This window comes from Plecotus auritus (genome assembly GCF_963455305.1).
Source record: "Plecotus auritus genome assembly, chromosome: 9".
In the NCBI taxonomy this organism is placed as follows: Eukaryota; Metazoa; Chordata; class Mammalia; order Chiroptera; family Vespertilionidae; genus Plecotus; species Plecotus auritus.
In genome coordinates, this window is record NC_137783.1 from 113704448 (window position 1) to 113776536 (window position 72089).

Consider the following 72089-nt stretch of genomic DNA (forward strand, 5'->3'; position numbering starts at 1 on the left):
CCCCTGCAAGCCTGGTCCCCCCAACTGCCCTCACCTGCTGGCCTGATCTCGCCCCTAACTGCCCTCCTCTGCTGGCCAATTTGGTTCTGATTGGTTGGTTGGTTTCTATGCCAGTCAGCATCTCTGGGCTTATCAAAGGGGCCTGATCAGAAAAGCAGGGCTGATCAGCAGCCCCTAGAGCCTTGGCTGCTGGCCAGGCCCAGAGATAAAGAGAGAGGCAAGTGCTGATCAACAGCTGCCACAGAGGTTATAGATCAGACCCTGCTTCTCTCTTCAGGCCTTTATCCGGGCCTGATTCGCAGCCCCCTCAGCAGTCAGTGCTGGGTCACTGTGCCTGCTACCATAGAAGTCAGTGCTGGGTTGCCACAGCAACCCAGGGCTGACTGCAGGACTGACTTCTGGTTGCTCGAGCCTCCAGTCATGACGGACCCAGGGTTTTTATATATTAGGATTGTTGGAGATGTTACCTCTAGGTTTCTAGTCTTTTGTTGTTGTTGTTGTTGTTAATTTGGCATTCATGAGGTATTTAGAGGAGATTCATAGTTATATTTCTGCTATGTTTAGGGCATCATCATGTCACTCAATTTCTATGTCTTTATTTTAGAAAAGTTATTTTATGATACTATGAGAAAAAAAAAAGCATGGAAAGTTGTAAATATTTCTCTCTTTTCTGCATCCAGCATGGCTAGAGAGTGGTCCAGTTCCTGAGTAGGGGCGGCTGGGGATTGAGAAAATGAAAGAAAGAGGCAAACACAGACATAGAAGGAAAAAACTGGGGCTGGGTTGGACAGCTGTCCTCTGATGGAAAGACAGTGACCCAGAGCCAAAACAGTGCATTTATTTTATACAGCATAATACCAGGAAGTTTTTCTAAAGCCCAAGACAAAGGAGATTATGTGCCTTCTTGTGGCTTCTTTGTAATCATCATTTCTGGGTGGTCCTGAATAATCGTGTTTGTTCCTGGTGCTTAGCTGGATTTAAATAATGAAACCCACACCCTGGTGCCTGAGCTGAAGGTCAGGCTGACAACACACCTGCCTCTGGCAAGATGTGTTTCCAGGATGTGGCTCTGCCAATGCCACTGGAATCAGCTGACAATAATTAATGAAATGCTCATGTGCCTTCCCAGGCACTCTCTACAAAAAGAAATGCTTATTAAAAAAAAAAAAAAAAAAAAAAAAAAGATAACTTCTGTCCCAGTGTCTGCTTTCCCCAATCATACAATGAAGTTGAATTATGCCATGGCCTGTCACTGCCCAGGGAAAGTCCCCACATCATGTGCTTACCTTTGTCAAGTGTCTACAAGCTTGAATGGTCTGTGTTGTGTATGCTTTGCATGAATTTTCACAGGATTCCTCTTTATTTATGACTGCTCTCCAGAGATTATATTTTGTGAATTTCCTGATATCCTTCAGGCATCTCTCCTATGCTCTAGCTTATGTTGAAGACTGTGAGCTTAGATTCACTAAAGGCCATGAAAGTCTATATTCCAGCAAATCATGGGTCAAACCCCCAATGCCTCTTGACACACCTTGCCATCAATAACTAGTATTTATTAGCCTTCCATTTGGAGTGTCTACTAGCTCCCTAGAAGAAATTTAATTGTCCCCCTAGTCATGCCTGAGGGATGGCAACATATAATTTTTTTTCGTAAGACTTTTCTTCCAGTTTTAAGCTTATTGATTTCAGGTAGTTCATAATCAATATGACAAAGACATGTTTCATTTTATAGGACTCCTTAATGCTCTTATTTCAAAAGTGTAAAGTTATCACAGCTATCACATTCTTTAATTTTTAAAGTTTAAAAGTTACTAAAAATATTATTACTTTAAAAAGTACTGGGTAATACCTATTAACTCAAATAACATAATAATACCCAGCCATTCTATGGTTGATATGTATGTATTAGTTTTTGAAATGTATTTGACTAATAAAATTGGCAACCTGAGAAATTTCATTAAGATGTAAGACAGCTGATATTTTGATTTATGAGTTTTATCCAGGCTATACCATACAACTAATGGCAGTTACCCAATCACAGGTCCATGCATAGCAGAAGATTGAAATTCTCCAAAAGAATAGCAGAACACACACACACACACACACACACACACACACACACACACTCACACACACACAAAGCAATAACAAAACACAAACAAACAAACAAACATAGGGCACATGAATTTCCAGAAGCTTCCTTTCTGATCACAGCTTATATCCCAATAACATTTTACATAGCCTCTTACGAATCTCCTTAGTCTTAATGGAATAAATAATTGGGTTGAGCATTGGAGGCACAAAGAGATAAACCAGGGACATGAACTTGTGCACATGCTCAGAGGAATGCTTCCCAAATCGGTGAATCATGGACACACTAACCATGGGCACATAAAAGATAAGCACAGCACAGATGTGTGACACACAAGTGTTGAGTGTCTTAAGTCTTTCCTCCTGGGAGGCAATGGCCAACACAGAGCGCAGTATGAGAACATAGGAGAGAATGATGAGCACTGAATCCACCCCAAAGGCAGAGATGACAATGAACAGGCCATACATGCTATTGATGGTGGTATCTCCACAAGGCAAGCGGATAAGGTCTGGGTGCAAGCAGTAGGAATGGGTCAGCATGTTGGCCTCACAAAACGGCAGCCTCCTCAGAAGAAAAGGCAGTGGGAAGACCATGCAGAAACTGCGGATGATGATGGATAGGCCTATGTGAACCACACGGATATCAGTGAGCACAGATGAATAACGCAAGGGGTTACAGATGGCCACATACCGATCAAAACTCATAGCCAGCAGGATCCCAGACTCTGTCCAGGAAAAAAAGTGGATGAAGAACATCTGGGCTAGGCAGGCATCAAAGGCAATCTCTGGGGCATGGAAGCACAAGACAGACAGTACAGTGGGCAATGTAGAAAAGGACACACCCAAGTCATTGACAGATAACAGAGACAGGAAGTAGTACATTGGCTGGTGCAAGCTCTGCTCCTCCTTTATGATGAAGAGAATTAGAATGTTGCCCAGGACAGAGATAGCATAAAGCAGCAAGATGCAGGCAGTTAACCAGTGCTCCAGGCCCTCCATCTCTGGGAAGGCTGTTAGTGTGAAGCTGGTAATGCTTGAGATGTTAGTCCCAAAACTTTTCATGAGGTCCAGAGAAGCTTTTAAGGAAATACAACCAGAGTGAAGTAAGGTCAGACAGTGGAGGATGTAAAGACCAAGAGTGGTCACTGTCCTCAAGATGAAAGGGACAATGACATTTATATTTGACTAGAGGCCCAATGCATGAAAATTCGTGCACTCAGGGGCGGGGGTCCCTCAGCCCGGTCTGCGCCCTTTCACAGTCCAGGATCCCTCTGGCAGTGTGGGGAGCGGGCCTAAGCCACAGTCAGACATCATTAGCGCTGCTGTGGAGGTGGGAGAGTCTCCCTCCACCACCGCTGCGCTTGCAACCGTCAGCCTGGCTTGTGGCTGAGCAGAGCTCCCACTGTGGGAACGCACTGACCACTGGGGGGCAGCTCCTGCATTGAGCATCTGCCCCCTGGTGGTCAGTGTGCATCATAGCGATCAGTCATTCCCAGTTGTTCTGCCTTTAGGGTCAATTTGCATATTATCCTTTTATTATATAGGATATCAAAGATCATGGAAGGGTAAGGAAGAACTGGGTCAGGGCTCATTGGCTCTAGCCCAGTCATCCACAGATGGGCCATGGACTCCAACTCCTTCCCCACAAAAATCCTTTGACTCTTTTTTTTTTTTTTACATTATTTCATTCTTTCTGTCTCTGTCTTTTATACAGAAATATTCAAATCTTTTCCAGTGGTGGAAGATGGTTTTGCCCTTTTTCTCTACCTAATGTTATCCACCATCTTCTTCAAGAAGCAAGAAACAGCAGCCCTAACTGGTTTTACTCATTGTTTAAAGCATCAGCACTCAGACTGAAGGGCCATAGGTTTGATTCAAGTCAAGGGCATCTACTTACCTCAGTTGCAGGTAGGCTCAGTCCCTGGCCCACATTCAGGATGTGTGTGGGAGGCAACCAATCAATGTGTCTCTCTCACATTGATGTTTTCTAGCTCTTTGTCTCTCCCGCTCCCTTCCACTCTCTCTAAAAAATCAATGGGAAAAATATGCTCAGGTGAGGATTAACAAAACAAAATAAAAAGAAGCAAGATACAATATGTCCTCCATGGAGTTCTTTCCTTAATACTCTCTACTTACTAATGCATTCTTTCTTGTACAGGGGAGGAAATTTTTGTCTATATTCTGAGCGGAGTCTCCTATCTTGCTTGCACTAAAGCATCACTCCTCATCCTCTCTTTGTTGCTTGAGCTCCTCACTTATTCACCAAGAGTCCAGAGCTTCTTCACCCCTGCTTGCTCGTGGCTTTTCTTTCTGGCATGTTTATATCTACTTTCGCTGTTTAGATTAAGGATTCTCAAATTGTGCTGCATGTTGGAATCACTTGAGGAAATTTAAAACCTTTTTTTTTTTTTCATGAGCCTTGCTCATATCAGTTAAATCAGGAACTCTAGCAGTGGAACTCAAAAATCAGTATTTTTTAAAAACTTCTCAAGTGATTCCAATAGGCAGGCAAGTTTGAAAATTAGAGGTTTAGATAATTTCTATGAGCCTCACATATATCCTACCTCACAACAATTTCTTCTTTATTGAGGATTAATTTCAGGATTAACTATCGTAGGAAACAAGGACTAACAAAAACCCTCTTTATTGCCCTCAATGTCCTTCTAGTAATCACTCATTTCTCTGCTCTCTTTATAACTAATATCTTCAAAACTATTTTCCACTCATAATGTCCTTCTAATCTCTTCTCTGTGTATCAATGATCCCAAATCTATGTCTCTAGCTCAGACTTCTCTCCTAGCTCTAGACTCAAGCATCCAACTCCCTATTGATTGAAATAGCTCACCAGCATCTCAACACAACAAATATGAGGTTGAACTGTTAAGTAATAACCATACTTGATCCTCTCCAATATGTATCATCTTATAAAAGTCCATCACCAGGGCAGAAAAACCTCGGAGGCATCTCCCACTTTCTCTCATTCACAGATATAATTGATCTATAACCACCTTTCCAAAATATACTAAGCACTGGCTTTCCTCTCTATTTCATTTCCAACTGTAATTCATCCCTCAGCATCTTTTACCAGACTTTCTGCAAGACCTTCCTTGGTGATTGACCTACTTAATGTCATGTCCCTCTCTAATGCATTATCCACAAAATAGCCAAATTATTTGTTCATAATATAAATAAAATGATGTTGCATTATTATTGAAAAATCTTCCAATGGCTTTCCTCCCTTTTTGAAATAAAATTCAAATAGAATTCAAGCATCTTTACTATGGCATACAGCAGCATTAACACTTCCTGGAAACTTATCTTCCAATTATTCTAATTATTCATTGCATCCCTGCTCAATGTCATATTTCCCTGTTGTATATCCTCATACATATTTTTCTTCATGACATTTATCACTCTTTAGAATTATAATGAATTGTTATATATGTTTGGTTATTTGATTATGTCTTTTCCCCTCAATAAATTGTAAGTTCCCATAATTGTCTGTTTTCCTTCTTATTTTATCTTCAATGCCTTGCCATGTCACCATGCTTAGAGCCCTGGATTAGGACTCAGGGATTACCAGTTCTAGTTCTAATCAATAAATACTGATTACACAACTAAATTACTTTAGGAAGAAGGTATTATAAGCTTCTTCAAATATTTGTACCCTAATCACTTCAGAACTTTGAAGTTATGAATGAGATTTCTACAGACCTCCATGAGGGAAGAGCTGAAATCCCCATTTACCTCTGCAGGGCAGCTCTGGTGGATGGAAGGAGAGAGGTAGGTGAAGTGTCTACTTGGGAAGAAACACTAAGAACTCTGTACACTCTGCATACAACCTCCCTGCCAGCCTCCACCCCCTCCATGCCCTGAACTGTAAAACCGCCTCTTAGGAGTCCCCTGAGCCCAGTATATCCCATGGCTCAGAGGTGGCTGGGGCAAGAGGGAATACAAAAATTGGGGGTAGATGGCTCCTCTGTGACTTGGAATTTAAGGTCTTCATTTTATAGAAGAGGATATGATGCCCAGAAATAATCCGTTCAGTAGGTGAAAACCAGAGCTGGATTGAATCCCAAACCCTTTGATTCTCACAGCAAATTTGAAAGAAAAGCAGTTTCTGTCATATCTTTCAATTCACTTTCCAAATTACAAAAATACTTTTAAATACAATTACATCATATTATTTCCATTACCAGTATGATAAAGTTCAAACTTTTATATGGGCCTGTGCTATGACAACTGCCTTCCTTTCAAATTTTATCGTGAGACATTTTCCCTTTGTTTCTTTTTCTATTGCAACCATAATCATCTTTCAGTTCCTTGACTATGCAAGGCTTACTCCTTCCTCATGGCCTTAGCAAATCTACTTCTCATGTCTTGGAAGCTTTTCCCCATTTATCTTCCCTTCTCCTGGCTAGCTTCTTATCCATTAGCTAGCTCTTAGCTTAAACTGTCCTGTAGAAGATTCCCCTAACCTCTTAGCCTAATAAATGTTTACACTACATTCTGCATTGGTCTTTTCTAGCACCTGCAGAGTTGTGATTATTGATTTAATGCAAACAATAAATTATGTATTCGGTGCCTCTCCTACATTACTATGTAAATTCCATGAAAGATGAGGCTATGTCTTTCTTATTCTTTAATATACTCAAAGCACTCAGCATAGGGTTTAGCAAATAGTAAGCATTCAAATAATACTTTTGCCATAATTAACACTCTCAGTATAATAGCATCAGCCTTCTTTCCATCTGGAAAATGGGTTGCCATGGTATTTGGTGAATCGTGTTTTAGGGTACAAAGGACATGAATACATCTATTCAATTTATGCTGTTTTGTCAATGTATCTAGATTCCTATCAGCCCCACAGTGCAGAATGATCTGTACTTGGTTGTTTACTTAAAAATAAATTTTTTTACATATTTTTGCCCAATCTAAACCATCTATTCATTTCTAGATAAAATCTTTATAAAGTACCTGTATCACTTCCTACCTTAATTAATCTAAGCCAATGTGCACTGAAGAAACCTTTAACCCTACAGGCTGTGTGAACATGTCCCTTCTCTGGCCTACCACATATAGTAATCATGGCATCTTATGTCACTAGGTGATAACTATTTCATGTATACTAATTGAGCAGTTTATGTGTTGGTCAGCTCCACTAATATATTTAAACTCTACAAAAGCCTTATGAAATGGATACCACTGTTTTGCCTATAAGAAAACTGAGACACGCTGACTTAAATAACTTTTCCAAAAAGTGTAAGTGGTAGAACTGGCATTTAAATCTAGGCACTCTTTCTATTTTTTTTTGTTAGTTTATTTTGTTCATTTGATTCCACTTAATAAGTGAAATCACTTATGCTTATTTCAGTTAGCATAATACTCTCCAGGTCTATCCATGCTGTTGCAAAAAGTAAGATTCATTTCTTTTTTACAGCTGAGTAGTACTCCATTATGTAAGTATACCAATGGCTTTTTTGTCCACTCATGGGCACTTAGGTTGCTTCCAAATCTTGGCTATTGTAAATAATGCTGTAATAAACATAAGGGTGCAAATATTCCTTCAAAAATAGTGTAACAGTTTTCTTTGAAATGGAAATGCTGGGTTATAAGGTATTTCCATTTTTAATTTTGTGAGGAAACTCCATACTATTTTCCACAGTGGCAGTACCAATCTGAATTTTCACCAACAGTGCTTGAGAGTACCCTTTTCTCCACATTACTAGCACTTGTGTGTTGATTTATTTATGGTAGCCATTCTGGCAAGTGTGAGGTGATATTGTAATTTTAATTTGCATTTCTCTGATGATTAGTGACTTTGAGCATCTTTTCCTATGTCTACTGGTCATCTGTAAGTCTTCTTTGGAGACGTGTCTATTCAAGTCCTTCACCCATTTCTTAATTGGATTGTTTGGGGGGGGGGTTGTGTTGTTTTTTTGTGGGTTTTTTTTTTTTTGGTGTTGAATCTCACAGATAAAGAGAACAGACTGACAGTTGTCAGAGGGAAAGGGGGTTGGGTCTGGATGAAAAAGATGAAAGAAGTAAGCAAAGAAAAAAAGCACACCCATAGACACAGACAATGGTATGATGATTACAAGAGGAAAAGGGAGTAGGGAGAGGCAGAAGATGGTAAAGAGGGGATAAATGGTGATGGAAAGAGACTTGACTTGGAATGGTGAACACACAACACATTATACAGTTGATGTATTATAGAATTGTATACCTGAAACCAATATAATTTTATTAACCAACTAGAGGCCCAGTGCACAAAATTTGTGCATGAGGTGGGGGTCCCCTAAGCCCAGCCTTCACCCTCTCCAATCTGACTTCTCGGGGGATGTCCGACTGCCAGTTTAGGCCCAATCCCTGGTTTCAGGCCTAAACCAGCAGTCGGACATCCCTCTCACAATCTGGGACTGCTGGCTCCTAACTGCTCACCTACCTACCTGCCTAATCACCCCTAACTGCCCCCTGCCAGCCTGGTTACCCCCAACTGCCCACCCTGCCGACCTGGTCACCCCCAGCTGCCCCCCTGCCAGCCTGGTCACCCGTAACTGCCCCCCTCTGCTAGCCTGGTCACCCCAACTGCCCCTCAACCAGCCTGGTAGCCCCCAGCTCCCCCCCCCCCACTGCTGGCCTGGTGGCTCACACAGCCTGCTGTTCAGTCATTTGGTCGTCCCTCACTCATCCCTCTGCCGGCCTTGTCAGCCCACGCAGCCTGATGTTTGGTCGTTACTGTTACTGTGATGGCGTCCTGGACAATTTGCATATTCATCTATTATTAGTATAAATGTCGCCCTAATAAATTCAATTAAATAAATAAATAAGGCCCTGGCTAGTGTGGCTCAGTTGGTTGAGCATTATCCCATGCACCAAAGTGTCGCTAGTTTGATTCCTGGTCAGAGCACATGCCTGGGTTGCAGGTTCAATCCCAGGTTAGGACATATACAGGGGGCAACTGATCAATGTTTCTCACATTGTTGTTTCTCTCTCTCTAAAATCAATTAAATAAATAATAAATACATAAATAATAAAATGAAATAAATAAATTGATCCAGGTACTCTTAGCCATTATGCTATATGGCAATATCATGAGTTCAGAGTTCAGAGGGTGAGTGCTTCTCTGCCTTATTCTCCATAAATCCTTTCAGTATCTAACATGGTGCCTAGCACACCATGGGTACTCAATAGCTAGACAACAAATAAATGGATGAGCCTCCTTTGTGATCTGGTATCTTGCATTTCTCCGCCAAAACTAAGACCATCACTGTTTAACTTTAAAAGGCAATAAGAGAAAAAACAAGAATTGCAACAGTTTTCACAGTCATGTCACCAATTCAAAATCACACTAAAAGGGGGAGAGGGAATGGGAGATATCTATAATACTGTCAACAATAAAAAAGACATTTAAAAATGGAAAAAATTGCACTAGTCATGGACTTGCGAAAAAGACTGCCTGGATTCAACTCCTGCTCCTTTACTGACTATTTGTGCCTCAATGGCTTCACCTATAAAACAAAAATAATAATTTTGCCCACATCATAGCCTGCTGATAGAAGATAATGATCCTATCTAATAAAAGGGAAATATGCAAATTGACCATCACTGCAACACACAAGATGGCTGCCCCCATGTGGTCAAAGATGGCTACCCCCATGTGGACACAAGATGGCCGCCACGAGATGGCCAGCAGGGGAGGGCAGTTGAGAGGGACCAGACCTGCAAGGGAGGGCAGTTGGGAGCAATCAAGCCTGCAGGGAAGGGCAGTTGGGGGGGACCCAGGCCAGCAGGGGAGAGCAGTTGGGGGGGACCAGGCCTGTAAGGGAGGGCAGTTGTGGGCAATCAGGCCAGCAGGGGAGGGCAGTTAGGAAAAACCAGGTCTGCAAGGGAGGGCAGTTGCGGGTGATCAAGCCTACAGGGTAGGGCAGTTGAGGGGGACCCAGGCCTGCAGGGGAGAACAGTTGGGGGGACCAGGCCTGCAGGGGAAGGGCAGTTGGGGGGACCAGGCCTTCAGGACAGGGCAGTTAGGGGTGACCAGGCCTGCAGGGGAGGGCAGTTTGGGGGGACCCAGGCCTGCAGGGGAAGGCAGTTGGGGGGCGGGGCAGACCAGCAGGGGAGAGCAGTTAGGGACGATGAGGCTGACAGGGGAGGGCAGTTAGGGGTGAATGGGTTGGCAGGGGAGGGTAGTTAGGGGGGACCAGGCCTGCAGGGGAAAGCAGTTGGGGGCGACCAGGCTGGCAGGGGAGGACAATTAGGGGTGACCAGGCCAGCAGGGGAAGGCAGTTAGGGGCAATCAGGCTGGCAGGGGAGCAGTTAGGCATCAATCAGGCTGGCAGGGGAATGGTTAGGGGATGATCAGGCTGGCAGGCAGAAGCGGCTAGGGGCAATCAGGAAGGCAGGCAAGCAAGCAGTTGTGAGCCAGCAGTACTGGATTGTGAGAGGGATCTCAGATTGGAGAGGATGCAGGCTGGGCTGAGGGACACACACCCCCGTGCACGAATTTTGTGCACCGGGCCTCTAGTTTTTAATAATAAAATAAATTTTGAACTTTGACAAGCACATATTAAGCTACCAAGAAATGTTATCACTAGTATTACTTTGAAGCTGGCAAAATGAGCATCAGAGATTTTAAGTGACTAATCAAGTTAGCCCAGTTGAATCAAGAGATCAAGTGGGACTAGTCCTGACATCAGCTTGCCACAGAAAAGTATTCTGTCATTTTGCTTTAAACTAATTATCTGATATTATCCTGTGGCTACAGGATATACTTTCTGGCTGCCACAGGCTTCTGGTAAAGTGGGATGTAGGGAGTAAACGTCTGGTGTTCCTGATATAGTACACCAGGTAGAATGAGTTTCTTAGGACCCAGAATAGGGCCCTCATAGGAAGTAATAGTGACTCTCTACTGTCCAAAGTTACATCTGGAAGAGAATGGCTTCCCTAAGAAAAGTAAATGCTTATCCCTAGAGTTAAGTGCTTGAAAAGCATCTCTGTGGGGAGCCAGCTGGAGTACCAACACTCAACCCTCTCCCCTGTGAGGTTCACCTCCTAGGATTGTTCAGCTTATTCTCATTTGTCTCCATTTCTCTCTTTCTCCCACATACATTTTATTTAAACCATAATGTATATGTTTCTTAAAAAGTAGACAATGCAGATAAATAGAAAGTAAATCTTCCTGATTCTCACTAACCATACAACTACTAATATAATTTGTTAATGCTTCCAAATACTTTTATATGCAAATGAATACGTACTTAACAATAATATTACATGTTTGTGTTTTTACCCAAAAGAAAATCATCAACATGCTAGAAATGTCATCTGAAAAATATTTCATTTGAAATACTACTAGTACTTTACAGTGGTTTATATATTATTCTAAGCTTTACTATACTAGAAATCTGTTTTGTAGACATATATTCTATTTTAATTACCGTGTTTCCCTGAAAATAAGACAGTGTCTTATATTAATTTTTGCCCCCAAAGACACGCTAGGTCTTATTTTCAGGGGATGTCTTATTTTTCCATGAAGAAGAATACGGTACACATTTATTGTTAAATGAAAATAAAGGAAATTTATTACCTGTATATGGTACGGTAGTACGGTAGTTGTCAACACAAACCAGACAAACTGTGAATCCTGCAGTATCAAGAATTTACTCACTTATTCAATGACAATCATGTCATCATCTTCTGGAACATCATCATAACAATCCAATTCCTGAATTTCCTGGTGAATTTCTTGTGACTCCATTTCTTTCAGAATCAGTGGACCAAATCTCTCATGTTTAGCAATAGCACTGTCTTTAAATGAGTACTTCTTGTCAAGGTAGCCTGCTCGCAGTGCATTTGCAATGCAACTGTCAGTGATTTTCTCCCATGAATTCTTCACCCAAGTCACAACTTCTTGCAGTTTAGGTTTCACAAAGTTTCCACGCTGATTTCTCTCCATTCTATTTTCAATGTAGTCATTAATTTCCATGCGCAAATTGTCTTTGAATGGCTTGTTTATTGCAATATCAAGAGTCTGGAGATAGGCCGTCATTCCTGCGGGAATCATTATCTGATCTATTTTTCTTTCGTGAAGAAATGTCTTCATGTCTTTAGGGTGGTGAGTGCTGGCTGCATCCCAGACTAGCAGACCTCTTTGGCTCCCTCGCATAACAAGCAGCAGCATTAAATCGACCCACTTCCTTATAACTGCTTGTGTGGCCCAGGCTTTTTCAGTTTCAAGAATAAAAACGCCCAAAACACGTTCAATCTTTTCCTTCTTGCCCTTAGAAATGATTAAAGGTGGGATTTTAGTGCCATCCAGATGAATTGCCAAAATACAGGAAACATGTGCACTTTCGTAAGCAGTGGAGGGAATGTACGCCAAGGAGGCACCCCGCTGTTCAATTGTTGTTTGAGATGATTGGCCCATAAACACTGCAGTTTCATCCATAGCAATCATGTTGGAAAGATTGTATTTAGAGAAGTCAGCATCATCAATAAAGGACTTGGATGCAAGTGCTCGCTTAATAACTTGAGTATCTTCCAACCTAAACAATGTTGTAGATCTTCTTAAAGACAGTTCACTCGCTGAAGGAAATTATCCAGCCAGTGTTGTGATGCTTTGAAGTCTTCGGGGGCTATGTCAAACTGTGGTGCCATTGCAAGGGCAAATTCTTGAATCTGAGCCCTATTCACAACCAAAGCCTTTGCTCTCCTGTCAACAACCCATTCACAGATCAGGTCTTCCAGCTCGGAAAATAATGGTTGCCAACCTGATCCACACTTGTGCTTTTTAGCATTTCCCTTGTCCACTTGTTCAATGAGGTTACCATACTCTGCTCGCCATTTTCGGACCAATCGGATACTCAACATCTTCTCTTTGCAGAAAGCAGTAAGATTTTGGCCCCAAGAGTCTTCCACGATTCCTTTCTTGTACTCCACGGAGTAGCTTTTTCTTTTTGCGCTCATTTCTAGGGGCAAAAAAAAAGGAATTGGGGTATCAAGGTGGGGGGCGGGGGATCACTCAAAATGACACAGGGAGGATCAGAGGGGGGAATCAAAATGGCACAGGAGAATCAGAGGGGGGATTACCATTTTAGTAACCCCTTTTGATCCTCCTGTGTCATTTTAAGTGATCCCTCTCCCCCCACCCCTGTGCCACTGAACACCTTCACCAGACATCCCCCCTACCCCTTTATCAGACATTTACCCCCTGGGGCCTGCCTGGGGGCTGTCACTGGGCTTGCTGGGGCCTGGATCTGGGCTTGAGCAGGGTCTGCTACTGACTGAGAACCTTCAGTCATCATGAAGGCGGCCGCAAGCATCAGGTAGTGTCACCAGAGACAGACCAGCACTCACCACCTTCGCCGCGTCCCGTCCGCTCTAATCCTCCCGTTCTTCTACACGCATCTGCGAAAGTCTCCTCCTCTATCCCGCCCCGTGCTCACAGCTCACTCCAACCTCCGCTCTGCCTCCACACAGCAGTGACGTCAGGACTCCGCGTAATGTCACTGGTTGCTAGACGCCAGTCGGGGCGGCCCTAGCGACCAGTTTACCGTAAATTAATTTTCATTCTGAGACAGAGCCTGGGGGCCTTATTTTTGGGGGATGCCTTATATTTCACTCAGAAGGAAACCTGTAAGTAGGTCTTATTTTCAGAGGATGTTTTATTTTTGGGAAAACACGGGGTAGTATATTTTTAATGTTTTAGCATTGGGAAGTTACCTCTATTCCTGCCCAATCTCTTTCCTTTTTAGAACATTTGAAGGATGTTCAAATGTATAATAATACTAAATTAACCTTAAAATCATAATGTCATATTCCAAAATATATTCAGAATTAAATAAACTAAATTTGAAAAAAAAAATAACACTTTTGATATTTGTTTAATCTTCCAGTAAGGCACATGTTTTGTGTCTATTCATTCAAGTTTATTTTTAAACTATTAACTATAGTTAGTCTATTCCTTAAAATTTCTCATTAAAATATTACTGAGATGAATTGATTTTTAAGTTTGATAATTGATATATTTAGTAATTAAAATATTTGCTATATTTTTTAAACATTAGTTTTGCATTATTATGTTATATTTGGGAAATTTTTCAAATTTTGATAATCTTTGCCTTTCAACCTTAGTGCTTTCTTGATCCACAAATTACATTACTTGCAAATAATAATATTACATTTGCATTCATTCATTTATCCAATCCACAAGTATTTGTGAAATCTACTAAATAATTTTTGCAATATTAAGCTCTAGGGATAATCTGGTTATTATAAAAGTAAGTATTTTCCTTATTGAGTATTTATATCTCAAGCAATGTACTAACCATCTTACTTATATAATCTCTAAACTATAAAAACATAACAAACTGGTTATTTTTGTAGTAAGTTTACAAATGAGTAAAGTAAGGCGCAGAGAGATTGGGATTTTCCCAAGGTTTTGATTGATCTTGGACAAAATTCACACTCTTTCTAATATTAACAAACAATCCATTCTTTCAAGAAGCTTATGATTCAAATAGGGAAGTACATACAGAGAAGGACAGAATCATATCTAGGTGTTGTGGTCTAATTCTACACAAATACATTAGAAGTGAAAAAAAATAACAAAACATTTGTTTTTTCACTGTTGAAGGTGAGGGACCAGGTAGATGGAGGGCAGGTAGTAAAGAAAGTGCTGGAAATGCTGAGTCAGTATCTGTTTTGATAAATAATTAGAATGATCTGTAGTTTTAAGCATATAAAAATTGACAAGATATTTCAAGTAAAGGCTACCAAAACAAAAATACAGAGGCATACTATAAAGTAACTTGTTGGCCTAGCAATCACATGTAGTTCCATATAGTTGGAGTAAATTTTTATTTTGAGGGTATAGGGAAATAGTTAGGAGGAATAAGACATAAGAAATGGACACAGTGGTCATATTATTAAAGTATGGGATTTGGACTTTATCCTTAATCAGAAAAAGCCATTTAAGGCTACGGATGATTTATAATCAGATAAATTCTTTAGGGAGATCATTCTGGCTGAAGCTTGGAAAAGTGAGAGAAAAGAATGGTGAACATGTGGGAGATATTGCCAGAGTGAAGTGAGGGGTAATATTGAAGGCCCAGAATGGGCTAACAACAATGTTGAAGTAGCAGCAAAGATTGGATAAGCTAAAGTATAATTAGAATTTTCAGGATTTGGTACCCAATCCTATCTAATAAAGAGTGAATATGCTAATTGACCATCACTCCGTCACAAAGATGACTGCACCCACAGCTGAGACCAAGTTCCCTTAAGGAGCCTTAATGAGCAATCAGCAGGGACCTGAGGCTTGACAGGGGACCTCAGGCCGCACCCCCCACCTGGCAGGGCTTGACAGGGGACCTCAAGGTGTACTTCCCATCCTGGTGCTGGGCTAGGGGACCTCAGGCTGCTCCCCCTGCCCCAGCGCCAGGCCGGAGGACCTCAGGCCGCTCCCTCCACCAGGTGGGGCTTGACAGGGGACTTCAGGCCACACCCCACGCCCCAGCACCGGGCCAAGGGACCTGAGGCTGCGTCCCCCTGCCTGGCTGGGCTTGACAGGGGACCTCAAGGTGCACCCCCAGTACTGGGTCGGGGGAACTCAGGCCTTGCCCCCACCCAGCGGGGCTTGACGGGGGACCTGAGGCTGTGCCCCCCTCCCTGTGCTGGGCCAGGGGACCTGAGGCTGCACACCCTTGCCTGGCAGGGCTTGACGGGGGACCTCAGGCCGTGTCCCCCACCAGGCAGGGCTTGATGGAGGACCTCAAGGCACGCCCCCCACCCAGGTCTGGGCTGGGGGACCTCAGGCCATGCCCCCCATCCTGGCACCAGGCCAGTGGACCTGAGGTTATGCCCCCTGACCTGCAGGGCTTGACAAGGGTGGGACTGGCCGGTTCTGGATTTAGCCCAATGGAAAGGGTGGGGGGGCGGCCGGGTCTGGATCTCACACGATTTTGAGGTGCATGTGGGTGGGCGGGGACTTGACTCTGGGTCCCATGGTGCGCCCCAGACTCTGACAGGAGGAAGGTTTTCATATACACTTTACTAATTTTTTTTCATCTCTGACACTTCTATTATAGAGAAAGGGCAAATAGTAATATTAAATTATTTCCTCTAATTAATCCCCTTTTAATTTGCACAAATTTCGTGCACTGGGTTACTAGTTACAAATAAAGGGATAAAATAAAATAGCTCATTTCTCTCTCAAGGTTTGTTACATTACTAAAAGATTCCTCTAAAACAGTGGTTTTCAACCTTTTTAATGCCACGACCCTTTAATATAGTTCCTCATGTTGCGGTGACCCCAACCATAAAATTATTTTCGTTGCTACTTCATAACTGTAATTTTGCTACTGTTAATGAATCGTAATGTAAATATCTGTGTTTTCTGATGGTCTTAGGCTCTACAGCAGCGGTTCTCAACAGGTGGCCTAAGACCATCGGAAAACACAAGATATTTACATTACGATTTATTAACAGTAGCAAAATTACAGTTATGAAGTAGCAACAAAAATAATTTTATGGTTGGGGGTCACCACAACATGAGGAACTGTATTAAAGTGTCGCGGCATTAAAAAGGTTGAGAACCACTGCTCTAAAAAGTAGTAAGTAGCAAAGTCCAAAAATGGCAAAATTGTTTTTTCCTCATTTTAACCAGAAGACAATTTAACACATTAAGTAAATATACAGATGATATTTTATTTTTATAGAGGGCAGACTTTTTGTTTCATTAGATATCTTTTCTGAAATCTATTGTTTACATATTTTTTCATTATCTTGCTCATTAACATAATGAACTATATTGAGGGATTTTTGGAAAATGTGTCTCTTTTTTAATCCTAGGATGCATCAACTATTCTTTGTCTATATTGCTTAATTGCATTTACAACTTTTAGTATTTATTCATATGTTTTCATTATATGCTTAATCTATAGAAATTTTGCTGATATATTTTTTCTGTATCTCTTTATCAAGACTATATTTGACCTTTTACATAGCTTTCAAGTTTTATTTTTGATTTAAAATGTATAAGAAGAGTAATCTATTTCTTAAAATTTTGTGAAAAAGTAAAGAAAAAGATATTGTACTATGTTGGAGATGGTGGGAGTATAGTTGTCAACTTTCATTCTTTTTTCTCAATTACCACGTAATTCTTTATTTATTTACATTTTATAATTGTTCTCAAAATACCAATTTGTTCAAGATTTTGAATTACAGAATGTTCTACTATCATTTATAAAATAAATCTAATTTACTAATATATATGATTTTTTAAGTTTTATTTTCCATTTGACTTGAATTTCCAGAGGTTGGTGTATTCTTTAGCTTCATAAAGAATTAGTCATTGGATTACTTTCACTCTTGTCCATTCACATTTATTCACTTCTCTTCTTTAATTATTTTTAATTGCTTTATAAAGTATTTTATTCTTTTATAATGTCCTTAATTGAATGCTTCATTTCTTAACTTTTACTCTTTTGTTTTTTATAAAAATACCACCCAGATTTACCAAGTTTAATTATTACTGAAATTTATATTATTTAATACAATTTATATGCGATTACATTTATTTCATCCTAAAAGCTGGGTGGACAGTGTATGTCATTGAAATAAATATTTACATGCATAGCTATAGCTATTATAGCATATATATTATTTTAAACAATATTCTTTTGACATAGTTATTTTATTTTATTGTGATAAGGACACAGCATGAGAGCTATTCTCTTAACAAATTTTAAGTGTGCAACACATTATTGTTGACTATAAGTACAATGTTCTATAGATCTCTACAGCTTATTCACCTTGCTTAACTAAATCTTTCTGCCCATTGATTAGCAACTAACTCCTCATTTCCCCCTCCCCAAGCCCTTGATAACCATTATTTCACTCTTTGATTCTATCAATTGGACTATTTTATTTACTTCATCTAAGTGAAATTATGCAGTATTTATCTTTCTGTGACTGGATTATTTCACTTAGCATTATATCCTCAAAGTCACCCATGTTGTTGCATATTGCAGAATTTTATTTTTAAAGGCTGAACTAATATACCATTGTATACATATAGCACATTTTCTTTATGTGTTTATTGGTTGATGGATATTTAGGTTGTTTCCACACCTTGAATATTGTGAATAGTGCTGCATTGAACATGGAAGTGCTAGTAGTTCTTTGAGATCCTATTTCAATTATTTTGGATAAATATATCAAATGGTTATGACACCAAAAATACAGCAAAAATAAATAAATAAACAATTGGCCTACATCAAACTAAAAAGCTTACATACAATAAATAGAATAATCAAATAGTATAAAGGCAACCTATGAAATGGAAGAAAATATTTACCAACTATATATCTGACAAGGGGTTAATCTCCTAAATATATAAGAAATGTACAATTCAATAGTAAAAGAACAAATGGGCTAAGGAGTTGAATAGTCATTTCCAAAGAAGACATACAAATGCTCAACAGGTATATGAAAAATGTTCAATGTCTCTATAAAGAAAATGAATATTGAAACCACAAAAAAAAATCATTTTACACTGGTCCAGATGGCTTTTAGCAAGAAAACAAAAGATAACAAGTCTTGGCAGGGGTGTGGAGAGGTCTGGACCTTACACATTGATGAGAATGTAAAATAGTGCATCTGTTATAGAAAATATGATGAAAGTTCCTCAAAGAATTAAAACTAGAACTATCTTTGCCATCATACTGGGAAAAAGAATCCTTCACTCATTGTGGCACTATTTCCACAGTAATAAGTAGTTTTCTTTGTGATAATTCACTTTAAACAATTATAATAAAAATATATTGTGACAAATTTGGGGACTGATTATGAGGATGTACATTTTTTAATTAAAAAATAAAAACAGCCGAAACCGGTTTGGCTCAGTGGATAGAGCATCGGCCTGCTGACTGAAAGGTCCCGGGTTCGATTCCGGTCAAGGACATGTACCTTGGTTGCGGGCACATCCCCAGTGTGGGGTGTGCAGGAGGCAGCTGATCGATGTTTCTCTCTCATCGATGTTTCTAGCTCTCTATCCCTCTCCCTTCCTCTCTGTGAAATATCAATAAAATATATTTTAAAAAATAAATAAAAAATAAAAAATAAAAACGTTTTTTGCTAAATGATAACCCAGTTTACCTTGCCAAAACATGTTAATTAGCATCTTAACTAGTGCCAGGATATCATTAAGCATCTGGTGGCAGAAATCCTAATAGGTTGGTGCCCAAAAGCAAATTTTAAAAGCCTTGTCAAAATAAGTCTGGAAAACTCAAATTTGAGTAAATATCTTCTGAGTCTTGGCCTTTCACCATGATTCCTGCTTAAAACTTGGTTCCCAGTAGTATTTTGAAAAGCCTCTGACGAATCTCTTTGGTTTTGATGGAATAGATGACAGGGTTGAGCATTGGAGGAACAAAAAGATAAATGAGGGACATCAGTGTGTGCACATACTGTGGAGCATGCTTCCCATAGCGAGCTGCCATAGACACACCAACCATGGGCACATAGAAGATGAGCACAGCAGACATGTGTGATACACACGTGTTGAGTGTCTTTAACCGTTCCTCCCAAGAGGCAATGGCAAGTACAGAGCGTAGTATAAGCACATAGGAGATGAGAATTAGTGCAGAGTCCAGACCAAAGGTAGAGATGACAATGAATAGACCAAAAATATTATTGATGGTGATGTCACCACATGGCAGGCGGATAAGATCTGGATGCAGGCAGTAGGCATGAGAGAGTACATTGGCCGTGCAGAAAGACAACCTCTTCAGAAGGAAAGGCAATGGGAAAACCATACAGAAACTGCGAATGATAACAGACATGCCCATGCGTGCCACATGGGCATCAGTGAGCACTGTGGCATAGCGCAGTGGGTTACAGATGGCCACATAGCGGTCAAAGCTCATAACCAGCAGGATTCCAGATTCTGTGAAGGAGAAGAAATGGATAAAAAACATTTGAGCCATGCAAGAATCAAAGCTGATCTTCCTTAAGTGAAAGCAAAATGTAGCCAGTACTGTGGGCAGTGTGGAAAAAGACACACCTAGGTCATTAACTGACAACATGGACAGGAAATAGTACATAGGCTGATGCAAGCTCTGCTTCTCCTTGATAATAAAAAGGATAAGGGCATTGCCCACAATGGAGACAATATAGAGGGTACCAAGGAGCAGAAACATCCAGTGTTGGGAGGTCTCCAGCCCTGGAAGACCAGTCAGGGTGAAAGGAGGAAACTCTGAGCTGTTGTGGGGGTGACTGCCCATGCTGGGGCTATTTCTTAGATTCTATGACCACTCTCCTGTAAAAAAGAAAATAATACAATTTTATCAATGGCCTGAGCCTAATATTTTAAGACTCTTAGATACCATCCAGCAACTTACTTAATGACATTAGTCGGTTTTGTTCACCAAATCATTCATTCTTGTCTCTCATTGTCACCAACATTTCTGAAATTGTCTGAGTTTTCTCATTTTTTCTAGCTGGCTAAACAGATTGCGTTGCCTTTTCTTTACAGCTGTGCCTATTGCCACTTTGCTCTTTTTTTAAAAATATATTTTATTGATTTTTTACAGAGAGGAAGGGAGAGGGATAGAGAGTTAGAAATATCAATGAGACAGAAACATCGATTCAGCTGCCTCTTACACACTCCGTACTGGGGATGTGCCCGCAACCAAGGTACATGCCCCTGACCAGAATCGAACCTGGGACCTTTCAGTCTTCAGGCTGACGTTCTATCCACTGAGCCAAACCGGTTAGGGTACCACTTTGCTCTTTTTCACATTTAAAGCTATGAACTCTTTATGGGCATAACTCTGTTTAAGATCTATGGGGAAACTATTCTTCCTTCTTCCTGAGCATTCCATGTATTCATTGAACCATTCCATGTTCTTCTTTCCACTTTCTTAGGTTACTGAACATTTACTACCTTATTATGACTCCCCAGATTTTCTACTCCTTTGTAGTCTCTCAGTTCCTCCATATATTTGTCCAGACAGAAGGTAGGTGGAGAAAAAAATATTCATGCATAGAGATAACTTTCCAGACATTCATCAAATGCACTTGACTCCCATATATCCATTCATCTTTTAATTCTTCTATCATTCATTTATGGTATAACTTTTCTCCCTGAATAACTTAATTTGTTGAAAATCTTTTAAAAATATTTTAGTACTGAATAATCATGAAATCATAGTTCATAACCATTAAGTATTAATACTTAATAAATAATTAATAATCATTTTTCTATACCATGGAATTACTTCTCATCCATGTTCTCCATCTGTCTAAGTAATAACATCATTGTGACTAAGATTAAAACTCAAAACCCAAACATCACTGACTCTTTCCTTTATGTTCTACATTAAACTGGGTAAAAACTGATGAAAATACTGACCCCAAACTGCCTCTGCCAGTACCTTTTTTCATTTCCTTTGACCTTCACTTCATAATTCAGAACCAAGAAAATTTGTTCTTTTACCATAATAACAGCCTCCTAATAAATCTCATGCTTATCTTTATTTCATTCTCTAATCTGGAAGACTAATATTTATATATATATATATATATATATATATATATATATATATATATATATACCATTGTTCTGATGAGAAACCTTGCATGTCCCCTCATTGCCAAGGGATCAAATCCAAACTCATTAGCCTAGGATTAAAGTTCCTCTATGATCAGTACTAAATCAATATTTCTGGTCTCAAATCTCAGAATTTCCTTCCTTGTTCCTCAAGATACACAGATAGGTCTATTTGCTGTTGTACAAATGTGAACCACAGCTCCTCAACTCCCAGAGGTTTCCCAGAATGTGCTTACGCATTCAAACCATCGTCCAGGCCCCAGGATCAGTGATGCCCTTCTTCATGAACACTTGGCTGGTCATTGCCAGTGGATGTAACTTCTCCCATCATTTTCACAGTTCTAATTTGCATCTCTTTCTGTACTTGATTCTCTCCTTGCCTTGCATTATAGCTGTGTGAGTCCTATCTTTTCTACTGACTCACCAGCTGCAAGAACTCAGCCCTAACTCTTGCTTGGTGTTTCAGTCCCGGCCATGTTTAGTGCAAGGTCTTGACGAGGAGATGTACTAAAGTCTCTGATCCCTTCTTGGTTGTGGCTGTCTTTGTTGTAAATTTCAGATAATAAGAAATTTAGCTAAAGAGGTTATGAAGGTCCAAGGGGTAGATGGTTGCATCTCTGAGTTGCATCTCTGAGTTCTAAAGCCTGACCTGCACCCTCACCTCCAGCTTTTCACCTGCCTTTGCTCCTTCATATGCATCAGGACTTCTCTATCCTTTCTTGTCAGGATGCAATTTTTTCTCCATTCCATATTCTTAAGACCACTTTGCTTTTCCTGATAACAATTCCTAAACATTTTTTGTCACCTCTGTGTACAATATGCAGACACCCTCAATTTGGAGTCTTTTAGGACGAGGTAAAGTCCTGCCAAGGGTCTTCCAAAGCAGCCAGTGTCTTTTTATGTACCTCCCACACCAGATTATTCTGAAAATGTGTGGGGGTATTTATTCACTTCAAGGCATCTATATCCAAAGTACAGCCTAATAGAGTGTCTCTGCTGGGAAAGTGGCTTGAAGCAGAAAGCATGGCAGGATTTCAGAGAATACGAGCAACAGATAGAAAATATAGAACTGGGAAGGTAATAAAAGTGAAAGCATGCAGGAAAAGAAACAAAAACTAAGACCTGACTCAGATTAGGGACAGTCTTTCCTCCTTTATACTGTCATATTCTAACACTCAGTATTTCTAAACTGGATACAGAGTGCCTTAGGCCTGAGTCTAGAGGGTCTGATGCCCCAATTTACCTACCTTGGATAGCTCCATGCATGGAAGGCACAGAGGAAGGGACACCAGTAGTGGGGGTCCTGCATGCCCTGCCCATAGCTTCCAGTTACCTCTGCCACCTGGTTGGCCTGAGCAATATAAGGCTGCCTCCAGGAAATCTCTTGAGCTTATAGCAGCTGAGGAGCTCATGGACCACTGGGAATATGGAGCATCCACAGTGCTCCACAACTCTCTGATTTAGCATTTCAGAACTAGAGGGACCTGCAAGAATATTTCATGTAGCTCCCATTTTTTATAAGAGATCATTAGAGCCTAGAAAGAAAAAGAGACATCTCAAATTTATATAGCTTGTCAGTGGCAGAATATTTAAACCTAGGTCTTCTAACTTAGCTTTTTTACTCTGTAACTATGATCAATATCCATAAGAAATACTGAGTCCTATAAAGAGTTAAGCCACATATAAATTAGTTTCAACATCTGAATGTATGAGAACATGTGAAATTCTAACCTGGATCATCCATAAAATTGATCCCAAGCATGATAAGAAGCACTGGTGTACTGTGGCTGACCACACACGCAGTATAATTACAACACAAATTATAGAATGGGTTTGCCCAGGTTAAGAAGGTGTTGGGAGACTGCAGTATGCTGCCTTCTTCATTTTTTATTAATTAGACACTATTTTTATTTAAATGCAATACTTTTTTCTCTCCTTTTCCAACTGTTTGTAGAGAAACTTCCCTGTGCCATACACTTGGCTAAGACCATAAAGATCTGGTACCAATTTCCATGTATATGTTTTGGAGGAATAATAGAGGGAGGGGAGAGGGAGAGATAGTTTTCCCACTCTCCTGACACTAATTGGGTGTCCTCCAATTCAAATAAATTCTGACACTACCTACCCCGAGATAGCATCAGATCCCACTGCTTAAGGGCTCTGTCCCACAAGACTGCCCTCTTCTGATCAATGGAGGGGCTATGATAAACCATAATATTACCCCCTGTTGGTAATTGGCTTCTCATAGTGAGATCTGAGGGGATGTCTCTTGCTATCTATTCTCATGTGCGACTGAGACCTGTTTGAAGAGGCAAGACAGTACCTCCTCTCCTCTCCTTCCACCTGAGCAGGGCTGACCTGCCCCTACACCATGTTTTCTGACTCCTGAGATCCTATCAAGGATGGGTCCTAAGAAACCTCTGCCAGATGAGGAATGTGAGTGCCAAAGATCCCAGTGCTAGTACTTGGTAAACCAGGAATAAAATTCATTCGTGACCTTCAGCTCCAGGGTTTCTTTACCCCAAGCCAAGTCCCCACTACAGGGCCCTCTACTTAGGGGACTTACAGAAGCCAAAATGTAGGGTTGGCTAGAGTTGAAGGTAATAGAAATATAATCATTAATGATACTCAGTATTCACAATGTTTCCTCAATTTCAAAAATTCTATGGTCATCGTCTCTTTCAAGTCAACCAAATTTAGAGAGAAACACTTTCTACCCATTTTACAGATAAGAAAAATAAGTGCCCAGAAGGTCAAGTTAGATTCAGAGATATACCACTGAGTGGCAGAGCTACATTCTGACATAGACCATTCATTTACTCAACATCATCAGAAAACCTAATAATTTTTATCCAACAAATACCCTGGAACATGCCTCATCTATTTGTTTGTTTGTTTTTGTTTGTTTGTTTGTTTTGTTTTTTAAATAAATCTTTATTCAGATTATTACAATTATTTCTCCTTTTTCCCCCCAAAGCTCCCCTCCACCCAGTTCCCACCCCACCTTCTGCCCTTACCTCCCCCCCACTGTCCTCATCCATAGGTGTATTTTTGTCCAGTCACTTCATGAACCCCCCATACCCCTTTCCCCCTGAGAATTATCAGTCCACTCCCTTTCTATGCCCCTGATTCTATTATATTCACCAGTTTATTCTGTTCATCAGGTTTTTAATTCACTTGATTTTTAGGTTCACTTGTTGATAAATATGTATTTGTTGTTCATAATTTTTCTCTTTACTTTTTTCTTCTTCCTCTTCTTTAAGAATACCTTTCAGCATTTCATATAATACTGGTTTGGTGGTGATGAACTCCTTCAGCTTTTTCTTATCTGTGAAGCTCTTTATCTGCCCTTCAATTCTGAATGATAGCTTTGCTGGGTAGAGTAATCTTGGTTGTAGGTTCCTGCTATTCATCACATTGGAAATTTCTTGCCACTCCCGTCTGGCCTGCATAGTTTCTGTTGAGAAATCAGCTGACAATCATATGGGTGCTCCCTTGTAGGTAACTAACTGTTTTTCTCTTGCTGCTTTTAATATTCTCTCTTTGTCTTTTGCTCTTGGCATTTTAATTATGATGTGTCTTGGTGTGGTCCTCTTTGGATTCCTTTTGTTTGGGGTTCTGTGCGCTTCCTGGACTTGTAAGTCTATTTCTTTCACCAGGTGGGGGAAGTTTTCGGTCATTATTTCTTCAAATAGGTTTTCAGTATCTTGCTCTCTCTCTTCTTCTGGCACCCCCATAATTCTGATGTTGGTACACTTGAAGTTGTCCCAGAGTCTTCTTACACTATCTTCAACTTTTTGGATTCTTTTTTTTTTTTTTTGCTTTTTGCTTTTTCGGTTGAGTGTTTTTTGCTTCTTTGTATTTCAAATCTTTGACTTGATTTTTGTGTTCCTCTTGTCTGTTTTTGGGTCTCTGTATAATATTTTTTATTTCAGTCAGTGTATGTTTAATTTCTAGTTGGTCCTTTTTCATATCTTCAAGAGTCTCGTTATATTTATCGGCCTTTTCTAGGATATTCTTAAAAAGCCTTATAACCGTGGTTTTGAATTCTATATCCAGTCGTTTGTTTTCCTCCATTTCTTTCATTTGTGATCTGATTCTCTGACACTGCATTTTCACTGCTTCCCTGAGTTGGTAAGGTAGATTTGTGTGCTAGGTTTCCAATATGGCCCAGTGGGTCTGCCTCCCCAGTTAACCTGAGGTGGACACTCTTGGTGCACCCCTTTGTGGACTGTGTGTACAGCCTTGTTGTAATTAAGTCTTTATTGTTGTTGTTATCACTGGGAAGAATTGACCTCCAGGCCAGTTGGCTGTAAGGATCAGCTGTGTCTATGCTGGGAGAAGTTCGGTGCTAGAGACAGCCTTATAGGATTGGACTTGCCAAATTGCAATAGCCTCTGTGCTCAGCTTGGATGGGGTGGAGTCTCAGTCTTGGCTTCCCGTCAGCCTTACCCTTGCACGCACGTGCGCTCCTTCCTGGCTCCCGAGTCTCCGTCCGAGAGTCCCAACTCCCCCCACAAGAGCGTGGGTCCCCAGGGGCTCGCCTGGAACTGGGGTTCACTGCAGTCAGAACTGGGGTTCAGTGCAGTCAGGAGCCTCTGACTCCCTTCCACTAGGGAAAGCCTGTGGCAACCTCCGCAGCCTTTGTGCGCACTAGCACGCGCACGCACCTTCAGACCTCCGCCTTCCCTGGCTCCTGAGTCTCCGCCCGGGAGTCCAGACTCCTCCCACAAGAGCGTGGGTCCCCAGGGGCTCGCCTGGAACCGGGGTTCAGTGCAGTCAGAACTGGGGCCCAGTGCAGTCAGGAGCCTCCGACCCCCTTCCACTAGGGAAAGCCCGTGGCAACCTCTGCAGCCTTTGTGCGCACTGGCATGCGCGCACTTTCAGTCCTCCACCTTCCCCGGCTCCCGAGTCTCCGCCCGAGAGTCCAGACTCCCTCCGTAAGAGCGTGGGTCCCCAGGGACTCGCCCGGAACTGAGGTTCAGTGCAGTCAGAACTGGGGTTCAGTGCGGTCGGGGCTTCCTTCTCCCTTCCGCCAGAGAAAGTCAGCCAGGCTCTCAGCCGCCCTTCCTCTCTGCGCGCACAAAGACCCTTTGCCGTACCTCCAATTCTCTGTGAGCTTTTCTCTTTCCTTCTAGTTGTAGAATTTTCACTCAGCCAGCTTTCCTGTGGTTCTGGATGGTGTCCGTTCTGTCTTTTAGTTGTAGTTTTGAAATTGTTGTGCAAGGCAGCAGTTTAGGTGCTTACCTATGCCGCCATCTTGGTTTTTCCCTCCCTCATCTATTTGTTAATCATTACCACCTCTACCTTTTTTTTCTGTTTATGCTATCTTTACTATTTGATTGTCTCTCTGTCTTTTCCTCTCTTTCTGCAAACTCCCTAAAAAATAAAGAAGCCCTGGCTGTGTAGCTCAGTTGGTTAGAACACTGTCCCCATAGGCCAAAGTTGCAGATTCAATCCCAGGTGGACTGGGCACATATAAGAATTAACCAATGAATGCATAAATAAGTGGAACAACAAATCAAAGTTTCTCTCTCTCTCCTTTTCTCTCTCACTCCCTTCCTCTCTCTAAAATCAGTAAATTAAAAAATAAAGAAAGGAGGAAAGAAAAGAAGCTAAAAATGTCTCACTCATCTTTGTGACTGGAAACTTCTGACGTTCCCTGTGGCCACCTGTTAGATCTGAGAGACAAACCTGACCCCTTCCTCTGTACCCCACTCAGATCCAGTGCTTGTATCAGCTTCATCTGTACGCCGGAGAGACTTTTTAAGTCTTACTGATTACATAATTCTATTGTTTATTTATTTACTTACTTAATTACTTATCTCAAAGAATAATCCATTGATTTTATAGAGAGAAAGAGAGGGAGAAGGAACATCCTTGTGAGAACTCAACACTTATCTGCTACCTCCTGCACACCCTCTACTGGCAATCTAGCCTGCAATTTCTCTATGCACAGGATGACACCCAACTGAGTCACACCGGCCAGGGCCATAATTCTATTATTTTTTTTAAAATTGGTCATCCTATCTAACAAAAGAGTAATATGCAAATTGACCATCACTCCAACACACAAGATGGCCGCCACAAGATGGCCAGCAAGGGAGGGCAGTTGTGGGCGATCAGGCCAGCAGGGGAGGGCAGTTGGGAAGGACCAGGCCTGTAAAGGAGGGCACTTGGGGGCAATCAGGCCTACAGAGGAGGGCAGTTAGGGGTGACCAGGCCAGCAGGGGAAGGCAGTTGGGGGGGAAAAGGCCTGCAAGGGGAGAGCAGTTGGGGGGGACCAGAACGGCAGGAGAAGGCAATTAGGGGCAACCAGACTGGCAAGGGAGGGCAGTTAGGGGTGAATGGGCCAGCAGGGGAGGGCAGTTGGGGGCAAGCAGGCCTGCAGGGGAGGGCAATTAGGGGCAATTGGGCCAGCAAGGGAGCAGTTAGGGGTCGATCAGGATGGCAGGGGAGTGATCAGGCCAGCAGGCATAGTGGTTAGGGGCAATCAGGCAGGTAGGCAGGTGAGCAGTTAGGAGCCAGCAGTCCCGGATTGTGAGAGGGATGTCCAACTGCCGGTTTAGGCCCAATCCCTGTAAACCAGCAGTAGGAGATCCTTCAAGGGGTCCCAGATTAGAGAGGGTGTAGGCTGGGCTGAGGGACCCATACCCCTTACCCCCATGCACAAATTTCTTGCACCGGGCCTCTAATTTATAATAATTCACATACCATAAAATTTAATTAAGTGTACAATTCAGTGACTTTTAATATATTTACAATGTTGTGCAACCATTATCAATATCTAATTTTAGAACATTTTCATTGCTCTAAAAATAAGCTCCATAGAATACAATTAAAAAACTTAGGTGGTAGTTTTATTTTAAAATATCAATATTTACAAAGACTATACATAATACACTTTTCTACTATTTAGATAGTCAATGACATTTTTAAGTGTCAACATTTTTGAGGGAGCATATACTATTTCAAAATTATTTTAGAAAGTACCTAAGCAAAAATTGTGAAGACCTTTGTTTTGGAAAAATGTGAGAGGATATAGGTATAGTAGTCCCCTCTTATCCATGATTTTGCTTTACATTGTTTTGGTTATCTCTGGTCAACTGTAGTCTGAAAATATTAAATGGAAAAATTCCAGGAATAAGTAATTTACAAGTTTAAAATTGCACCATTCTGAGTAGTGTGACAAAATATTATACCATCTTATGGGGAACTTGAATTAGCCCTTTGTACAGCATATCCACACTGCATACACTCCTTGCACATTGATCACTTAGTAGCTGTCTCAGTTATCAAATTGACTGTTGCACTATCACAGTACTTGTGTTCAAGTCATCCTTACTTTACTTCATAATGGCTCCAAAGCTCAAGAATAGTTTAAACTTTATCACTGGTACATATGTATAGAAAAAAAAGTACAGTATGTATAGTTTTGGTACTAGATGTGGTTTCAAGCATCCACTGAGATCTTGGAACATATCACCCATGAATAAGGGAAAAAACTACCGTATGTACAAGGGAAAGTTATATAGTACTTTGAAGGCATTGATTGAAGAAATCCTTGATGCAAAAACTTTATGTGTGGCTAATGTAAAAGGATATAAAGGGATATCACTAGAGAACTGATGCTGTTCGCTCCCAGGGCTAGCTTTGTGGGCATGACACCTGGACAGTAGCACAAGGCCCATGCTCAGAAGGTTCCTGGGTTCCCTTCAATGTCCTGCTTCCATGCTCTTGAAATTAATTTTGAACTTTTATTTTGTGAAATTAAGTCTAATGGGACAATGGAGCATAAAAAATGTCCACTGCCATTTCTTGTCACCCTATTTGCATATAACATTAGTAATGTCCTATGTATACAGACTATCATGGACCTACAATGTATGAAAATGTAGTGATATTTACAAGAGAAGGAGAGGGGAGAGAAAGTAAGAGAACAGCAGGGAAGAGAAACAAAATTGCTAAATTTTATTTTCACCTTCTTTTAAATTTTTCTGTGGATAGCTTCCCTTCTTCATTTCTTTCTCCCCTCATCAGCGCCCCTCCCACCCCCGCCTCCTTATTCTTTTCCACAAATGAACACCATGGCTAAAATCCCTAGAGTAGGTCCCCCTGGGTTTTCATACATGAGTGTCACAAAGTCAATAAATAACCTCGCTTACTAAGCCCCTTCACCAGAGGAGGCTGGAACTGAGAGCTAAACTGAAGCCACTCACTGGGCTCACAAAAACTAAGGACAGATTACACATTTCAACCCAGACTTATCAACACTCAGACACCATTATCTTCCAAATTACACTTGTAAAAACAGTTTTTAGAACCTGCACAAAAACACTTTTCACATTCCTAAATGAACCATTTCACTCAGGTATACAGCAGCATCTGTACAATATGTTACTCTACCACATACTCTCCCACGCAGCCTCACAATCACATATGACACAGGTCACAGCTCCAACCTCAGCATGCCTCAACTTGTAAACACCCATCACTCACACAGGTGTGTTCTTGAAATCAGATTCTTCAAAAATCTGTGTTGAAAGAAAGAACTCAGAGTTCACGTATTGAAGTCTAGGTCTGAGGAACTTCTATATCACAGTGACCCAGAGACAAGGCTGAGTGAGACGAATTTGGGAGAATGCCCTATTCTACCCAGAGTGGTGCTTGGGCTCTCTGTCTTTTCCCCATGCATTTCCATGGAAAACAACCTTGCTTGTACCTAATCTTCCTGGTACTCCCATCCATACAGGCTCCCAGAGTAGCAGCTTCCTTATAATAACTATTTGAAACTTTCCTTTGCAAGCAAGAATAGGCTAGCTGCTAGGGAAAAGGGGGGAAAGCAGATATAGTGAATCCAACCCTCCACTCTCCACCACCCAAGCTTCTTTCCTCTAGTGGCTAGAGCTATTTGTGGAAGTCTCCAGGCATATCAGAGGGATGCTCCTCTTTGTCTCTGGAATTCATGAGTAAAGTGCAGCATTAGTTACTGATATTAGAGTGCCTTTGCAAAGATAAAATAAAATTGCAGCATTAGTTACTGATATTAGAGTGCCTTTGCAAAAAAAAATAAAAAGTAGCAAATGGAATGTTGGCCATACACATGAACAGTTAAGTGAGATGAAAGCACCAAATGTTAAATATGAGATCTAAGACCTAATTTTAGTTCTGACAGTAACAGGCTTTGTGATCTGGATTACATCAGTTCACTTATCTGAACTTGGACTTCTTCTTGGCAAGACAGAGGTGAGTATAATTATTATATTCTGTATCACTTCCAAGTGCAGCTATGAGACAAAGAGTTTGTAAAAATGTGGAGGGCATTGTTTTTGGTATCCAAACTTTTAAATTTCACTTACTTTACTCTTTCTCGAACACAAAAGCTGTGTGAAATAAGTAAGCCAAGTGTTGTCATTCTCAATTTAGAAATGAGAAAATTTAATCTCAAAAAGTTCATGAGACTTAACCAATGCTAAATAATGAATAGTAGAAAAGCTGAGATAATTCCAGAGTTCTTGTTTTTTTTCTAACTACAGTTTACATTCAGTATTATTCTGTATTAGTTTCAGATGTAGAGCATAATGGTTAGACAATCATGAACCTTACAGAGTGGTCCCTCTGATATTTCAAGTACCACCTGGCCTCAAACAGAGTTATTGCAATATCATTGACTATTTCTGTATGCTGTAATTTACATTTCTGTGACAATTCTGTAGCTACCAAAGTTGTTGTTTTTTATAAATCGAGACTTCCCAGAGAAGGGAAGGAATTGTACCAGTCATATAACACTCACGTGATAGAATCAGGACTAAAATTCAGAATTCAGGCATCCTACAAAAGATTATTTTAGGTATATATTATTACTGAGGGTGGATGTGCATAATACCAGTACATAATTAGTTTCTACAACAAAAAGTAATTCATTCTTCCAGGATGTCTACTGTTGGTAAATTCTAGGACACGCCACTCACTCCCTCAATCTGCCTCTATCATCAATTGACATTTTGATGATACCATTAATCCAACAATTGCATCGGTGAGTGTACAGTACAATGAACTGACTTTATCATAGTTAGCATCTCTGTCTCCCTAGCTAGCATGTCTGATACATCTTTTACTTTCTTTCATGGTACCTTCATGCATGATCAAAACACTGTAGTTATTTAATCATGAGGCATTTGAGTATATTCAAGTTGCATAGCCTCTTTGTAGGCACTATAAGTGAGATATAAAAACAAGCCATTTGATATATATCTGGGCAGATATGTTACAAACACAGATTAAGTCATTAAAAATATGACATTAAGGCAGACATCAATGTTATGTTATTAAGAGTTATCAGAATTGAGTCTTTTAGTAAATACTAAGCAAAGTGTCTAGGTACAGATAGAGCCATGTTGTATGGAAGTTGCAATTGTGTAAAGGCAGAGTACCGAGCTCAATAGACTTTGTCAGAGTAGTGAATGAATAAAAAATATAAAGAAGACTAAGGACTAAATTAGAGTGGGAAGGTTTCTGGGAGGCTTGCCTGGTACTTTAAAACTAAAAAGGTAATAAAAAATAAAGAAAAGGGACTCCTTGGAATGGAATACCATACACTAAAAAAAAGAAACAAGAAATTTTTTCTAGATGTATGTGAACAAAAGAGAGTAAATGATGTGGGGATGTGGTAAGAAACAAATCTGGAAGGATTAGACAAAGAAAACGCTTATATTCTTAGCTTGGTACTTGGAACATAGAATTCAAATCATGAATTTTTAATATAGAAAATGGCAGATGACAAAAATGGATTATATGTAATAGTATCTGTTAAGATTCTTGAACACATTAATACCAATAAATATTTTTCTCAGACTAAAAAAGATTACTCACAAAAGGATCATCATTTTATGTGAATGAACCAAATACTTTATGTTATAGGAGAGGCGCACAATCACCCCTTGGAGTCTTTTATTTGCCAGGCAAAATGTCAACTTCCAACATTAGTGATGACAATCTCCCAGCCATGCTCTTTCTGACGGGGATCCCAGGGCTGGAGCGGGCCCACATCTGGATTGCCATCCCCTTTTGTGCCATGTATCTGGTAGCACTGGCTGGGAATGCTGCCCTCATCTTGGTGATTGCCATGGACAATGTACTGCATGCACCCATGTACCTCTTCCTTTGCCTTCTCTCATTCACTGACCTGGCTCTCAGCTCCACTACTGTACCCAAAATGCTGGCCATTTTGTGGTTCCATGCTGGTGAGATTTCCTTTGGTGGCTGCCTGGCCCAGATGTTCTGTGTCCATTCTATCTATGCTCTGGAGTCCTCGATTCTTCTTGCCATGGCCTTTGATCGATATGTAGCTATCTGCAACCCACTGAGATACACAGTCATCCTCAACCACACAGTCATAGGCAAAATTGGCCTTGTTGGGATATTTCGTAGTATAGCCATTGTCTCCCCCTTCATCTTTTTATTGAAGCGCCTGCCCTACTGTCAGCACCGTATCATGGCACACACATACTGTGAGCATATGGGCATTGCTCGACTAGCCTGTGCCAACATCACTGTCAATATTGTCTATGGGCTGACTGTGGCCCTGCTGGCCATGGGCCTGGATTCTATTCTCATTAGTATCTCCTATGGTTTTATACTCCGTGCTGTCTTTCGTCTTCCATCCCGTGATGCCCAGCACAAGGCTCTGAGTACCTGTGGCTCCCATCTTGGGGTCATCCTGGTCTTCTACATTCCTGCCTTCTTCTCCTTTCTCACCCACCGTTTTGGCCAACACCGAGTTCCCAAACATGTGCACATCTTTCTGGCTAATCTCTATGTGCTGGTGCCTCCTGTGCTCAACCCAGTCATCTATGGGGCTAGGACCAAGGAGATTCGGAGTCGACTTCTAAGACTGGTTCGCTTGAAGAAGATTTCAGTATGAATTCTGAGAAAATGTTGGAAATAAGAATAATAAATTTGTATGGTAGCTATCTAGATGCATTTACATGTGCAGAGACCTATGATATGAGAAGAATGTTTTTAAACACTTATTAAATTTATACAAGTATGCTATGCTTTATTATATGTGCATGAACTAAAAAAGAAAAGGCCAGGTGAGTTGGAGATATCAATAATCAAATTGAAGTATCTTTTTTTTCTGAGGCTCCTTGAATAGCTCAGAAAGGTGATTATATTTTTAATTTTGTCTCAAAAGTATCTATGAATTGCTAAAGAGAAAGTCAGTTGCTGTTCTGAAAGGAGTCTGGGTTTCATGGTGGGGTTATTCTACTGTGAGTTCAAGTAGGAAAAAAAAAGAACATTTAAGGTAAATTGAACCTGAGTTTTAATATTTTGAATGATTCAGTAGATAAGGTCTAAAGTCAGAATGCCTGGATTTGAACCCTGGTTCTTTTACTTGTTTTGTGGCCTTGAGCATATTGTTAAATCTTTCTATGCCTCAGTTTGACAAACTGTTAAATGGAGGTTAATGACAATATCTCTTAATGTTGTGGTGAAGAATAAATAAATTAATGGATGTAAAAAACTTACAATAGTGCAGAACATGTAACATGCTCAATAAAATAAATATAAGATGAGAATGTAACCTCTCTAAATATTATTACCCAAGTTATAATTATTGAAGGCTTTTTATATTATATCTCTTCACAAGCTCATTATTATAACTATATAGCAACTTTAAAATATTTAGACAGTGATTGTGATATGACTAGTACTCATTAAAACTGCATTTTTCTCTACCTCTCTGATCTTCCATTTTGAGATCCTTTTCTTTTCAGGCATGAAGTAATTTCTTATTAAGAACTCAAGGGAGATGGCTCAGGATCCAAGTACCTTTTAAAATATTTTTATTGCTTAATAACCTCAATTCTAAAATGCACAAGTCCACAGATACTCCTCCCAGTGGCTCAAAAATATGTTGTGATCTTCTGCATTTTAAATTAAGAGCCTGTGATTTAGAGAGGCTAAGAGTCCTAAGATTATGCATTTGTACTGACAGCTCATATATTATCCAGTGTTTTATAATAGAAATAAATGTGATGTGTGGATACAGATAAACTTGTACTTAAATCTGACTTTATTATCTACTAGCAGGTACATAAATTAGAGCATACCACTTAACCAACTCCAGCATTAGGAATGTGTTCATCATTGTGCCTGACATAAATTAAGCTCTGCATAAAAACTGGTGATAGTTGATAGCATTTGGTGGATCTCAGTGGCTGAGTGTCAACCCATGAACCGGGAGGTCTTGGTTTTGGTTCCTTGTTGGGGCACATGCCCAGGTTGTAGTCTTGAATCCTGCCATATTGGATATTCTTGTTTCTTTTTGCCCTAAGTCTAGCTCTTTCAATGTGTGCTGAGGAGACTTTGAACTGGACTTTGATTCAGCCCTGGTGAGATCCTGAGCAATTACCCTGCTGAGTTCTCCCCGGTGTCATAGCCATCCCCAGCACTAGAATTCACCCCCCGCCCCGCCACTCCTGTCAGTCTGCATATATCTCTTACAATACACACACACACACACACACACACACACAAATATATATGCACACTTTCTTGTATATGTACAATTTAAAAAGAAAAACAAATCCTTTCCTCTGAGCCCTGAGGAAACTCTCCCTACTACCTCTTTCTGCCTCCTACTTGATTGCCACATTATTTTATCTTATTTGTGCTTATTTTAAGTAAGCATAGGTAATTTTATCCTTGTGATTTGGATTGTTCTCTGAGCTTTTCCTCTCCAAATGAGTTTCTAAACTTCAAAAGAATGGGAAACCTAAGTTGTTCCTTCCTCTGTGCCAGGGCCACACAGAAAACACTTCCTGCTCACTGACCTCATGGGAACAGATTGATCTTGGCTCTGGGATAGTGTAAAGCTAAGAGCACAAACTCTGGAATCAAAGAGCTTGGGTTTCTTTATCCCTGTCAACCACAAACTGAGTGACCTTGAGAAAATTAGAAATCAAATAAGGCATGCTCCAGCTGCCTACACCGTAAGTCACCTCACTAATAGAGCAGAGGTTTACAGGGATAATGGGTGGATTGGGAGAGTATTGATGGAACTCAGTTAAGATATTGGGACCACAGAATTTAGAGTAAGAATTGGAATCATGGGAAAGGTTCTGAGCTATATTTGGACATGCTGAGCCTGAGGTTCTTCTGGGACACACAAAGGGAAGGCTAATAAGCTTTGGAAAGTACAAGTAGATGCAGCTTTAGGAACCGATGCTATTAAAAGTAAGAACAAGAACCAAAAAAATGGCCAAACCCTTTGGAGGATGAATAAAGAAAGAATTGGTATAACATACTCTCAGGAGGCACCACTCTGTAAGACACTGGGTAATAGAATAGATTAAGTGAAGCAGCTTAAAGAAAGAAAGGTCAGGTGAAAGAAACAGACTTACAAGTCCAGGAAGTGCAGAGAGCTCCAAACAAGATGAACCAAAGAGGCCCATATCAAGACACATCATAACTAAAATGCCAAAGGTTAAAGACAAAGAGAGAATCTTAAAATCAGCAAGAGAAAAGCAGTTAGTTATGTACAAGGAACCACTCATACAACTGTCAGCTGATTTCTCAATAGAAACTTTGTAGGATGGAAGGGAATGTCAAAAAATATTCAAAGTGATGAATAGCAAAGACTTACAACCAAGATTACTCTATAAGCAATGCTATCATTTAGAACTAGTGGCCCGGTACATGAAATTTGTGCATGGGGGGAGGGGGGTGTCCCTCAGCCTGGCCTGCACCCTCTCCAATCTAAGACCCCCTCGGGGATATCTGACTGCTGGTTTAGGCCCGATCCTTGTGGATTGGGGACCTATTGCAATCCGGGACCACTGGCTCCTAACTGCTCACCTGCCTGCCTGCCTGATTGCCCCTAACCACTCTACATGCTGGCCTGATTGCCCCCAACTGCCTCTCCTGCCAGTCTAATTGCCCCAAACTGTCCCCCCACTGGCCTGATCGCCCCTTACTGCTCCCCCTACTGGCCTGCTTACCCCCAACTGCCCCCTGCCAGCCTGCTTGCCCCCAATTGCCACTTCCTGCCACCCTGATCACCTCCAACTGCCCCCCCTGCCGGCCTGCTTGCCTCCAACTGCCCCCCCCCCCTGCAGACCTGATCACCCCAAACCTGCCTCTGCCTCAGCCCCTCCATCCTGGCTTTGTCTGGAAGGTCTCCTGGTCTAATTAGCATATTACCCTTTTTTTTTAAATAAATCTTTATTCAGATTATTACAATTATTTCTCCTTTTTCCCCCCATAGCTCCTCTCCACCCATTTCCCACCCCACCTTCTGCCCTTACCTCCCCCCCACTGTCCTCATCCATAGGTGTATGATTTTTGTCCATTCTCTTCATGAACCCCCCATACCCCTTTCCCCCTGAGAGTTATCAGTCCACTCCCTTTCTATGCCCCTGATTCTATTATATTCACCAGATTATTCTGTTCCTCAGGTTTTTAATTCACTTGATTTTTAGGTTCGCTTGTTGATAGATATGTATTTGTTGTTCATAATTTTTCTCTTTACTTTTTTCTTCTTCCTCTTCTTTAAGAATACCTTTCAGCATTTCATATAATACTGGTTTGGTGGTGATGAACTCCTTCAGCTTTTTCTTATCTGTGAAGCTCTTTATCTGCCCTTCAATTCTGAATGATAGCTTTGCTGGGTAGAGTAATCTTGGTTGTAGGTTCTTGCTATTCATCACATTGAAAATTTCTTGCCAATCCCGTCTGGCCTGCATAGTTTCTGTTGAGAAATCAGCTGACAGTCGTATGGGTGCTCCCTTGTAGGTAATTAACTGTTTCTCTCTTGCTGCTTTTAAGATTCTCTCTTTGTCTTTTGCTCTTGGCATTTTAATTATGATGTGTCTTGGTGTGGTCCTCTTTGGATTCCTTTTGTTTGGGGTTCTGTGCGCTTCCTGGACTTGTAAGTCTATTTCTTTCACCAGGTGGGGGAAGTTTTTGGTCATTATTTCTTCAAATAGGTTTCAGTATCTTGCTCTCTCTCTTCTTCTGGCACCCCCATAATTCTGATGTTGGTATGCTTGAAGTTGTCCCAGAGTCTTCTTACATTATCTTCAACTTTTTGGATTTTTTTTTTTTTGCTTTTTGCTTTTTCGGTTGAGTGTTTTTTGCTTCTTTGTATTTCAATTCTTTGACTTGATTTTTTTGTTCCTCTATTCTGTTTCTGGGTCTCTGTATAATATTTTTTATTTCAGTCAGTGTATGTTTAATTTCTAGTTGGTTCTTTTTCATATCTTCGAGGGTCTCGTTATATTTATCGGCCTTTTCTAGGATATTCTTAAAAAGCCTTATAACCGTGGTTTTGAATTCTATATCCAGTCGTTTGTTTTCCTCCATTTCTTTCGTTTGTGATCTGATTCTTTGACCCCGCATTTTCATTGATTCCCTGAGTTGGTAAGGTAGATTTGTGTGCTAGGTTTCCAATATGGCCCAGTGGGTCTGCTTCCCCAGTTAACCTGAGGTGGACACTCTTGGTGCACCCCTTTGTGGACTGTGTGTACAACCTTGTTGTAATTAAGTCTTTATTGTTGTTGGTATCACTGGGAAGAATTGACCTCCGGGCCAGTTGGCTGTAAGGATCAGCTGTGTCTATGCTGGGAGAAGTTCGGTGCTGGAGACAGCCTTATAGGATTAGACTTGCCAAATTGCAATAGCCTCTGTGCTCAGCTTGGATGGGGTGGAGTCTCAGTCTTGGCTTCCTGTCAGCCTTGCCCTTGCGCACATGTGCGCTTTCAGTCCTCCGCCTTCCCCAGCTCGAGTCTCCGCCTGAGAGTCCAGATTCCCCCCACAAGAGCGTGGGTCCCCAGGGGCTTGCCTGGAACTGGGGTTCACTGCAGTCAGAACTGGGGCTCAGTGCCGTCAGGAGCCTCTGACTCCCTTCCACTAGGGAAAGCCTGTGGCAACCTCCGCAGCCTTTGTGCGCACTGGCACGCTCGCGCGCGTGCGCACTTTTAGTCCTCCGCCTTCCCCGGCTCCCGAGTCTCCGACGGAGAGTCCAGACTCCCCCCACAAGAGCGTGGGTCCCCAGGGGCTTGCCTGGAACTGGGGTTCACTGCAGTCAGAACTGGGGCTCAGTGCAGTCAGGATCCTCTGACTCCCTTCCACTAGGGAAAGCCTGTGGCAACCTCCGCAGCCTTTGTGCGCACTGGCCCGCGTGCGCCTACAGACTTCTGCCTTTCCCAGCTCGAGTCTCCGCCCGAGAGTTCAGACTCCCCCCGTAAGAGCGTGGGACCCCAGGGGTTCGCCCGGAACTGGGGTTCAGTGCAGTCAGAACTGGGGTTCAGTGCGGTCGGAGGCTTCCTTCCCCCTTCCGCCAGAGAAAGTCAGCCAGGCTCTCAGCCGCCCTTCCTCTCTGCGCGCACAAAGCCCCTTTGCCGTACCTGCAATTCTCTGTGAGCTTTTCTTTTTCCTTCTAGTTGTAGAATTTTCACTCAGCCAGCTTTCCTGTGGTTCTGGATGGTGTCCGTTTTGTCTTTTAGTTGTAGTTTTGAAATTGTTGTGCGAGGCAGCAGTTTAGGTGTTTACCTATGCCGCCATCTTGGTTTCTCCCCGCATATTACCCTTTTATTAGTATAGAGTGAAGGTCAGAGAAAGAGCTTCACAGACAAAAAAAAAAAAAAAAGCTAAGGAAATTCATCACCACCAAACCACTATTACATGAAATATTGAAGGGCATTCATAAAAGAAGAAGAAAAGAGAAGAAGAAGAAGAAGAAGACAATAAAATGGCAATAACTACACACTTATCAATAATTGAATCTAAAAATTAAAATAAACAAACAAAAAATCTAGTGAACAAAATAAACTGATGAATAGAAGCATGGAGACATGGAACAGACTGATGAATCTCAGAGGGGATAAGGGTGGGACAGTGGGAAGAGATTAACCAAAGAATTTATATGCATATATGCATTACCTATGGACACAGACAATAGGGTGGTGAAGGCCTGAGGCAGGGCAGGAACCTGGTGGAGGGGGACAACGGGGGGACAAAAGGGGGACATCTGCAATACTTTCAAAAATAAAGATTTTAAAAAATGAAAGAAAGGTCAGCATATGAAATTCCATAGAAAAATTTGGGAAGATCAAGAATGAGGGACAGTTTTGAGAAAGTTTCTGCACCATACTGGGGATAAGTCAGAGACTGCAGAAGTTGGTGAAACATGATCATTGGAAGGGCAGACAGAATTCAGAGATAAAAGGAGAGATAAAATTTAGTAATCAATAAGGCATCAGAGTCAGGCATTTTGCAGCATAAAGGGAGGAAGTCTGAATAGGAGGAGAGAATGGACCTTCAGAAGTAGTGGAGCTGAAGGAACCTAGGCCTCTAGTTCCCCCATCAATCTTACAAGAGCAGGATCCTGGCACAGGAAGATATAAAAAGAAGAGCCCTAGCTGACAGGGAAGGTAAACATCTTTTCTATAATACCAGGAGACTGGACCTAAAGACAGAGAACATGGTCAAAGAGTGGGTGGCTTCCAGAGGCTCTAAAGAGAGCCATAGCTTCCTGGGGGAGCAAAAGCCAGAATTCCTTCAGAGTCACTCAAGTTGGAATAGAGGTGGCTCACGGTGATGATGGTAATGTTGGTGAGGAACTGGGATGCCAACTGAGCAGGAGAAAAAAAATACTGAAAAAAATACAATTTCCCCACTTCATTTTTAAATTTGGAAAATACTCTGAGATTAAGGGTATGAGAAGATAAAACCCAAACCCAAGACCATATAACATCATCATTTCCTCCCCAAAACAACATTCTCTTTGCCCACCTATCTAGAAACATTCATCACACATGTGATCCGAGCAATCTTTTTAATGTAGAACAGGCTTGGGGAGTGAGGGATGGACTGTTCCCATATGCACATGATCTGAATAGGAGGAATTCCCAAAATAAGCTACTTCCCCTCCCTTCCCCTTTCCCTTTCTCCACCTCCCTCTCCATGGGGTGGCATGGTGAGCATCAGCTGAAGGGACCTAGGCCTCTGGTTCTCCCAGCAACCTCTCAACGGCAGCATGGATGTCTCCATCTGTGGCCATCAGGGCCTGCAGGTTGGCATCACGATTAGCAAAGCCCATGGCCTTCAGATGCTCCAGTTCTTGCTGGTACCTGCTTTCACTGGGGAGGGTTGAGGATAGTGAGGATTGGGTAGATTGGGAGCAGGCATTGGCCAGTGCATGGAGAAGCTGGAGAACAGCCATAGTGGGTTGCACAGGATCTGTTCTGTGACCCTGACCTGAACCCCTCATTTCAGGGGCTCCTGTAGCCCCATGTGGTCTACCAGGGCCCAGACTGGGCACCTCCCTAGACAGTATCTGCAGGCCCTTTTCTATCTGTATCAATGCTTGCAGTGCTCGTGGGTTGGTGAGGATGGGAAGTAGTGGTATATGATGTCGCAGAGGGCTGCCAGTGGCCAGCTGGCGTAGCAGAGCTGGATTTTGTTGAAGGACATGCATGGCTCTACGCAAGGCAGAGGGTGAGGGTCTCAGCTGACTGGTTAGAGTGGCTTTCCCTGTGGGCTGCTGGCCATCCTGGGAGGAAATATCATGGCCTGAGTATGAGTGCTGCATACTGGCCCTATACCCTGAATTGGCCTGGGTTGAAACCGTGCCCCTGGCCTGGGCAACTACTCCTGCACTGACCTCCTGTGCCAATGGCCTGACAGGCACAGAGGCAGTGGTGGTGTCAGTGCTGCTGTGAGCATTGGCCTCCCCTCTGCAAAGTCCTGGACCTGGGTTGTGGCCTCTAGAAGCAACCAATGGGGCCAGAGTGAAAAGCATGAGCTGCTGGATGTCAGAGTAGATGGGACGCATAGCATTATCACCACCTGACACTGCCTTCAAGGCCTCTAGCCCTTGCTTGTCTAAAGCTGGCTCGGGTTTCTGTACTGGCCTTGAGGATTCAGGAACATGGCTAGTATTGGCTGGTTTCTCACTTGCCAGGCCTTGAACCAGAGGGTCTTCCAAGAACTGCACCACAGGCTCAGGCGCAGCCAACAGGAGTTGAGCCAGCTGGCCAAAGAAGTCAGCCAGATCAGGTGAGCTCCGGGCTAGCCAGACCAGCCTGGCCACCATCCCAGCACTCTCTGAGGTGGAGGGTTCAGAACCACGGGTACAGTTGCCGGTGGGGTCTGGCAGAGTTCCTGGACTGGACAGAGTTCCTTTCAGACGGGTCCTCACCACCAAGTGGACTGTAGTTCCATCAAGGATGCCACGTTGGCTCAGAATATCTTGATCCCGGAGGATCTTTCCAGTGAAGATGAGCACCAGCCGGTCAATGTCACAGTGAAGGCGCTTGGAGATCTGTTTCTTAAAGTGACGGACACTGCTATTTTCTGCCAGCATAAATTCCTGACAGTCCTGCGGGGTCTTGACAGACACTCTGATGATACGTGATGGCTCTCGACCAGACACCAGGTGGCTGTCCCCTGCTTCTTCCCTAGCCTGTGCCATATTTCCTCGAGAGAAGATGCAGGGCGACTTGAGGACCTTGTAGAATCCTAGATGTAGCACACCTGGGGGCAGGGACCAGTAGGTGTTCAGTGATGTCCTCTCACCCACGTCCTATAAACTCCACCTCCCAGTTTACCCCTTGCAGCCACCTGGCTCCCATAGGGGTGGCAGCTGCCCTTCTCCAGAGCCAGCCTTAGGGGATATGATGTCAGTGATGAGGTCACAGTTGAGACTTGAGTGGGGGAAGGGCAGAAGTCTCTACCACCTGCCTTAGGTTGGCTCTCTTTATGATTTTGATAGGGGCAGAAATAGAATATTGGAGACCAGCTATAATTGTATGAAATATTAATCATGCTCTGTTAACTGTGATTGTTTTGTTCTGATTAAAGAAGGGATATTCTAACTTGGCTACGTGTGTTACAGGACCAGGGAGCTCACCTGGAAATGCAGCTCATCCTCCCCATCAGGGAGCAGCCTATTATCATGGAAAGATTAACAACCTTGTTGCAGAAACCAAAAATGCTTTCCCTTTGAAGACCCCCCCAGCCTTTGCATACCCGCAGGCCTTTACAAATATCCAGACCTGTAAACTGCCCATTTGGCATACCCTTTGCCTACTTCCCCTTGTAATTTTTGTCTTCTACCCAATATAAGCAGCTATCTTATTATGGTGGGGTGCAGAGCAGATTTTTGTGGATGACCTGCTGCTCTCCCATACTGCCATCAGTACTCGAATAAACACTCATATGATTCAACTCTGTCTTTGCTTAATTGGCTCAAGTAGTGACAGCAGCATGGACCCACTGATTGGTTACAATTTGAATTAATAGAAATATGAAAAAAAAGTAATATTTCTTTTTAGAAACATGTTTCGCCCCAGCCTATTTTACTGTTGAAAACAATATCAGTTGAGTTGGATCAACAAATACAGCTGAATATAAAAGGCAACTATAGAACCAGCTTAAAAAATACTGATTATGGTCACCTATCCTCACTAAATGACTATCTACTGGCCATGAACTAGTCAAGACCACAGGCTCCCACTTCTATATGAACAGAATGAAGACATGTATAACCAGTCCATCCAGCCTCATTTAGGGTCTTGCGGGCAGCTTGCATTTTTGAGAACTACAAAGCTGAGTAATCCATCTATCTGGTTCTAAGAAAGATAGCATCATGTTCCCCAAGAACAAAAGATAAACTATGATTTCAACTCTCACAGGATCAAAACTGAAACAAGAAAAATTGTGAGAAAGTAACAGTTTGATTTCAGGTCTTTATGACTTAACAATTAGATTTAAGGTATATTTGAAGAGGAGATTTGTCACTGGGGAAGGTACATATTTTGGCTCTCAGAAAACAGGGACTCTCTCAGGCACTGTTTTGACCACTCCAGGCAGGTGGGCCCCAGGGTAAATTGTCTAATCCCTGCAGCAATTATATACTTTTTACTATAAAAATGAATACATTAGGCTATTTCTATGTTTGCCATTATAAATAGTCAGAGCTGCCATCCCAGGGGAACTGCCTGGTATATCTTACTCCTCAAACCTTTGGAATCTTTGAACTGGGCACAATACCTTTGGACTGGATCAAACACACACATATACACACACACACAACAAACAAACAAAAAATCAGTGTCTTCAAAAAAAAACACAAAAAAAATTTGCAAAGCTAACAGGAAAGCACACACCCTGAAAATAGTACTGAAAATGAAAGGCATTCTTTGGAATTAGCACCTCCAGGTATAGCTAAAGAATAGCTTATCTTAATTGCACCTATAGAAATTCCTTTCTTGACTTATTAACACCAACAGAAATTTATTCCTTCTATTCGTGTAATTATTCCCTTTCCCTTTCTCAATAATACCCTTGACTTCACCTCCAAATGGATTAGTGCTTCCCAGAATTGCAATTCTTTTTTTATCTCAAATAAACCCTTGTTGCTTCTCACTTTGGCCTTTTATTTTTAGGTTATTTTTATTTATGGATGTGGAGCAAGCACATATTAGAATCCTTTGCTGTCATGATAAATAATATATACCAGTGAACAAGCTCTCTCCTCTCTCCTCACAAACCTGTTTCTTCCATAGTCTTCTGTATCAAACCTAAGTTCACAGCCAAGACAGTTAATGTCAGGACAGAATCTCAAATTTGCCTTTCCCTCCAGTTCCTTTCCCTCTTCGAATAAGATGATCATTCAACCAGTTGTTCAGGCCCAAAACAGAGGAATCATCCTTGTTTTCTTTCCACGTCTAATTTATCAACAAACATTACAGGCCTTTTCTTCAAAATGTATCCTGAATCTGATTACCTCAATGCTTTCAATATTGCAATAGTCTGCCAGCTGGTGTCCCTGCCTCCTTTCTTGACCCTCAGTTTTGTATTGGCCTCAACCTTTCAGTAACCATCATTATGGCTGGATGATCCCTGTTCTTTTTTTTTTTTTAATATATTTTTATTGATTTCAGAGAGGGAGAGGGAGAGAAACATTAATGATGAGAGTGTATTGGTCAGCTGCCTCCTGCACTCCCCCGACTGGGGATCGAGCCTGAAACCTGAGCATATGCCCTTGACTGGAATCAAACCTGGGACCTTCCAGTCCCAAGTCCAATGCTCTATCCACTGCGCCAAACTAGGTAGGGTGGGCCCTGTGGTTCTTATTATGATTGCAATATGACCTCAGCAATAGCCTTCAGGAAACTTTGAAAGAGACAGATTTATTATTAACAAGTCCTGGAAGTTACATGGCACCTTTGGGGCCACATAACAAGATTAGCTAGAGAGAGAAAAAGAGAAAGAGAGAGAGGCCTGGGTTTTGCTTTTATTGGGGCCAAGGGTGGGGCATTCAGTGTTTTGTGGGTTTACTCTTTATTGGTGGATTTAAAACATAAAAGCAGGAATTTAAACCATAGCAAGAAAAAAAAAATACACTGACAAATGGTCAGTTAATGGAAATCAACCATACTCTTTAAAACAAAGGATATCAGAGCGGAGGGGGTGTCCTGGCTCCTTATCTAGTTCTGTGGCTGGAAATGTGTTTATTGGACACAGCATTCTTTGAAGTGGATGCCCCTTTGAAGTGGATGTTTGGGAAATAAAAGCTCCAGTCAGGCACTTGCATTACAAATAAAGAAAAAGCACTGTCAGGGCTTAACTCTACAAGTAGTGAATGTGATCTTTTAAAAATATAGCTCACTTAATCTCACCTCTTTACCCAAAACCATCAAAGATTTTTCTATTATATTTTAACTAAATCTAAATGCTTTACCAAGACTAAAATGCCCTAACAATATGGCCCATGCCAGCCTCCCTGACCCCATCTCTGAGTATCTGCTCCTGTCACAGCAGACTACTTGTGTCCCTGGAACACCCCAAGCTAGTGCCTGCATTTTAATTGATGTCCCTTTGATCTGGGAACTCTTGCTCCTGACCTTCATTGAGATAATTGCCTTTATTCATCACATCTCTGCTAAAATGTGTTCTTCCTGATGACCAACCAAAAAGAGTCCACCTGTGGATCTCTGTTTCTTACTCTCCTTACTTTCTTCTTAACCTCTCCCTTTGCTTGAAATTATATTGATTGCTTGGTGCCTGTCCCCTCTGTATTGGCTTTGTGAAGGCAGGACTTTGTGTCTAGAATGTCTCCCTTCTCCAGCACCTAGCACAAGACCTGGGATAGAGAGGGTGTTCAATTAGTATTAGCTGAATTAATAAAACCTCACGTCTCCCTTCCCTTAAGTTTGCACATCCAAACTTGTCAGAAAGTTTTATAAATTCTCTCTCCAAAATATATTTTCATTTGTCCACTTTTTGTTGGACATACACCCTGTGGAAAACCCAAATCTCAGGGCAACACCATCTCTAGCTAGAATGACTGCACAGGTCTTCCAATTGGATGTGGCTTCCACCCTTGCCACTCTCTCATTCATGCTCCTCATGAATTAAGAATAAAATCTACACTTGTACATGGCAACAAAGCCCTGTGCCATCTTGCACTCCACTGTCTTTCCCACCTCACCTTGACACACTTTCATTATTATTTTTTCTTGTTGTTGTTAATCCTCAGCTGAGGATATTTTCCCACTTATTGTTATGGGGAGTGGAAGAGAGAGGGAAAGAGAGAGAAACATTAATGTAAGAGAAATATCAATTGGTTGCCTCCTGCAAGAGCCCTGAACAGGGCCCGGACCTGTGAGAAGCCTGCAACCAAGGTACGTGCCCTTGACCAGAATTGAACCTGGGACCCTTAGGTCTGCAGTCCAATGCTCTATCCACTGAGCCAAACCAGCCAGTGCAACACACTTTCCCCTCTTATTCTTTACACTCTGGACACTGAGGGGAAGAAGTTTTTCACCCCAAAATGTGTTTTTAAGGGTATTGATTATTTTAAGCTGGCTAGCTTTAAGAAACAAAAGACTCAGAAAGAACTAAAGGAATTCCTGCTTAAAGAAATGAAGCTATCACCTTAACATAATACGAACAATGTGAGACAGACAGAGAGGAATCACGCAAAGTTGGTTGGACTCCATGTTCCAATGTTTGGGTGGCCCCATCAAGACTTTGTTGACTATGCTTGTTCTCATCTGCCTGTGAGTTGCCTACTTTCCCTTGGAAACCCAGACTTTTTCTTCCTTCTCCTTAGTTCAGAATGGCTTATAAGCCTCAACTGCCCAAAGTGTCTTCAGGCCCCTGTTCTTAGGGAACCCCCATATGTACTTATGTGATAAGTTTGGTCATTTTCTCCTGTTAATCTGTCTTATGTTTATTTATTAGTCCAGCCAGAAGAATTCAGAAGGGTAGAGGGAAAATTACTTGTTCCCCTTGAAACACATTAGTCTTTTTTTTTTTTTCCTTTTTCTCTTTCTTCCAATGTGTCAAACTCTATCCAAACTCAAGCTCTTTTTTTATACTTTCCCATATGCTTGAAACATTCTTCACCCAGCTCTTTGAGTGTCTGGCTTCATCTTACCCTTCAAATTTTGGCATAAATACTCTCTCCAGAAAGATACACTCTGACCACCCCTCTAAAAATATATCTCCCTCCCCTAATATATACTAGAAACGTATCTTGCTTATTTTCTGCATGAAATCTATAATAATTCAATTTTTATGTAATAGAAAGTGATATAGAATAGAGATTAAGCGTGTGTCCTCTAGAGACACTGGTTCAAATCCAAACTCTGGCTCCATCATTTACTAGCTGTGTAACCTCAGATTAGACACTTGACATTATTATTCTTTACTTTACTCATCTGTAAAATGGGTTTAATAATAGTACCTACCTGCCTGGCTGGTGTTGCTCATTGGTTGACGCTCACCAATGAGCCAGTAGGTCAGGGTTCAAGTCCAGATCAGGACACATGCCTGCATTGCTGCTTGATTCCCAATAGGGGGCGTGAAGGAAGTAACTGACTAATGATTCTCATTATTGATGGCTCTATCTCTCTCTTCCCCTCTCCCTTAACCTCTGAAATCAATAATAACATATTTTTTAAAATAATAATAGTTCCTACCTTATAGCGTTCTTTTAAGAACTGAGTACATTAATATTCATAAGCTTAAAGAATAGTTTCTAATTCTTGGTGAGTGCTCTGTGTTAGCTGTTACTTCTATTTCTTGTTTGTTTGTTTGAGGTCTGTTATCTCTACTATATTATACGCTCTTTAAGGCAGGAACCATATCTATCTTGTTCACTATTATATTCCTACCACCGAGCACAGTTTCTGACATATGAAAATTGTTCAGGAAATACTTAGCAAATTAATGAACTGTAAAAGGCCACTTAATAAGTTGGAAAAAAGATTTATGCTAGATGATCAAGTTGAAAAGCAGTCTATAAAACACTATGTACAATATAATCACAGTTTTGTAAAATATGTAAAAGGATACCATCATGGTATTGGGAGTGCCATCTAGGTAGTGGAACTATTGCTGATTTTTGTATTCTTATTTTATTATCAATGTTATCTAAATATTTTTTAAATATTAAAACTTGTAAATTGAGCAAACAAGTCAAGTTATGTTTTTAGAAAATAAGAGATTTAACTATTAGAATAATGGGGGTTTTATGACTAACAAGGAAACATTTGGTTGTGGCATGAGAATCAATGAAAAATCTCTCTGAAATAAAGATCAAAATGTAACTGGTGACAGCACAGTTTCATCACAGCAATATCTAAAAATAATGAAAATAATTTTACTCCAAATAACCAAAATAATGTAATATTTAAATAAAGCCAAATATCTAGAAGCTATATAAACTAAATGGAAATATTTCCTATTCTAAAAGAAAAGACTGTCTCTGATACATTTCTCTAATTTTTCTCTAATTTTTAAATGTCAAGGAAAGCCACCTAAAATGTCATGTGTCCCTTTCTGAATTTTGACATCTATTATAAAGTGTATCCAGAAAAATCAACAAAATTAGACATGGAATTTTGCAAAGAAATAATGAGTCAAGCACTGATCTTTTATTAAATATTTCATTAAATATTTTATTAAATAATTGAAGAAGTTCGATACAGAGAACAGACTGATGGTTGCCAGAGGGGAGGGATTGAGGGACTGGGTTAAAAAAGGTGAAGGAGTTAAAAACTGCAAATTGGTAGTCACAAAATAGTCCAGGGAGGTAAAGTACAGCACAGGGAATACAGTTAAAAATAGTGTAATAACTATGTACAGTGCCAGACAGGTACTGAAAATACCAGAGGGACTGCTTTGTAAGGTACATGATTGTCTAACCTCTATACTGTACACTTGAAACTAACATAAAACAGTATTGAATGTATACTGTCATTGAAAAAAAAATAAAGAAGAAAAACAGCTAAATAAATAAAATGATTGAAGAAGTGTGGTATAGTAGATTAACATTTTTAAAATAGAGATTTACTCATCTGAGGAACATGGTAAAGAAGGTATTTCAGTCCAGTGTAGATAATTGAAACGGTCAAGAGTGCAAAATTTCAATGAAATACCACAAACTCTGCCCCTTTCACTTTGTTCAAGTAAAGATTAAAGCATTAACCTAATTCAGTGCAGTGTTTAAGAGTGTGGGCTCTGGAAATAGGTCATCTAATTTCAAATTCTGGCTCTACTATGCAGAAGCTGTATAACTTTAAAAGATATGCACTTTCCCTCTCCCTATGCCTTAGTTTTCCTCATCTAAAAAATGGATAATAATATGACCTGCATTAAAGAACCATTGTGTGGCTTCAGATGTAAAAAGTTTGGAACAGCCCTAGCAGGTTGGGCTCAATGGATAGAGCATCAGCCTGTGGACAGAGGGATCCCGGTTTCGATTCCAGTCAAAGGTACATACTCAGGCTGCGGGCTCGATCCCCACTGGGGGGTGTGCAGGAGGCAGCCAATTAATGATTCGCTCTCATCATTGATGTTTCTATTTCTCTCTCCCTCTCCTTTCCTCTCTGAAATCAATAAAAATATATTTTTTTAAAAAAGCTTGGAACAGAACCCAGCATGTAGGAAAACCTCAAAAAGTGTTAACTATTATTAAAATTAAATGTAATTAATAAAACCCTAAAATATCTATGGAAATGTGGAGATATATTTATAACATATATTAGAGAAATATCTAAAAAAATAAAGAACACAGATGTCAAAAATTACTTTCCATTGTTTGGATAGTGCCTTTCTCTTAAAATGCCATACACCTACCTGGCTGGCTATCTGTAATAGAAATCATCAGACTTCGACAGCTGAACTCCAGAAGAAGGTGGGGGACTGCTAGACGGGGTTCCCCTGACCTGGCAGCACCAACTGCGGCTGGGTTCCCTCCCGGAGCTGCGGGCTTGGACTTGGAGTCTGCGCCATCTTGATCCGGAAAGTGGAGCTTATCGGAAGCCTAAGAATCCACAACTGCAGCACCCACGGAACAGCTGCGAGCCCCAGAACAACAGTCCCCAATTGGCACAAACACACGGGTTCAGAGGAGCTCTACACTCCACCACGGAAAGGTCAGATTTCGACTGGGATAAGGTGAGGTCTCTGGTCCCAGCGCGAGAGAGGAACGCGCGTTTTGCAGGAGCTGGAGGACCAGGGAAGTCTGTGCCTAGAAAAATCCGTGGCTATTGGGGCTGGCGTGATCTGTGAATGTGGAAAGGGGTCCTCAGAGCTGCTAACAGAAGGGCTCTCTAAAAAGCAACCCATTTTGATCTGAAGTGCAGGGACACCCTAAGAATTTCAGGCTGCCCAGACTTACGCGCAGCCCCAGAGTTCCCCGGGCTCCTAGGCTTACGCGCAGCCCCCGAGTTCGCACACTTGGGCTTTTTCCTCTTGAAATTATTGCTTCTGATTACTAAGCACAATACATAGGATCACCCAGTTGGGGACACCCTGGGAACTGCAGGGGAAAGTTGTTTTTCTGGAACCTGGGGATCGGAGCTGGGAGTGACCATCGGAGAGTAAGCTCTGAGGCTGCCCACTCCCACAAACTGGTAGTGAGTGCCACAGGGAAAGAAGGCTCTAACACTGCCTAGAGAGACCATAGATAGACCCGGAAGTCAATCCAGAAACACTGCCACCCAGGGGCTGAATCACAAATTGACTCTTGTGTAATCAAAAATAAAGGAATACTAGAAATTAAGACACACCGCCTGCTTAAAATCAGGACTGGCTTACAACACTGAAGAGCAGTGGAATGCAGGGAACTGCAATACTGTCCAGACTGAGAAACAGGCATGCCAAACAGAACAACAGAGGAAGTGAATGACCTTCACTACTCCACATTTTATTTTTATTTTTTATTTTTTTATTTATTTTTTTTTATTTTCATTTTTTGCATCTTTTACTCAAGAAACTAACTTTTTTTTCTTTTTTCATCACTTGATTTTACCTTTTTAATTATTACATTTTTATTTTCAATCCGTATTATTACTACTGCTATTTTATCTTTTTTTTTTTAAGTGACATTTTATTTTCTCTTCATTTTATTTTGGGATTAGGGTTCTACATTCTATTTTTATCTTTCCTTTAGCATCGTTTTACTCTATCTCAACTCTACCTTTATGCCATCACTCTCTTCCTAACCTTCCCCTTTTCAGTGTCCTGTTTATCTTACCCCTTTCCTGCTTTAGATTTTCCCTACTCTTTCTGGTTACCCCTTGTTAAAATTTCACCCTACTTACATATCTAATCTCCAATCCCCTGCTCCAGTCCATACACACCTCTCTCTTCGCTGTCTTAACTATCCAAAAAATTGTTTTTCTCTCTGTCCTTTTGTTGTTGTTCGCTTGAATGTAGATCATATCGAATTTTTATGCTTTTTTGTGAGATTGTTTTGCTTATTCTTCTTTTATTTTTTTGTTTGTTTTGTGCTTCAGCTTTCCCTTGCCTCACTCAATATTAGTTGGTGTTGTAGTTTGTATTAATCCCCAGGCACTTGTTGCTGGCATTTGCTGGGATTAGTGATTGTTCTATTGGAGTTTTATCCCCAATATATATAGTCTATTCCCCTTTCTCTCATAGTCTCTTTCTTGTCTCTTTTACTTTTTTTTTCTTTTTTGTTCTTTCCCTTTTCCCAATTTCATTTTGACACTCCTTTTTTTTCTTCTTCTTTCTATCTTTTTCCTCTTCTTCTTTCTCTCCTATCACCTAATTTGCCTTTCTCTGGGGTCACCTTTATTGGAGATTATTAATATCGTGAATACATTTCTGTTCAGTACCTTGTGAGTTGTACATGGTAGTGCTGTATTTTGTGCCTTTAAATCAACCCAGGAGAGAGAGAACTACATAACCAGACACCCAGAGAAGAGAGACCATGGGGAGACAAAGAAACAGCCCGCATATGAAAGAAAAGCAGGCATCACCAGAAAAGGAAGTAAACAAAATGGAGGCAAGCAACCTTCCAGAGAAAGAATTCAGAGAAATGGTCATAAGGTGGCTGAAAAGAATGGAAGACAAATTTGACAATATGAGCAAGAACCAAGAGGAAATGAAGAAGAACCAAGAAGAAATGAAAAATGACATCGCTGCTGTAAAGAACTCAATATAAAGCATCAAGAGTAGACTAGAAGGCCAAAACCAGTTTGGCTCAGTGGATGGCGCATCGGCCTGCGGACTGAAAGGTCCCAGGTTCGATTCCGGTCAAGGGCACGTGGCTTGGTTGCTGGCACATCCCCAGTAGGAGGTGTGCAGGAGGTGGCTGATCAATGTTTCTCTCTCATCGATGTTTCTAACTCTCTATCCCTCTTCCTTCCTCTCTGTAAAAAATCAATAAAATATATTTTTTTTAAAAAAAAAAAGAGTAGACTAGAAGAAGCAGAGGACCGCATCAGTGAGCTAGAAGACAAGATAGGAAAAAATACCCAAGTAGAGCAACTTCTAGAAAAAAAAAAAAAAAAGGCAGGAGGAGAGCCTAAGGGAACCTTGGGACAAAACAAAACAAAACAACATCCGCATAATAGGGGTTCCAGAAGGAAAGGAAGCTGAGCAAGGAATAGAAAACCTATTTGAAGAAATAATGACAGAAAATTTCCCTGATATAGGGAAGAAAAAACTCACACAAATCCAAGAAGCTCACAGAGTCCCAAGCAAAATGAACCCCAAAAGACTGACGCCAAGGCACATTATAATTAAATTGGCAAACACCAACAACAAAGTAAGAATCTTAAAAGCAGCAAGAGAGAGACAGAAAGTTACATACAAAGGAACCCCCATCAGACTAGCAACTGATTTCTCAACAGAAACTCATCAGGCCAGAAGGGAATGGAATGAAATATACAAAGTCATGCAAAGGAAGGGTCTGAATCCAAGAATACTGTACCCAGCAAGGCTGTCAATCAAAATTGAAGATGAAATCAGGAGCTTCACAGACAAAAAAGGACTAAGGGAATTTATTACCACCAAACCAGCAATGCAAGAAATGCTAGAGGGTCTGCTGTAAAAAAAAAAAAAAAAAAAAAAAAAAAAGAAAGAAATAGGAAGTGAAGAAGTAACACAGGGGTAAAGAATAGGAATGGCAACAAATAAGTACCTAACAATAATAACTTTAAATGTAAATGGATTAAATGCCCCAATCAAAAGACATAGGTTAACGGATTGGATAAGAAAACACAACCCATATATCTGCTGTCTACAAGAAACCCACCTCAGAAAAAAAAGACGCACACAGACTGAGGGTGAAGGGATGGAAAAAGGTTTTCCAGGCAAATGGAACTGAAAAAAAAGCTGGGGTAGCAATACTTATTTCTGACAAATTAGATCTCAAACTGAAGGACATAACAAGAGATAAGGAAGGCCACTTCATAATACTAAAGGGAGCAATCTAACAAGAAGAAATAACTCTGGTAAACATATATGCACCCAATACAGGAGCACCCAAATACATAAAAAACTCCTGGAGGATATCAAGGGAGAGATTGACAGCAATACCATCATAGTAGGAGACTTTAATAACCCACTATCACCATTGGACAAATCCTCTAAACAAAAAATCAGCAAAGAAACATCAATCCTAAATGAGTCACTAGACCAGATGGAATTAATTGACATCTTCAGAACATTTCACCCCAAAGCCACAGAATATACATTCTTCTCAAGTGCACATGGGTCATTTTCAAAGATAGACCATATGTTGGGACATAGGCAAAGTCTCTTCAAATTCAAGAAGATAGAAATCATATCAAGCATCTTCTCAGACCACAGTGGCATAAAACTGGAAATCAACTACAATAAAAACAACCCAAAGAAATCAAACACATGGAGACTAAACAGCATGCTATTAAACTATGACTGGGTTACCAGAGAGATCAAAGAAGAAATAAAAAACATCATGGCAACAAATGACAATGAAAACACTACAATCCAAAATCTATGGGACACAGCGAAAGCAGTCTTGAGAGGGAAGTTCATAGCTCTACAAGCCTACTGCAAAAAACAAGAAACAATGGTAATAAATTACCTAACTCTACAACTCAAAGAGTTAGAAAAAGAGCAACAAGAAAAGCCCAGTGTAAGCAGAAGGAAGGAAATAATAAAGATCAGAGCGGAGATAAATGACATAGAGACCAAAGAAACAATACAAAAGATCAACAAAACCAAGAGCTGGTTCTTTGAAAGGATAAACAAGATTGGTGAACCTCTAGCCAGGCTCACCAAGAAGCAAAGAGAGAGGACCCAAATAAAATCAGAAATGAAAGAGGTGAAATAACAACAGATCCTGCCGAAATACAAAGGATTGTTAAAAAATACTACAAACAACTCTATGCCAACAAACTGGACAACCTGGAGGAAATGGACATATTCCTAGAAAAATATAACCTTACAAAACTCAATCAGGAAGATTCTAAAGAGCTCAACATGCCAGTAACTATGGAAGAAATTGAAGCAGTCATCAAAGAGCTTCCAGCAAACAAAAGCCCAGGGCCACACGGCTTCACAGGAGAGTTTTACCAAACATTCAAGGAAGAACTAAAACCTATCCTCCTCAGACTATTCCAAAAAATTCAAGAGGAAGGAACACTTCCAAGCTCCTTCTATGAAGCCAGCATCACCCTAATACCAAAACCAGATAAAGACAACACAATGAAGGAGAATTACAGGCCAATATCCCTCATGAACATAGATGCCAAAATCCTCAACAAAATTCTAGCAAATCGGATCCAGCAGTACATCAGAAAGATCATACACCATGACCAAGTAGGGTTTATCCCAGGAATGCAAGGATGGTACAATATCCGCAAATCAATAAATGTGATACATCACATAAACAAATTGAGAGATAAAAATCACATAGTCATATCAATTGATGCAGAAAAAGCATTTGACAAAATCCAACACCCTTTCTTAATAAAAACTCTCAACAAGGTGAAAATAGAAGGATCATATCTCAACATAATAAAAGCTATATATGATAAACCCACAGCTAACATCATACTCAATGGGCAAAAACTAAAACCATTTCCCCTAAGAACAGGAACAAGACAGGTTGCCCACTCTCACCACTCCTGTTTGACATAGTACTGGAAGTATTAGCCACTTCAATTAGACAAGAAGAAGAAATAAAAGGCATCCAAATTGGAAAAGAAGAAGTAAAGCTGTCCTTATTTGCAGATGACATGATATTGTACATAAAAAACCCGAAAGACTCCATCAAAAAACTAACAGACTTAATAAATGAATTCGGCAATGTAGCAGGATACAAAATCAACGCCAAGAAATCTATGGCATTTCTATACACCAACAGTGAACTTACAGAAAGAGAGACTAAAAAAGCAATCCCATTTTCCATCGCACCAAAAAAATTAAGATACTTAGGAATAAACCTAACCAAGGAGGTAAAAGACCTATATGCGGAAAACTACAGGACACTGAAAAAAGAGATAGAGGAAGATGTAAACAGATGGAAGAACATACCATGTTCATGGATTGGTAGAATCAACATCTTCAAAATGTCCATACTACCCAAAGCAATCTATAGATTCAATGCACTCCCCATTAAAATACCAACAGCATATTTCACAGACCTAGAAAGAACTCTCCAAAAATTCATCTGGAATAAAAAAAGACCCCGAATAGCCACAGCAATCCTGAGAAAGAAGAATAAAGTAGGAGGGATCTCAATACCAGATTTCAAGCTGTATTACAAAGCCACTGTCCTCAAAACAGCCTGGTACTGGCACAAGAACAGACATATAGATCAATGGAATAGAATAGAGAATCCAGATATCGACCCAAACCAATATGCGCAATTAATATTTGACAAAGGAGGCATGAGCATACAATGGAGTCAAGACAGTCTCTTCAATAAATGGTGTTGGGAAAATTGGACAGATACATGCAAAAAAATGAAACTAGATCACCAACTTACACCATACACAAAAATAAACTCAAAATGGATACAAGACTTAAATATAAGACGGGAAACCATAAAAATACTAGAGGAATCCACAGGCAGCAAAATCTCAGACATATGCCAAAAGAACTTTTTCAGTGATACTGCCCCTAGGGCAATGGAAGCCAAAGAGAAAATAAACAAATGGGACTACATCAAAATAAAAAGCTTTTGCACAGCAAAAGAAACCATCAACAAAACAACAAGAAACCCCACTGTATGGGAGAACATATTTGCAAATGGTATCACTGATAAAGGTTTAATTTCCAACATCTACAGGCAGCTTATACAACTTAATAAAAGGAAGATAAATGATCCAATAAAAAAATGGGCAACAGACCTAAATAGAATCTTTTCGAAAGAAGACAGAAGGAAGGCCAAGAGACACATGAAAACATGCTCAAAGTCACTTATTATCCGAGAGATGCAATTCAAAACGACAATGCGATACCATCTCACACCTGTCAGAATGGCTATCATCAACAAATCAACAAACGACAAGTGTTGGCGAGGATGCGGAGAAAAAGGAACCCTCGTGCACTGCTGGTGGGAATGCAGACTGGTGCAGCCACTGTGGAGAACAGCATGGAGTTTCCTCAAAAAACTGAAAATGGAACTCCCATTTGACCCAGTAATCCCACTCCTAGGAATATATCCTAAGAAACCAGAAACACCAATCAGAAAGGATATATGCACCCCTATGTTCATAGCAGCACAATTTACAATAGCTAAGATTTGGAAACAGCCTAGGTGCCCGTCAGCAGATGACTGGATCAGAAAACTATGGTACATCTACACAATGGAATACTATGCTGCCATAAAAAAGAAGGAATTACTACCATTTGTAGACACCTGGATGGAATTAGAGAACATTATGCTAAGTGAAATAAGCCAGTCAATGAAAGAAAAATACCACATGATCTCACTCATTTAGGGATAATGAAAAACATTATAAACTGATGAACCAAAAGATAGTTACAGAGGCAGTAAAGCATCAAACAGAGTGTCTAATTACAGCGGTAAGGTTAGGGAGAGGTGGGGGAAATAAGAGATCAACTGAAGGACTTGTATGCATGCATATAAGAGTAACCAACGGATACAAAACATTGGGGGGTGAGGGCAGGTATGGGAGTGGGGTGGGGGGGGCAATGGTAAGATATGTACACATATAATACCTTAATAAAAAATTTGAAAAAAAAAAAAGAAAACTATGGTACATCTACACAATGGAATACTATGCTGCCATAAAAAAGAAGGAATTACTACCATTTGTAGGCACCTGGATGGAATTAGAGAACATTATGCTAAGTGAAATAAGCCAGTCAATGAAAGAAAAATACCACATGATCTCACTCATTTGGGGATAATGAAAAACATTATAAACTGATGAACAAAAAGATAGATACAGAGGCAGTAAAGCATCAAACAGACTGTCAAATTACAGCGGTAAGGTTAGGGAGAGGTGGGGGAAATAAGAGATCAACTGAAGGACTTGTATGCATGTATATAAGAGTAACCAACAGATGCAAAACATTGGGGGGTGCGGGCATGTATGGGAGTGGAGTGGGGGGGGGCAATGGTAAGATATGTACACATATAATACCTTAATAAAAAATAAATAAAAAATAAATAAAATAAAATAAAATAAAGAAATCATCAGACTTCACTGTTTGTTTTACTTTCTAGCAAACCTCTTTGTTTAAAGAAAGGGCACATTTTGTGAGGGTCCAGGCACCAGGCCAAATATGACCAGACCCTTTTTCTACTCCTCACCCACACTGACTCCTAGTGTGGGTCCTTCCAAGGAGCTGATATTTACTTGGAGCACTGAGAATCAGCACATGGGATGTCTCTGGAGGCCTTTTCTTTGAGTAACATCAGCCCACAGAAATCTCTCTTCCCAAACCCCAACAGTTTTTATTTTCCCAAACACAATCTCCAGCCCTGTGATATGCTCTATTTGATTCATATCTACCTGGTCTCCTCAACTACTTTCTCATTCAGTTGCTCATTTCCTCACTCCCCATTCAATGTTGTCTCAGTGAATGGTTTACTGATTGCTTTCCTATGCACCAAACCCTATGTTAGCTGCTAATAGGGAACAGTGACTGTGGAACCTCCTCTTGGAAGTTCACCACCTTCACCATGGAACAGGGCATGGGGCTGATGAGTTCAGTCGCTGATGAGGCTATAGCAAGGATTCTAACCATCTCATCAACTATAGAGGGCTCTCAAGAGGATATGGACAAAAATTAGTCCACTTCCCAGGACTTTTAGACGCAAATTCCCACCTGCTGCCTGCTCTAGTAAGCTCGCTTTCCTTCATATGAAACCTTATGCTTCTCTTTCCCACAGATAGATGAGAACAGCAACATTTATTTCCCTCCTCCCCCCCCCCCTTTTTTTTCTCATACCTAACTGGTTTTCCCAGGATGGAAATTAGAGATTGTGCATGCACATCTTCCCCACTCAGAGGCAGCCCCAGAGCACTACTTGGCTTGTTACTTTCAGGAAACAGAGAGGCAAGACTTTTATCTTTGTTTCCCCAGAACCATCTTAAACTACAGTTCCTTTGATCTGGACAAGAACTCCCCCACTGATGGGGAGCAAAGTGGGTGATAAAGGGGGTTCTGAAATTTGGTGCTCCCCCTAGAGATTGAACCCTGAAAGAGTGTACCCAAAAGTTCTTTTATCTCCAAGCTAAAAAGTAAAGAGAGTTTGGTCCAAGTATCCTGAGTTCCAGGCAGAAGTTCTGTTTCTCCCAGTCCCTGAAAGGACCTCCAACACTGAGTCTCTGACGTTTAAACACACTACGGCCACTTGTACCATAGTGGTGTCCTCTACCAAAGACACTTTTCCTTCCTTGACATAATTTTTTTAAAGGTTTATACTCCCTTTCTGTGGTAAATGTCTGACAAACTGTGTTGTGTGTGTGGGCTTATACACGTGAACATAGGCATGCCCGTGTGAAAGTGTATTTACCTGTGAATTTGCACTGCATGTTGGGACATTTCTCCATAGTGTGCTTACAGTGTGAGTCCATGGGCACATTCATGTGTATGGAGACTGGAAGGCATGATTCACTCGCTTGATTTATGAATTGTAACACTTTCACCCTAGAAGTACATGGGCAACAGGAAGCATTTGAGTGTAAATTAAAATTTAGCCCAAGATTCCTTGGGCCCTTCCCATGTGTGACACACATCCTACTTCAGTGCCTTTGTATATAATGACTCTTCTGCTGGAATACTCCTCTCCCTTCTCAAATCTTTACCTACTTCATTCTTACTTTCCAAGTAGTAGCTTAGAGCACATACTCACAGCAGTCTTCTCTGTCTCCCAGAATAGATCAAACCTGTTATGCTATTTCACACTCCCCTTCTTTTTCTTCATAGTATTTATAATAGTTTGTAATTACAAATGAGCACTCTTCAAATATTCCCAATTTGAATAGTTCCTGCTACCAGGTGATAAACTCATGAGGACAGGATCATATTTCTTACTCACATTGAATTCCTAATAGTGAATGCTAAGGCCAGGATAGGTATTCAATTTCAGAGCTAGGAGCTGCACGAAAGACAAAATCCAGGGCACACATAGCCTGTGTCAATGACAGCAACTCTCTGAATCTGGTCACTAGGGACAATAACTTTGTAAACCTGGCGAGATGAAAGATGCTTAGCCGCAATCCTGCTCTATCTCTGTCCACTCAGGGATCAGCATTGAACTCAGAAAAGGAGAGCCACCCGTGGGATAGTCTTCAGCAGCAATAAAAATAAGAAACTGTGCCCACTTTCACTCTTCAGACAGACTGGTGGTAGAGGCACCAAAGAACAGAGTACATGGTGGCAGCTCCTACAGGACATAAAATTTGAGGCACCTCTGGAAGGACACCAAGAAAGCTGCCTCAGCTCTCCCTGCTCTATTCTCCATGCCTCTGAATTTTTTAGTTTCAAACATTCAGTTTCCCTTCATGCCCTCATATCCATATAGACATAGCTCTAATCATCACCTCTATTCCACATGTTCCCCTTTTCTCAGTGCCCACAAAGAATCAGACTCAGGCAGCAGCTGGAGATTGGATGTAATTGCATCTCAAGACAAGCATTTGCAGAGCTCACACTGGGGCCCCATCATTGTGCAGTGGCAGGGGTGGTTGGGTCACTCAAAGCACCCCCACCCTGTTTGTGGCCCTCTTTCTTCCTCATTGACTCTGGAATGATATTGTCTCCGCAGTAAAGGGCATAATAGTAAATTAAGTTCATAGTGCGGCTGCATTCAATAATGGGGGAGTGGGGCAGGGAATATGGGGAAAAGGGCACAGAGGAAAAGATACGGTCTGAACTTGGGCTCCTATGACTGCCTCAGCTTCTCTACCGCAGCATCCACATCACCTCCCGTAGCAATGAGGGCCTGGAGGTTGGCTTCAGGATTCAGAAAGCCCATGGCCCGCAGTTGCTCTAGCTGCACCCGGAAGTGAGTCTCAGGCTGCAGCTGCTGGGAATTGGTACTGGCTAGGGCTTGCAGTATCTGGAGGATGGGACTGGAATGGAGGCCTAGCTCCACAGAACCCTGTTCTGGGGAAACCTCAGGAGCTGGGGCTGGTGGAGGAGCCTCAGTCATAAGGGTGCCCTCTCCAGGCTCTGCCTCTCCTGCCATATTTCCCAGCCCTGCTAGGCAAGGCATGAACCAGAGTAGGAGGTGAGGTGCCTCAGTCGCTAGGACCTGCAGACCCTGCTCAATCTGAAGTAGGGCACGCATGGCACGAGGGTTTGCCATAGCTGCCTGAAGATGCAGCAGCAAGGGCAGCTGCCGGCGTATCTCATCCTGTAATTGTGGGGCCTGATTCATGCTATCTGGTCGCAGAGATCTTGGATAAGCTGATGGTGGCATCCAGGAATGATCAGGGATTCCAGAGGTAGCTACCATTGGGGATGGTGGTGAAGGACCAAATGGGGCCCTGTTGGCAGCAACCCCCAGCCCTGAGATAAGATCAGGCATGCTGGTGCTGTGACCAGTGGAGCCATTCCCTGAACGATCTTGGCTTCCGTTTTGTCTAGGACTACTGTCTGTGGGGTATCTCAAGAATGCTGGGCAAGAGGATTTGCCTTTGATTGCTACTGACTCCTTGGGGCGTGGGTGGCCTGACTCCGGTTTCTGGGATGAAGTTGGGGGAACTCGAGATGAGGTTGGGGGAACTCGGTTTCCTGGTGGCGGTGCCTCTTGACTTGGATTGAGGGTGGATGCAGTCCCCTGCAGGTATGTTCCCAGGGACAGAGGGGTCTCATGTAATTGTTGGAGGTAGTCATAGAGCCCTAAACTACCCAGAATGTTAGGAGCCCTATTTCTAATTTCAGATATGTCCTGATCCCCAGGCCACCTGCCCCGCCTGCCACCTGAGCTTCCATTTGTGGAAGCCCAGGGATTGGGAAGAGGGTCACAGTTCTCCATCCTTGAAGGTTGGCTGTTGTTAGTGGTAGCATTAGCAGTAGTGGTAGCAGCAAAGGGATTGCCACCAAACTGCTCCTGTACCGCATTAAGCATTGGGTCCATAATATCTGTGTACATAGTCCGAAGCACATTGTAGCCACCGGGGATGCTCTCCAGGTTACTGAGTGCCCGGTCCTGGCTACGCATCATCTCTTGCATCATGGCAGGGTTGCGTAGAAACTCCAGTGTCTGCCGCATGATTTCAGGATTGTTGAGAATATGCCCAATCTCAGGGTTGTGCTGGATCAGCTGCTGCATATGGGGGTTGTCATGAACCAGCTGACGCACCAGGCCTGTGTTGGACAGCAGACCCTGGATGAAAGGCTCATCAATGATCTGAGCCACAAATTCAGGCACAGATACATTCTGCCACATCAGTGAGCTTGGCTGATCGGGGAAACTACCAGAAGTCAGGCCCAGCCCACTGAGGCCTGTGAGGACACCTAAGCTAAAGGTGGATGGCCCGTCTGCTGGGAAAATGGAGCTTGGCTGAGGGAGCAATCCAGGGGCTGGACTAGGGACTGAAGCATCTGGAGAGTCAGTGCCCATGGTACGGCGCTGCATCTTGATGACCAGGTGGACAGTGAGGCCATCTCTCACTCCACACTGTGCCAGTGAGTCAGGATCCTTGAGGATTTTGCCAGCAAAGATTAAGACCAGCTGATCAGGGTGAGCCTTAAAGCGCTGAGATATCTCTTTCTTCAGCTGCTGGATGGTGCAAGTGTCTATAACTGAGAAATCCTCCTTGTCCTTGGGTGTCTTCACTGTCACTTTGATGAGGTGGGGATTCTGGACTGGTGCTGGACAGCCCTGTGGCAGGGCCTCTCCGCTTTTGGCCATGGTGGGCAGCAGAAGGCCCAGGTCTGTGGGGACACAGCTAGGGAATGGGAATGGGAGACCAAGATCATCTTTTGGAGCAGTGGGAAAATTAGGAAAGTGAGCAGAAAGAGGACCTGGGATGTCAAGGTGGGAAAACTAGAGGGTCCACATAGAAGGGTCAATGAGGTCTCTGGGGTAGGATGCTTTGGGAGGGTTATGGGTTTGAGAGATGTTGGTATCAGAGAAGGAACACCTGAAGTCATGGGAAAGAGTGCTACAATGGATGAGTAACTGGGCAAGGAAAAAGGATCCAATTTGGGGAATACATACCAATCAGCTGTGACCCCGTCCTTCCTCTTATATAGGGCTCCAAACCGCCCTCATCTTGCTGAACAGCCACCCCTGAAGCTTTCTGGGCTGGAACCCACTCTATCAGGTCACCTCTGTGACCTCACCACTGACATCACAGCCTCATAAAATGGAGTTTGAGATTTCTCCAAGGTACTCTGGATCCCTGGGAACTGTCTCTCCCAACCTTGAATTTTTCCATTTCCTTATCTCAATTACCCTTTTCATAGTGAGGGGCCTTAGTTGACCCTCCTTCTGAGTCCAAGAGTCCTAATTCCACAAGCCCTGGTATGTGGCATGTGGAGACTCACTTGGATTGAACAATGAAGAAAGACTCCTTAATCCTCTGAGTCCCCATAAAGACTGAAATTCAGCTAATCCTCAGTCAACCTTCTTCCTGGCATTTTATGTTCCAGTCTATTCTCTAAGTCAACATTAGCTACAAATTATTTATATTTTCAAAGTATTGACTTTCTGATAGGCAGAAGCTAAAATATGAGAAGGGAAAAATCATTATTACCCTACAGAAGAGCTCAAAGAATTGACTGGCTACTTATTGAGATTAGAAAAAAATAAAAAAGGAGGAACTATGATTGTTACACAGAAAATTAAATAAAAGTTCAGTTTTACCTATATCTGAGATATCTATTTTATATACAAGTGCAAATGTAGGGAGGTAATTCAATATCATGAATCTAGAGTTCATCCACATTGACAAAGTATTTAGAATCATAAATTTTGTGTATCTAGGAAAAGGGATAGAGGAAAAAAAATTGACTTGTAAGCCCTACAATATTTAGAAGTCTGAAAGATTAAGTGAATTCAACAAAGGATATTTAGAAGAAATAAAACATTAAGTCAAAAAAAAAGCAGAGAGAGATAAAGTGAAGAGATTCAAAAAGTAGAGAGTAACCAAAGGTGTCAAATGATGCTGGTGAATCAGTGAAAGGAGAACTGAGAATTGATACTGGATTTGATAAGAGAAAATTAGGACGATGATGAAACAAGTTTTGGAAAAGTGGTGGGTACAGGAAACCTGATGGACTAGGTTTAAAAGCAAATGAATTTTTTAAAAAGTGGATCCAATAAAAACATTGTAAATAAGAAAAAAATGATGGTGGCTGTAGGGAATGTGACGATAAAGGCTTTTTTCTTAAGATGAGAATATTACATCATATACATCATGTTTTTATTTTGATGGAGGCAATACAATGAGAAAAAAATGAAGCATGAGAAAGAAAATAATTTCAAGAATAAATTGTTGAGTAGATAAATGGAGAGTTTGATTTAAGAGCATGGGCAGTTTATTCAATACAACAGGATAAAGAGTAGAGTGTATGAGTACAGATGCAAATTAGTTGGTCGATTTAGTGATGGACACAGGTGTAAGTCAGTTGTGATCACTTTTGTCTTCTTGTTGAAATGAGCAAATAATAAGATAGTGTATTGATTAAGGGCATTGATTCCAAGTGTGGTTCCCCAGACCAGTAGTATCAGCATCAACTGAGGCTCCACTCTAGATCTACTGAATCAGAACCTCTTGGAAGGCAGCTCAGAAATTTATGTTTGACACACTCTCCAAGTTATACTAATGCAGATTCTGGAGTAATATTGGAGTAGAAAAATGTTGAAGTATCACTAACAGACCAATTAAGGCCTTTGGTAATACTAGAGGCCCCATGCACTTATTCGTGCAAGGGGTGGGGTCCCTAGGCCAAGATCACAGCCAATCAGGGCTGTCTCACCCAGTCCCGATTGGGGCCAGGCTGATTGGGGCCAGCTGATCAGGGCCTGCCAGATGGGGGGAAAGGTAGGAGGGGAAGGGGGAAGGGTAGGAGGGGAAGGGACCATGAGAGGGTGGCCACTGGCTGGGGGAGGGACCACGGGAGGTTGGCCAGTGGGCCGGGAATAGGAACCGACCAGGGGGAGGGACCACGGGAGGTTGGCTGGCTGCTGGACGTTGGCTGTGGGAGCACACTGACCACCAGGGGGCAGCTCCTGTGTTGAGTGTCTGCCCCCTGGTGGTCAGTGCTTATAGCAACTGGTTGACCAGTCGTTGCAGTCATTCTGTCATAACCGTCACTTAGGCTTTTATATATATATATATATTTAGATGACATTAGTCAGCACAGTTGTCTGCTTTCCTTTGCCTACACAGAGATTAGGCAGAGTTGGATAGACCATAGTGAGTTTGGTAGGTGAGTGCTATGCCAGAATGATTACAATGACAGATATGGACTAGTTTTGAAGCTACAGAATTGTGGTCAGAAAGCAAAAGATGATGCAAGAAGGACACCTATCCCATTTCTGAGTCCATAGGGAATGAAACAAGCAACCAGCACTGCTGGAGAAACAATGTCCTCGGTGGACAGCCAGAATTCCATTACAGCAAAAAAGGTAAGGGAACATTTGAAAAGTTGTAGGTATAAGGATTTTGATGTTGCTAAATTATGAGGTCTAAATGGTAGGGTGGAAAGGTTTGGAGAACTAATGATGAGTGGAATATTGAATCAGATGAGAGACAGTCAAGCATATTGGGATGAGACTTAAAAAGACAACCTGGAGAGCCTGGGCTTTTTATGTAAACAGAGTCAAGCAAGATATAAGGCATAATTGGATTAATAGGGTTGTCCTATTGGGGAGATAAAGCATCAGTTTTAGCTATAATTTCTTTCTTGAGATGTATTTTTTTGGTATGTTGTGGTGGTGGAGTAGGAATTTTTAGCAGTAGGTGTGCTAGATGCTCTTGGAGCTTTATGGGCCTGTCCTTTGCTCTTGCTGATGATGTCAAAGCTGGAGGGTGGGTGGCCTGTGGGCAGCACAGACACCTCTGTGGATCCAATTTGCAGTCCAGAATCAGAAAACTCTCACCACTTCCACCACTCCCACCATAAATTCAGACCTATCATCTTTAACCTGCTTTATCACAAAAACACCTAGCAGTGGTTTTTGTTTGTTTGTTGTTTTTTAATATTTTTATTGATTTCAAAGAGGAAGGAAAAGGGAGAAAGAGAGAAACATCAATGATGAGAATCACTGATCCATTGTGCCCTGCATGCCCCACACTGGGATTGCCGCGCACTGGGGATCCAGTCCTCAATCCAGGCACCTGGATTGAGGAATTGAACCGTGATCTCCTGGTTCATAGGTCACCATCAACCATTGAGCAATGCCAGCCGGGTGTGGTTTTCATAGTAAAATTCAAAGTCCTCACCAGACCTACAAATCTCTTCATGACTTCTCTGATGTCCTTCCCTGACCCCATTTTCTTATTCACTCCAGCTACATGATCTCCTTATTATTCTTTAAACATAAGGACACTCCTACCTGATGGTTTTTATTTTATTATACAGCCTTCTCTGCCTGGAACATACTTCTCTGAGGGAATTGCATGTTTAAGTCTAAATTTTTTTCCTGACTCCTGCTCAACTGTCACCTTCTCAGAGAGTCATGTCTTGATTATTCCCAATATAGAACTGCTTAACATGCTTCATTTCTCTTCAGAGCATATATCACCACCTACCATATCTATAAGTTGAATACTGTATCATCACAAAAGAAAATAAACTCCATAGGTAATGAATCTTTGTTTTATCATGGCTGTTTCTTCAATGCCTAAAACAATAGTTGACTTATTCAGTTATGGCAAGAGCTTATTAAATAACTTAATAATTGAGTAGTTGAACTACAATTGTTTCCATACCAGTTGGCTGAGATACTCTTGGTGAGACAGGAAAAGAAGGGTCGGACTGGCGTGGCTCAGGGTTGAGTGTTGACCTATGAACCAGGAGGTCACAGTTCCATCCTCAGTCAGGGCACATGCCCAGGTTGTGGGCTTGATCCCCAGTGCGGGGTATGCAGGAGATAGCCAATCAATGATTCTCTCTCATCATTGATGTTTCTATCTCTCCTTCTCCCTTCCTCTCTGAGATCAATAAAAATATATTAAAAATAAAAAAAGAAGGTGATGGAACCTTGGCTAACCATAGAAAATGCAAGCCGCAAACATTAGATATACTGAAGATAATGTTGAAAAATGTCGTGTCACAGGGGAGCCTGGGCTTTTTTAGGCGGAAAGTGAGTGAGGCTGGCAGCAGCTGTATCTCTCTGTGCTAAAAAGAGAATAAAAACAGTTCAGCAAAGCCCTATGATTGTAAAAATGGCAATTAGTAAGAGACTTCTAGGAAGATAAATACTCAATAAAACCTGGCTGAAATGTAGACTTTTCCTATGCCTGTCCACCAGGCCTTTCTTTTTCCACTTTAAAATTTAAACAATTTGGATTTGAGAAACTAAGGAAGTCTTTATGACTAAATATCTGAGTCTATATGTAGTATCTCCCCCTTTTGTATGTTTTGCCTTTCTTATCTGTGAATCTATGTGTCTCCAGGAATTTTTGTGTATCTGTATATGCACATGCCTGTGCATATCTGTGTATTGAATTTGTGCCTATATATGTGAATCTTCAGCTATGTGAACCTGTGAATTTGTCTGAGGCTACATATTCATGTTCTTGGGTATGTGAGCATGGTGTGATATCTGTGCATGTGGTTTTATGTGTGCAACTATTATTGTCTATATTAATATAGATGTGATATGTGTTCATGTAAGTAGGTAAGTGAGACTAAGATATAACACACAGATAGATACCTTTTTTCTGTTTGTTGTTGTTGTAATCCTCACCAGAGGATACTTTAGAGAGAGAAGAAGGGAGGGAGGGAGGGAGGGATGAAGGGAGAGAGAGAGGGAGAGAGAGAGAGAGAGAGAGAGAGAGAGAGAGAGAGAGAGAGAGAGAGAGAGAGAAATATTGATTGGTTGCCTTCCTCACACTTCCTGATTGGGGCCTGGGATCAAACCTTCATCCCAGGTACTTCTCTTGACTGGGAATCTAACCACTGAGAAACATTGACCAGGGCCAGATAGATGCCTTTTTTGTGAAGGAAACAAAGCCAACCTCAGATGGGGGCAAACAGGTATAGACATTTCATTGACAGACATTCCAACCATGGCTAATGGTAAATAATTTGGTAGAGGAAGTATTGGTTGCTTTCTCCTACTCCAGGACTTCTCCAACTAACTGATGAGGTAATTAAATGGATCAGCAGGCAGGTAACAAGGAAATAGGCAGGCATGGTGGGATCTCTTGAGCTTGAAAATAGCAGCACTGGTGTTCCCTTCAGTGGCAATTAGCATCTCAGTGTCCCCTTCTCAAATTCCATGACCTGAAGATATTCCAGTTGCTTGCTGAAACAAATCTCAGGGGCTTGTAGAAGGTGGGCAGGATCTTCAGCTAGAGACTGTAGCTTCTGCATGCCTGCTCCAGATTCGTGGCAGCACTCAGGCCCTTTAGGATCAGCCACATCTGGCATATCCTAGGCCCAGGGTACTGTATCAGGGTAGTTGCAGCTGGGGGCAAAAAGATAGCCAAAGCCTCAGTGGTAAAGTGCAATCCAGGGCAGAAGAACAGGAGCCTGGGTGACCATCAGCTGTAGACCATGCTCAATCTGCAATATTGCTTGTGATGCCTTAGGGTTGGCTAGGGCTATAAGCATGTCAGAAAGATGCATCTGCTGCAGGAAGGTGAGCAGCTGCTGCCTCCACTATTCATTCAGTTAGGACATATTCGTGAACATCATCTGGACTGCCAGGTAGGGGTTGTTCAAAAGCAATCGCGTCATGCTTTTTATGATCTGGGAGGAACTTGTCTGCTCTTCCAACAGCTGGAGATCATACTCTAACCTTTGGTCAGAGCTATTTAGAGAGATGGTGGTATCTTTACCTTCTGCCTGAGGTTGCTGAGTGAGCTCTATGTGAGGTAAGGCTGTAACCCAAGCTGGCTGATGAATGTCCCAGATATGACTCTGGCCCTTGGTGAAGTTAGTGGAAGTATTGGCCCTAGAAGTATGATTCACTTTGTTAGGGATATCATTGGCTGAGGTAAGCCACAAGAACTAGTATAGAAGTCTTGAGTTATAAGGAATTATGGAATCTGGTCCTGCCTTTCATGGGATGATGGTTGAGATGGGGGTAAGGATTGGACTTGTTCTTGCACTGTGCCTCCAGGAGAGCTGTGAAAGAGTTGCCTCCAAAGGGATCTTGTGAGCTATTGAGTATTTGGTCATTGAAATTAGCATAGGTCTGACCCAGTGTATTGTCCCCACCTGTAATTGGACCTAGTTGTGACTGCGGGTTCAGTAGATGCTCAATATTCTGTGCAGGTTGCTGGATCTGCATGATCTCTTGAATCAATGCAAGATTCCTGGCCAGCATCTGCCATAGGCTCTCAGAATTGTCATGGATGTGTGAGACTTCTGGGTTCTGCTGCACCAATTGCTGCATTTCTGGAATGAACTGTCTCATGAGGTCCATGCTGAACAGATGTCACTGGATGCTAGGATTCTCCAGTAGCTGTGCTATGTACTTGGGATCACCCACTTCTGGGTCTTGGGTATGCATCTGGGGTACATCAGGCTCCACAAAGAGGGCTGCTTCCACTGGAATGTGATTCATACCAGCAGGCATGTATACCCCACTGCTTTTTTCTTTGGGGTTTCTGTCCCTGTGGCAGCGCTCATTAGTCAGCAGGTTCTGGGAAGAATGAACCAGAGATCTGGAACTCTGTTTAGACTTGATGACCAAGTGGATGTTGTGGCTATCTAGGATGTCCCTCTGGCTCATTGTGTCATGGTCTTTGAGAAGACGGCCCATGAAGACTAGTTGATCCATTTGGCATTTAAAATGAGCTGATAGCGTCTCCGTGAACTGCCTCACTGAGGTGTCATTAGCTATCAAAAAGTCTTCTTGCTTGGCCGGAACCGGTTTGGCTCAGTGGATAGAGCGTCGTCCTGCGGACTGAAGGGTCCCGGGTTCGATTCCGGTCAAGGGCATGTACCTTGGTTGCGGGCACATCCCCAGTGGGAGGTGTGCAGGAGGCAGCTGATCGATGTTTCTCTCTCATCGATGTTTCTGGCTTTCTATCCCTCTCCTTTCCTCTCTGTAAAATATCAATAAAATATATTTTAAAAAAAAAAAAAGTCTTCTTGCTTGCTTGGTGTCTTCAATGTCACTTGAATGATACTCAAAAAGATGTTCTTGTTGGCAGGCAGACCTGAAGGATACCCAGTCTGGGCCATCCTGGATGTTTGAGAGATGAGATGTGGTATGGACCTTAGTGGGAAGGTAGATGGAGAGCAGGTGGAAGCAGGGGCAGGATGGGTGAGGGAAGATCCCTGGCCTCTGTCTCAGGTGTTATGTCCTCAGGTCACAGGCTAGTTTCCTTATTACCACAAAAGGGATGAGTGATCAGGGTGGAGCCACCTATTTTGCAATGTTCTATCCCCACCCCAGTTCTCCATATGTGTCCCAGCTGAGGTCTGTTATGGCTACTGATTCATACTTGGTGCAAGGTAAGCTAAGTAGAGATGATCCCTCCCAGGGTTGCCCCTCCCTTCCCTCATCCACCAAGAGCATAACTTCTTTAGAAAAGAGGTATTGTGATGTTAACCCTGGCCTCATAGTCTCTGCCAGTACTAACTGGGAAAGGAGGGCATATTTAGGGATAATGACATAAAATAAGAAAATTATCAAAAATATTAGGAACAAAGTTCTCATGGTGGAATTAATAAAAAAGTAAATAAGAGAGCAGATTGGTTATGTGTGATATGTAGTGCTATGTGTGAGTATTGTAGGAATACTAGGCTTATATTATGAAAAGTTGGGTCTGTTGAAGCCATAGATAAAACTACATACCTGTGGGTAGGAATGGAATCTCTCCTATAAGAAGAAGCTTATTTAAAAAAAGAAGAAGAAGTTTATTGACTTTGTTAACAATGTGGAAAGAGTTGGAGCTTAGAAGAGAAAATGGGCAAGAATGAAGTCCTTAACTTCTTCACAAAAGGGGTAAAAAAGGATCTCAGGTTTTTCTCTGTGTATAAATTTTGGGAGTCTAGACTTAATTGAAAATATTTCCAGAAGATTTGGGGGCATGGGTTGGGTGGAGATTTTCTCTATCTTAGAAGCAGGAGCAGGGCCAGCCAGGGAGGCTCCCACTAGGGGCATTCCAAACTAAAGTTTAATGATCTGCTCCTTGCAAAGTATTTTTAATTCACTTATTAATTGGTCTTTTCTACATGTTATTATAGCAGAATTTTTAGAATGATTTGTTTCAGTGTTCTTAAATCTCTATCTTTGTGTTGAAGCATTAAGGGAAAAGATGTCTATAAACCAAGAAGTGAGAGTGAAAATGGTTAACAGTGAAATTCCTAACGAGACAGCTTTAGGCAACTAAAAAGCCAGATTCTCAGTTTCATGCAAGGAACTGAGGATGGTGATTAATTTTTATTCAGGTAGCATATGAATTTTCTATTAGAGGATAGGTTAAAATGCATATGTATGTCTGTGTTAATGTTTGGTGTGGATGGAAATATTGTATATGTAAACATGATAATGCATATGTCTGATTGGATAAATATTTGTGCATGTATATATATGAAGTATAAACATGAGGCAGTATGTGTGAACTATTCTATTGTCTGTGTAACTGTGAATACTTCAGGATCTGAAACATTGAACATTTCATTCACTTGCCTAGTGGATAGATGCATCAAGCAGAGAGGCTGGGCCCATATGTTCTCAGTATGTTAAAGATAAGCAAAGAAACTATAGTCAGTTGTCTAGGGTGCTGGGATTGAGGCGACTCAATATCCACACTAAAGGATATTCTTTATTGAGAGTGTCTTTACCTTCACCCCAATCCACCCACAGCCCCTTCTCATCACTGGCAAAATATAAGTTTTTCCAGGGACATCAGCATAGGAGAAGTAGGTGTTGTAGGTGGTCCCAGGCAACGGGTGTCGCAGGCCTGCCTCATACTCAGCTATCATGCACTTCTTAGAGCAGGACTCAGACCTAAGCCCCTCCCCAAATTACACTCAAAAGTAAGACTTATTCAGGAGAGTGAAATATTGATTATCACATCAAGACACCGCCCCCTTTTTCCCAGGTACCCCACAGGGTGGGGATAAGAAAGGGAACTTATACACCCCACCCTAATGACAAGTTCCCCTGATCTTCTACAGGGGAACAAGAGGCTCTCAACCTGAAATAAATCTAAATGTAGTTCAACAGTCCTACAATTGTAGGAGCTGGATTCACAGTTTTCAAAACACAGAATATGAGGTGTGTGTTTTTTAAGTCCAGCTCCTGCAATTCTAGGATTCTGGTAAAGGGTTGGGGGTAACATTTTCCAGCCCATATTTTGTTTACCAATAAAATCCACCTAGACCATTATTAAAGAGAACTTTAATGTGCTGATTGAGATATAAAATATAAAGGACTAACTAGATATAATCAATGCCACCAATCATTAAGGCTAATGGCCATTTTGGGGAATGGTCC

At 41.5% G+C, this 72089-nt stretch overlaps 6 protein-coding genes across 6 annotated transcripts in view; 1 reads left to right on the forward strand and 5 right to left on the reverse strand.

Annotated features, from left to right (window-relative positions):
* Window positions 1-2208: 2208 nt before the first annotated feature.
* On the reverse strand, window positions 2209-3153 carry LOC308233366 (olfactory receptor 51I2-like; the record flags this gene model as incomplete). Its single annotated transcript, XM_080640291.1, has 1 exon — window positions 2209-3153. One exon carries the CDS (start codon window positions 3151-3153, stop codon window positions 2209-2211), a length of 945 nt encoding a protein of 314 aa, XP_080496417.1.
* A 16277-nt stretch (window positions 3154-19430) lies between these two features.
* Window positions 19431-20375, reverse strand: LOC308233365 (olfactory receptor 51I2-like; the record flags this gene model as incomplete). Its single annotated transcript, XM_080640290.1, has 1 exon — window positions 19431-20375. The coding sequence occupies one exon, from the start codon at window positions 20373-20375 to the stop codon at window positions 19431-19433; it is 945 nt and encodes a 314-aa protein (XP_080496416.1).
* A 12294-nt stretch (window positions 20376-32669) lies between these two features.
* OR52D1 (olfactory receptor family 52 subfamily D member 1) lies at window positions 32670-33626 on the forward strand (the record flags this gene model as incomplete). The annotated part of the gene is made up of 1 exon (XM_080640272.1): window positions 32670-33626. The coding sequence occupies one exon, from the start codon at window positions 32670-32672 to the stop codon at window positions 33624-33626; it is 957 nt and encodes a 318-aa protein (XP_080496398.1).
* Window positions 33627-40706: 7080 nt separating this feature from the next.
* Window positions 40707-42182, reverse strand: LOC308233318 (ubiquilin-1-like; the record flags this gene model as incomplete). Its single annotated transcript, XM_080640241.1, has 1 exon — window positions 40707-42182. The coding sequence occupies one exon, from the start codon at window positions 42180-42182 to the stop codon at window positions 40707-40709; it is 1476 nt and encodes a 491-aa protein (XP_080496367.1).
* Window positions 42183-60389: 18207 nt separating this feature from the next.
* Window positions 60390-62435, reverse strand: UBQLN3 (ubiquilin 3; the record flags this gene model as incomplete). The annotated part of the gene is made up of 1 exon (XM_080640244.1): window positions 60390-62435. The coding sequence occupies exon 1, from the start codon at window positions 62364-62366 to the stop codon at window positions 60390-60392; it is 1977 nt and encodes a 658-aa protein (XP_080496370.1). The 5' UTR covers window positions 62367-62435.
* A 5331-nt stretch (window positions 62436-67766) lies between these two features.
* Window positions 67767-72089, reverse strand: part of UBQLNL (ubiquilin like) — a gene marked incomplete at both ends in the record, with an annotated part of 4371 nt that continues 48 nt past the window's right edge. Inside the window, 11 exon segments of the mRNA XM_080640642.1 lie at window positions 67767-67885; window positions 67888-68065; window positions 68069-68125; window positions 68129-68293; window positions 68297-68305; window positions 68309-68588; window positions 68693-68744; window positions 68747-69074; window positions 69078-69497; window positions 69761-69860; window positions 72052-72089. The exon segment at window positions 72052-72089 is cut by the window's right edge and continues 48 nt beyond it. Of these exon segments, the coding sequence (XP_080496768.1) occupies window positions 67767-67885; window positions 67888-68065; window positions 68069-68125; window positions 68129-68293; window positions 68297-68305; window positions 68309-68588; window positions 68693-68744; window positions 68747-69074; window positions 69078-69497; window positions 69761-69860; window positions 72052-72089 (1746 nt within the window).